Consider the following 72,089-nt stretch of genomic DNA (forward strand, 5'->3'; position numbering starts at 1 on the left):
AGGTACTGGGGTTGTGAACCCGGCAGTGGTGAGGATGGGGACTTTCGGGGCTAATGGAGAGAGGAGGTTATCACCTTGCCCCAACCCTCCTTTACAAATGAGGGAGCGCAGGGCCAGAGAAGGAAATGACTTGTCTGAGGCCTCGGGGCACTCGTCCCCAAGGGGAAGGTCCAGCCCCACCGCTGCCTTCCCCGCCTGCATTCTTACATGGCACCACTGTAGTTTTCCAGCTCTGATACCCCTGCTTGTTTGTGAAATCTAGAATGGTACTCATACCCTACAAGTTTGAGTGAGGGTGCCGCTATTTTAAAATGTCCTACTATGGTTACTTTTCACCCACAGGGAGATTCCCATTTTCAGCCCCATGCCAGTTGTCTGCAGAGTCTTGCTTGGGGCTAGTCACTGGTCTCCACTCCCAATGCCCAACACAAGGAGACAGTGTGTCCTACAGTAATTCTGGTATCTGCCCCCCTGGTAACTCACCGCATATCGATTTCCACATCGCTTGGTGCCACAGCATCCGCAGCAGTCACTTTCCTTCAGGCCCAAGAACATGTTGGCAGGAAGAAGCATCTACCAGGAAGAGAAGCACCTCAGAGTGGGCCTGAGATGTGAAGCGAGGGCCCGTGCCTGCCTGCCTGTTACCGAATATTTTGATGCCATTTGTCTTAACTGCAATTTCAATGGAGTACGATTTTAAGATTTGACTCCCTGAGTTTCCACTTAGATGTTGGGTTATGAAAAGAAAAAAAAAAGACATGTCATTATTTGTCACAAAAAGTGAGTCTTTCTCTAAAGCAGAGGTTCCTAACATCTACTGGAAACAAGAGGTAAGAAATTATCAGTGAATGAGTGGAAGGAGAATTCCCCGATTCTCTTGGTTTTCAGTCAATCAGTTTGTTAGAAAGTGTATTTGCTTCCACACCCCAAACTCTAACCTCATGCCCCCAGTACTCTTTTGGTAGAATAAAGAAATTTGTGGCCTTCAGTTTGGTTCGTGGAACTCAATTGATCCACGAGAAATTCCAGCTCAAGTTTAAATTACTTGGTAAATTTAGTGGACATGTCTTTGTCAGGTCCTAATAGAGAGGGAAAAAGGAAGGCACCGACTTCATCATGCAAAACTTAGGCTTTTGCTCGTAACTAAATATCTTCCTTGTCAATAAGTACCCAATTTTAGAAGGACAGGGTCGAAATCTCCTATAGGGTAATTTTAAGGCGTTCCCACTCACCAAGAGGCCGCTTCCTAATATTCCTCCGAAAAACCAGACCTCTTCTGAAAGGTGGTGGATATCTACCTCTTTTCCTCCAGGAAAAAATAGCAGAATATTAGCTGTAAAGGCAATCACAGAAAGCAGAGTGAGGGTGCCCCCCAGGCACTTGGCGAAATTCCCAGCACACATACTGGGTCAGTACAGTACAGGGCTGCAATAACAGCGCCTCGCTGTCTCCTTCTCCGGGTCTCTTCAAAGTTATCAGCCAGAGTTCTACTAAATGGTCCCAATTCAATCCGTCTTTTGGAGCTGAGAAGCAAATCAGCCTGTGAACTGTGTCTGTGGAGCGGCCTCAGCTTCTCAGACACAGCAAAACCTCAATGGCAGTGACATGCTACATTCTCCTAGACTTGGAGTCCTGTTTTTTGTTGTTGCTGTTTTCTTTTTTTGTATCTCTATAAATGAGTTCATGTTCAGAGCAATCATTTTGCCATGAGACCAAGTATGTTCCGCAGACTCTGGTTCTATTAGGATAAAAGTTCTGCCAAAGTTGGATTAAGTGATTAAATGGGCTTAAGTAACAGTGGCTCAGACAAAATAAAACAGATTTCTTTACTATGAGACTTCTCAGAATCTTCATATGCTCACATGCATTGTGACTTATGTGCATTGTGAGAAAGGTAGATAGCTGTGTGTGTGTGTGTGTGTGTGTGTGTGTGTGTGTGTGTGTAGGGAGGGGGTGATCTGCAGAACTCATTTTATAAAATGCCTTAAAATTGATCCCTAGAGCCTCAATGAAGACAGCCTTTTAATAATATGGTTAAAAGAAACTCCTCACTACCACCTTTGAACATGAAGAGGGAGGACATGGGTAAATGTAAGCTCACAATTAAATCCCGAGATGATAGCCCCGTGATAAGGTATTTATGACAGGCAGGGCCTCTCTACTCTTTTGCAGAAACAGCTCTTCATGCCCCTGTCACGGGAAGGCACAGATCATGGGCCGGATCTACGGTGCCTTCACCCGCTCCTTTCCTATGTCCCTGGACTTACTATTCTAGACCATGTCTACTTAGAACAGTTAAAGGTTCCCCTGGCATCTCTGCCTCTCTTATGAGTGAGCATCACCAACTCAGTGTCAGTTGTGGAAGCTGAAATTCTGTCCAGAGATAAAATATTTTAGACCAGCAGCAACAAAATCTTCTGTAGGCACAGTGTGAGAGAAGATGAGAGCTATATTAACACTTGAACTGTTATTCTTTCAAGAGCTTAATCAAAGAGCTAAAATGATTTCCTTTCATTGTGTTATAGGAGAAAACGCAGGACAGACACCCATGAACATCGATCCTCAGCAGATCTGTTTTCCTGATTTTCTTGATTGTCTCCCAGGAAGAAATGTTGACGTAGGAACTTTGGAATCTGAAAATCTGATCTCCCTCTTCAATGATGTAGAGTCTGCTCTGAACAAAAGTGAGCCCTTTCTATCCAGGCTGTAATCAGTACCACTGTAACTTGGATGCAGTGGTTACTGGTTCTGGGGTGTCCTGGAACTCCTTGCCCTTGGTTCTTGGCTTCTGGTGGACAATAAATTGAAGGCAGATGCCCATCAGCGTGTAAGCAAGCTAGTTTTACTGAAAATGAAAGTACTCTTCTCAAGTCTGCAAGTAGGCTGCCTGGAATGGTCAACCCTGTAGATAAAGTACACTCTCAGAAGGGAGAGCAAGCTGCCATGAGAGGTCAGCCCCAAAGCCTCCTGCTTCGGTCTCTTTTATTCTGCCTGCAAAGCTCCCGTCCTCCCCTTTTCGCAATAGCCCTTCCCCCATAAACCTTGATTGACAGATGTTTCTTATATAAGCTTCTTCTCTCTTAGCATGTGTATACCCATAACACACTCGGTTTGCCCATCGGTGGGGGGGGGGGGTCAAAACTGCAATGTAAATTTATTATAATAATCATATCATGAAGCAGAGGTGAATTCTGGGTCACACCAGCTGTCCTTCTGTGCATGCTAACGTTGGGGAATTTCCCTGTCATTGCCTTGCTATTGTGTCAGGTCTGACAGTTAAGTCAAGGCTATTGTTTTAAAGCTATTTTTCATTTTGGCTGCTGTGGGGAGTGCCCCTAGTATATATAACTCCACCTCACAGTCATGACCTGACCTTTCCTGGACCTCTTGGAAAAGTCTGCAAGAGTACCACTTCTGCCTTTATAATTCATCATTGTGTCTCATGTCAGAGGGAAAGTGCACAGAGTGGAAATTTACTGTGGTCAGATTTAAGTACCATGCATTTCTCATCTAAAGTCTACATCTTAGAATGATGAATAAGCAAAGATATACTCAGAACCAAAAGATTAAAGAAATACTTTGGGAAAACACAATGCAGGAATAAAACATGAAACAAATTAAACAGTACTAGCTCAAAAGAAACTGTTTAGAACAAATTGTCTTATCAATAATACAACCTGTAGATTGTGAATTCAGAAACCTATAAATGTGATAAGAATCCAGAGTCACTTAATAGTTTAGATGAAAGAGAGGCCTCTATGAATTTTAAATCTTCTAACTGGCCTGGTCTGAATATTTTGGGAAAGCGATCTCATCAGGTGTCATCTACTTCAATCTTGGGAAATCTTCACCCTTGAAGGGTCATTAGATTTGCAGGTCCACTCAGAGTGGGGGGCTCTCTTCAGATGTATCACATTAGCCCAGGAGTCTATTTTCTAGAATTTGTTTGCAGTAGAGTTGGTTAGCAGTATCCAATAGGGGTCTTTTCCGTGAAGTTGAAGAGAGTCTTTACGGAGATATCTTTTCCAGTAGATGAAATCTCCAGGTTGCAGAGTGTATTGGTTAAGGTTTTTGTGGCTCTGGGGCTCACTGTGAAGAGATCAGTCTACTAGAACATGGTTAATTTTGATAGAAGCAGTTAGGTTTTCAGAGTATTGAAATATCTCTCCCTTTATCAGCTGTAGATCAAAAGAGGCAGGGGCTAGGTGTACTGGATGCCTTGTGACTATCTCAAAGGGTGGGATTTTATGAGTTCCAAAGGAGGTGGGTCTGAGGTTTCGAAGGACCAATGGCAATGTGTTTGACTAGGTATTTTAAGGGTCTCTATAAATTTTGCCAATCTAGTCTCAATAATTCTGTTAGCGCATTCAAATAACCTGAGGATTGAGGGTGGTAAGTGCAGTGACAGTGTTATAAGACTGGCCAAACAGCACAGACTTGTCAAAGTATCTGACACATAAAATGGAGTTTCAGAGGGATTCCTCAGATAGGAATCATCTTTTCCAGAGAAGTGGCAGTAGCTTGTTTACAAGGGAATGCTTCAGTTCAGTGATAAAACATACAGACCATGACTAAAACATATTTGTACCCATGGGGGAGCTGTATGAAATCCATTTACCAAAACTTGTAGAGTCCATTATATGATTTAAAATGTCTTGGAACAGCGTAAACAGGCTTCCTGGGTTGTACTTTGAAAAGGTGGGACAAGTGAGATAGGTGATCTTTGTGGCCTTACTAATATTCCCATACCAATACTGATTCATGGATGTTATCGCTTTTCAGTGAACCAATGGTTTAATGCATGTACAGTAGTCAGGAGTGGGTATTTTGGAGTCTCTTGTAGAACCGAGTTGTTATTTGGCCTGAACCAGAACTTTCCTTTTTATCAAGCCGACAATTGTTGAATCGTCAATCTTGTTTTTGTCCTTTTCTGAGGCCAATTGTTGGGCTTCTCTAACCTGTTTTTCTAAGTTGTCCTTTGGGGAAATATCATTTTGGACCATGAATGAGGTGTGACTGCTGTTGGATCCTTAAAGGATGGCATTCCTTGCATTAGTGTCAGTAAGGTGATTTCCTTTAGTTTCCAGAGAATGCCTTGGGATCTTAATGATAGCTAAAGCAGTCGGTAAAATTATAATATCCAATAATTCCTGAACATACTGGCCAATCTGAGTTTTATTTCTAATGGAAGTGAGGAAGCCACGTCGCTTCCACAGAATTCCCAAATCATAAGCTACTCTGAAAGCATATGTACTATCAATATATACATGTTGTCAGTTTTGACCTTGGATAGGGTGCAAGCCAGTGTCAAGGAGAATGAGCCCATATAATTCGACTTCTCTAGCTGCAGTAGGCAAAGGCAAAGGTGCCATTTCAGTTACATCGAAATGTATTGATATTGCATGACTTGTACAATATTCACATTGTCACATTTTAGATAAAAACCACCAATTTTCTGGGTAACAGAGGGGAGAAGAAGCAAGGTTAAGGTTATTACAACATGAAAGAGTTCTGTGAGGAATAGTTAGCAGAAGGATTTCATAGGAAATGAGGTGGCTAACTGAAAAATGTTGAGTTTTATGAGAATTCAAGAGGGCTTCTGCTGCAAGGGGTACAAAGATGGTTGAAAGGGGTATTGCAATGGCTTCCAGTGGCCTTAACCAAAAGATAGTGGCCATAATGGCTCCAAGGCAAGAAATATCCCCATGCCACAGGGCCCAGTTGATACCATAATACCTTATGGATCGATGGTGGTCTGCATGTTTTTGGGTGAGTTCCCTTCCTTTTCATATACATTAAGGAAAAAAGGTTATCTGGTAATTGGGATGCCCAAAGGAGAGGTTCATTAACCTCTCCTTTAAGATTTTAAAGGCTGTGTCGTCTTGTTCTTCCCATAATTGGGTTGGAGTTGTTCTTTGGTAAAACATTGGTTCAGCCATAAGGGAAATATCTGGAATCTAATTTCAGCCATACCCAAAGAGCTTGAGTAAACCTTGCATTCGATGCTTAGTTTTGAGTTTGGGAAAACTTAGGACACTGCGAAGCCTATCTGAATCCATGTGCAGCCCTTGTTCTGCTATCATATGTGCTAAATACTGAACTCGGGTTTGGGCAAACTGCAGTTTTTCCTTGGTGACCTTATGTCTCTCAGTGGTTAAAAGCTTTAGCAAGCTGTCTTCCTGTGAGGAGACTTGGAAGGCAAAGAAGCAAGTTGTCCACATGGTGCAACATAGTAGAAAACCGTTAGGGATATTTGTATCATCTCAGCCTTCAAGATTTGTAAGAAATAAGACAGGTTCTCAATAAATCCCTGAGATGTTACTGTCCAGGTTACTTATTTTTCTTCCCAAGGGAAAGCAAAAAGGTATTGACTAGCTTCTTCAATTGTAGTGGTAAAGAATGCACCGTATGAATCAGTTACAGTAAATAATTCACTTTCAATTGGGATGAACGTGTTACTGGCAATCAATTGTCTGCCTTGTGTAAGAGTCTGGGACTGAGGCCTTGGGTCCTCCACAAAAAATTTGCATAGTGTTCTGATGCTCAGAAAAGAAAGAGCGAAAGAAAAGTAGCAAACAGAAGCGATTTTATTAAGAAAAGTAGGCAGAGTAAAGTACGCTTGGAAGAAAGTCCAAGCAGGCACCTCAGTAAAGGATTGAGGACCCGAGAAGTCAAGGGTCGGGTTTATATGAACCTTAGGACTTCTTTGTTCTCCTGTCCTTCCCATCTCCAACCGCACACATTCCTGGCTCCTCCCTCATACGCTCCTACTCTAAGCTGGTTCACGCACAGTGTGTGCTCATAATTAGGACGTCACACTCTTGCGCCCTGAAGATTTTAAGGGTGGGCGCATGCTCAGTTAACTAATTTTGTATCTACCAGTCCAAAGCTCCCAGAGTAAGGTCCCATTATAGTGGCCTGCAGTTAATTGACAGGGGAGTGTGAGGAGGGAGGAAAGGTGTGAGGAAGGTGTCAGGCACTATGAGGCCTCATGCTTGCCTGTCTGGCTTCTGATCTTGGGGGAAGGAAGGAGGCTGTAGGAGCCTGGCAGACACCTGGTTGTACATATTTGGCTGAGCTGTTCTGGGGGCTGTGGCCTGGATAACCTTTCATTGCCCCTCTCCTACCGGCTCATATCTACCTACCCTGTCCGATATCAGTAGCATGCGAGGGTTAGGAACAACATTGTCCAGGGATAACTATGTTGCTTATTGCTCAGATGTCCTGGACAAACCTCCACCCTTCGCCCTTGAGAATGTTACAGGGGCTAGGACAAGAGATAATGAGGCTCTGAATCTTGTAATTTCTATTATGCGCTTTATACCTTGAAGGGCTTCTTTAATTATGGTGTATTGATTGATTCTGGAAAGATATTTTGAGAAATATTTGAATCTTGATAGGAGGTGCACTGTAGATTTTGCCAATATTAAAGATTTTACCCCAAAAGGGATGATAGCTGATTCAATAGGGATGAGTGATCGGTGCTCCCACATTCAGCTACAGTGCCATAGAAAATAGAGCAAATAAAAGACATTGAAGGGTCATATAATTTGTTTGATTGGCTATTTTGATGGCTACTGTCAAATTCTAGAATTGTTTCCCACTTTGGGGAGAAATGCTGGCATGATACTTTTCTAAGAAGTCTCAACCTAATAAATGAATAGGGGCAAGTCCAGTGCAAAATGAAAATATGGGCCCCTTGCTCACAGTAAGAGTTTCAAGATGGTGGCATAAGCGTTAAGCAAGTGTGGAGCTATTCTGGGGTGGTGCAGAGGGGGGTGCTGTGTGATACCCAGGAAACATGTCTATGAAGCCAGCTCTGCCCATTGTAACTCTGCAAATCAAAGAATTTTAAGTACCAGTGTATCTTTTTAAAATTAAGAGAGAAGAGGCTAATAATATAAAGGGCTTCATAGAAAAAAATTAGAAGAATTAAGCCAAGAAATTATTAATATATTCTTCTGAAATAGCCTTTAACCAAATCCTTCAGGTAGTCAGCTTTTTTTCCAACAGTAGGAAGAAGTTTGGTGCATCTGAGGCCTTTGACCCTAAGCCATATTTGGTTTTCCACGAGGATAACAAAGAATGTGAGACTCTTAGGACCTTCTTTGATAACTCCCAACATTCTCAGGGTCACTAATATCAACATCCAGCAAATATATATTAAACCCGCTCATTCATTCATTCATTCATTCACTCCTCTGTACTCGCTGAGGCTCTGCCATTTTGAAGGCACTAAATAGGCTTTGGAAATACAAGTATGAAGAAAACAGTCCTTTTTGAGCTTACGTTTTAATCAGGGCTGTGTATTATGGGACAAAGAGTAATGGAAGCTCAGGATGGGGAAGGATGAAGAGAAGTAAACAACTTCAAGTAGGCCATGGTGTCTGAGCTGGAGCTTCAAGGAGTTTCCCAGGCATTTCAGGTAAAGGAAACAGCATATATAAAAGCACGAGATTTTGAAAGAGGAGTGATGAGAAGGTCCATGGCCCCCTCAGGAGAGTGTGTATGTGTGTTTCGGGGAGGGGACAATGAGGCAGGAGGTGAAGCCCCGTAAAATAGAGAATACTTTATTGAAAATACTCCTCGAAGGAGCTCATATCCCTTGTTCCATAATTGGAGTTTAATCCTACATAATGGAAGCCACGAGAAGATTTCCAATAAGAAGAGTGGCTTAAGGAAAACAAGCAGAGAAGTGAAGAGGAACCAAATTGAAGAGAAGTTGGTGGCCTTTCCTGAATACGAAGGCCTATCTGGTGCTATGAGGGCAGGAAGAAGTGGAAATCATGGCCTCTGCCTCCAAAAAGATTATGTAGTATTATGTACTGAGCACCAAGTGGATGCTAGTGCAATTCTGGAGAGAGGGTGGGTCATTTGGGGCTTGGTGATGAGGTAGGACCAGGGGAACAGGAAGAGCATTCTGGGAACTGGGAACTGTTAAACAAAGACATGAAAGTGAAAATGGAAGGCAAACAATATGTAAGACAACCTACTGTGTTCCAGGAACTAGTCATTGTATAGTACGTGCACGAGTGTGTGCGCACGTGTGTTTATTGGAATAGCATTACTCTTTTAGAGTCCTTTAGACAGAATTGACATCTTCATATTATTGAGTCTTTTTATTCAGTTCGATCTGTTTTCTCAGCATACTTTCCTCAAAGTATGAGAGTTGAAGATGGTTAGACAACAAGGAAATGAACGAATAATTAACCACCCCCACCCCGCCCGCCGCCCCAAACCTCAGTGCTATGATTTAGGCACTAACTCCAGCTCTATCAGAAATGACAGATATAATTGTCATCTCTGAAATTCACTTGATCTTTCTGGGTCTCATTTCCTATTTTCTTTATCTGTAAAATGCTCACTCTCTCTCATTTTATAGTTTTCCCAAGTTTATAGATTTTTCTACATTTAGGTATAGATGGATTTTTGTCATATACTCAAACACACACTCTTTTTCTTTTAAGAGTATTTTCTATTTTTGAGAGTCCAATAGTTATAACAGATAATAATACAATGAGAGAGTGGTGAAGATTAAGAGAAGTGACTTATGCAGAACGCCAGCAATTCATAGGTGGTCAATAAATGTTTATGTTCTACCTTTTTGTGATCTTTTCCCTCTTTTCTTCCCAGGCTACATTTTTTTCCTCCTCAGCACTTAACACCATCTGCAAGTAAGATATAATTCTTCATTGTCTCCTCCCAATGTGAGTATTATGAGAGCAGGAACTTTTGTTTGTTTTGTATTAGCACCTTGACTGATGCCCACTACACTGTTCGAAAATTTTTCAAAATATTTATTGAATGAATGAATGTGTTTATGGGAATATCATCTTTCATACTGCAACCCTTCCTTTGGATGGCACTGTCTTGGATCGACTTGTTTGCTTGCACGTCGTCCATGTCATGAATGAATGAGGCTTTGGGGAAAAGTTCTTTGATGGGGAGGCATTAGAGAAAATTTGGATTCTGCCCTTGAGAAATGATGTGCGGAGTGACCTGCTGGGCCGAGTGGCCATTAGAGGGCAGCAGAAGGCTTTGCCATGCTGTGGTGACCAGCGCTCCATTTAGGGGAGCAACAGGGATGGGGTGGGGGTGGATGGTGGGGGTTAGGGAACAGGTGGGGTCTCATGGGAAAGGGAAAAAGAAAGCTTTGCAGAGAACTGATGTTTTGTTTCCTTCTTTGCACTCACCTGTGTATCCTTTGCCAGGGAGATCTGTGACTTTTGAGTGAAAAGTTACTTTTGACTATAGAGAAAAGAAATAAGGCATTTTCCCAGCAAGTTTCAGAACATTCTAAGATGTTACTACTGTAAAATGTGAATTTCTCTGACTCCTGAATTTGAATGAGGCGGAGGACTGGGAATCTGCATTTGTTTAGCAAGCTTCCAGGTGGTTCTGGTCACCCTCAAATTTGAGGCCCACTGCACCTAATGAGTGGGCTCCAAAACTGTGTATCATGAAGCCCTGATGTATGTAGGTTTGTTTCTTTATCTCTTTATTTATGAATTATATACATAGATGACTATTCTAAAGTATACATTATAAAACATTCACGAAAATAAAAATTTTAAAAAGTTGGAAAACCATATACATTAAAATTTGTATTTGAACTTCCAATGCCACATTTTGGATGACAGGATGAGAATAATTCATGCCAATGAAATCTCAGCTCCCAGTGGTCTTTTCTCTTTGTCCCAACGTCTGCAATGCTCACTGACATTTTCATTGAACTAAGTTTATAGAGCTTTCTTGAGAATGAATATGAGTAAATATTTGAAGAATCAGTTAATATTAGAGTCAATATCATATTGAGAATTCTATGATTTATCACATGACAAACTGTGCTACTGGTGTGAATAGTATTGAATTTAACATTTGCTTGGTCAGTTGAAAGCAGCAGAGCTGTAGTGTGATCGTGGAACAGTCTTTGCGGGGACAGGACCAGAGTGCCTGGTGAGATTGGTGGAAACTCAGATTCTGGAGCAAGTGCCCTGTGTTTAATGTCAGCTCTGCCACCGACTTGCTCTGTGACCTTGGGCTTCTTACTCACCCTCTTTGTGCCTCAGTCTCCTGTCTTCTCATGTAAGGTAATAACAGCACAACCACCCCTGAGGGTTGTGGTATCGGATAGGTCTGACACATGTGAAGAAAGATGTCCACATCAGAGCACATGCTCTGCAAATGTCAGCCCTCAATGGAGTGGTAAGCACAAGGGACAGGGTAAGCCTCCTAGCTGCTGCTTGGGATGCAGAGTGTGTAGGAACCTGCATTTTTCTTCCTTTTTTTTTTTTTTTTTTTTAAACCCTAGGATTCTAGAAATCTGTCCCTGTGTTCTGGCTTCTTCTGCACAGAGAGGATAAAATCACTATGTTGAATAAACTCAAAAAGAGGCTTTGATAGAAACAAATGATAGAGATTTATTCAAGTGTCTTGGAATTTGCAAACGGGAAACACAGCTAGGCAAAAACCCAGAAGTGTTCCAAAGAAGAAAAAAAAGTTAAAAGTTCTTATAGCAAAAAGTCCATTCTTGAGAATTATCAGTCCAGCATCCTTAGTCCTAGGACTGATCCAAGATGGTTATCAGTCAGATGACACGTGGTCAGGATGAAGAGTGCCGGATGGTCCCGAAGATGCGTTCCAGGAGGTCTGGTCATGTCCCAGTAGTCTGGATAATGACTGTCATGTGGATGTATATGTTAGTCCTTCAGGAGGTAATGAGGTGGCCTGGACACATGAATCCTTCAGGGGATAGTCAGAGGACTACTTGGAGGTACGAATGTATATCCAGGCATTGAGCAGGACTGGAAAGTTCAAAAAAGTTTACGTTTCCAAGTTAGTTGGAACAAGAATGGAATCTTTCCTCATGTATAATAATTATAGCAGCTAGGTTAAAGTGACTCCATTTTACATATTCCTTATCTTCACTCTTTCCTCAACTGAATAGAAATATGGAGAAATAAAAAGTATGGGAGTGAACAACGCAGAGGGACTGTGTGGTTGTGCTTTGAAAGATGATATTAAAATATTAATTTTGATTATGATATTTTAATTAACAGTTTTCATTAATTCAAATTGGTATTTCAGGGCAGAAATTTTTCTTCTACTCTTCAAGGTTCTTCAGGCTAGTCTAATAATCAAATTGACTAGAGACAGATTAGCAGAAGAAAAATAAATGAAAGTTTAATAACAGGTCTACCTACCTCCTGTAAACACGGAAGAGATGCAGCAAACCAAGAAAGACATGGTAAACAAGGGTAAGATTGTTATGCAGATTTAAATACCCACCTTCTCCATTGATAGTAAAGGCAGGCCTGGTACAGTGAGGGAAAACACCCTTACAAATGTAAATGAATATTTCTCTTACAAATGTAAATGTCATTTTACAAAGCATAACTTCTACTTGGTATTCCAAGTAGTCTGCTGTTTCTTAAAATGAACCAGCCTAAAATAATCAACAACTCAATGAGGCATACATAGGGGTGGCACACTGCTCCCCTTGAGCATGAATTAATGATCAGAATAAATTACAACATTTTCTTATTTTAAAATAACAAAATTTTAGTCTTTTCAGTTCTATATTGGAACCTTAAATGAGCATAACAAACTTCCCTTCCTAGATGCTTTAAGAAAACTCATGGAGGCCCTTTAGCACAGCAGCTTAGAGTGTGGACTGTGCAGGTTTGGATCCTGGATTTCCCATTTGTGTTGTGAATGAAAAGAGGGGCTATGAAGTAAAACTAACAAGCTCAGGGGGCTACTTGGTAGGCTTGAAAAGCTCAGTGGCTGAGAGTAGCCACACAGGATGCTCTAATTATAAATTCTTAACTGATTAACCTTAGCCCTGTCCATTGTTTTTGTGCATCTAGGATAATAAACCCTAGGGATGTTGGTGACTATTCTCTCCAGACCCTTTCGAGGCATAACCACCTGTACTAGGGCTTTATAACCCTAAAACTCCTCATTGTTGTCTTGTTGCACCATACCATCTGTATTTACTATAAATGTTAAATGTTAACTATCTTGTACCCACACGTGTAAAATAAGTTTGTATCTCTCTTTTTAATTTTTATCCAATCCCAGAGATTTCTCCACTTTTTCTCTCACCTCCTTAATTTACCATCAGGAGGTGTCATTTAACCTTCCTTATGTTTTTTCCCCCTCTTTGATTCCAAGAGAATTTTAAAAACTGCAAACTTGCCGTTTTGTCAATCTTTGGAGATTGTACTTTGGGGCTGGTCCTTTTTTTTTTTTTTTTGGCTCAAATAACTCTTATAGAGGTTTTCAATAGGTTTGGAATTCATTTCTTCTTTCATTGACATTGTTTATGCGGCACTGGGAAAGTCATTTATTTTATCTAGCCTCACTTTACTCTTATACAAAATGGGCTAATCATAGTTTCTGCATCACAGGGTTGTGCCAAATAAAAAATAAACCCAGATTTAGATAAGAAGAACTTTATTCAAAAGGACAATTTCAACAGGAAAATCTCCAATCTCAGGAATCTTCAGGTGTCTCAGAAACAGACAGAAAAGACTTTTCTTTTACAGGGAGAGGTAGCAGACCTTAGCAGCAACAGGAAGCTGGGCAAGCAAGGAGGCATCATGGCTGGGACCTGACGGGAAATGTCTTTCTGTGGCCAGCAGATCCTGGGGAGAAGCTGACAAAGGGACGCTTCAGTGCTGTCTCAGCTGGGGGCAGCAGAGGGGCCTATGGGGAGGGCAGAGGCCTCACAAAAGTCGACAGGGCAGTGGGTGAGAAATGGGCAATTGTGAACACTCGGTCATTTCTAGGAAGTAAGTGAAGTTATCTGTGTCATAACTTACCAAAGTGCGTGGGTATTAACAATAAATGTTTTTTTTTTAAATATTGTTATTAAAATGCTTGATTGTACAGTGCGAGAGATTAGCTTTTTCTTTCTCTGGAGCAGAGTAATTCAGTCACAATGCCACAATGATAACATCCTACTCGGTGAACTTCTACTGGGTCCAGGCCCAGTACAGAGGCCAGTAGGGCTCGGGTACAAGCCGCCGCAAGAAGGCAGGGGTGTGGTAAGTTTTGTATTTAGGTCTGTCATCTAAGGTCATTCCTGCGGTTCTGGGTCTACTTAATGCAGGTGATGCCATTCCCTGACGCGAGGATGCCAGGAGAACCATGTGTGGGGGGACTGGAAGAGTTTAGCTTAGAAATGCTGTGTTGCGGGGCCAAGGAGACATTCAAAAACAAATACTTAGCAGGCAGGGCAGTAGTCTGGGCTGGAGACAAAGATATGGGAGTCAGGAACGTAGACATGAAAACCACAGCACTGAAGATCATCTGGGAGAATAGTTAGACCAAAAAGCAGTGCTCTGAAGTCAGAACATCAACAAACACTTCAGGAGCAGAGTACTTTCTTTAACATGCATATCTGTCACTTTGATGAAAGGTAAATATTTGCTTATGCACATGTGTGCGCATTCCACTACTAATCACTGAGCACTTATTACACACAAAACACTGTGTTGGTTTCCAGGATAAAGAACTAATGGCTCTTCTTCTCAAGCAGCACACTGCTCTAGACCAATGATTCTCAGCCATGGGAGAGTTGGCCCCCTGGGGACATTCGGCAACATCTGGAGATATTTTTGTTGTCACATTGAGGAGCATCTAGTTGGTAGAGGCCAAGATGCCGCTAAACATCCTACAGTGCACAGGACAGCTCTCCCTACCCTTGACAAGGAAGTGGTTGGCCTCAAATGTCAGTGTGTGGAAGCGGAGAAGCCCTATCTACACTAAGAAACAGTACATGTACGCATACAAGAAAACTGAAAAACCATCCCCTTCTTCAAACTGAGAGTGGTGGCTTGTAATTGTCAAGTTGGCTAAGCCAGACTGTATCTCCCAAAGCCCCCTTTCCTGTGTTTCCTGTGAGGGTGCAGCATGAGAGTGATTCTGTGAGCTTTGGCGGGCAGAGGGGAAGCAGCAGCATCTTGCAGCTCATGCACACTGCTGCCAGTCTGCCGCCTCCCCTCACTGACACCAGGCAGCTGCTGGGCTTACGACTGCTCACCTTCCCCAGGATCTCCTTTACCTTCTCTGCCCCGGGCCAGGGAGTGTGTGTTCAGCTCCATGACTAAGGGATCCAGCTTCTGTAGGACACCCACACCATGGAAGACACGGGCAATAAGAACTGATGTGGGTTTCAGTGCATCCTCATGGGCTTCAGCTCCTGCCTGTGAGTTACAGCTTGTTCTCGTGTCTCATACTTTATAGCCACCTTTCCTTGCTGGTGGCCTGCTTTGTAGGCCAGGACAATAGTCTTTCAGAGATGGCTTAACTGCTTCTCATAATTACTAAGGGAAAATCTTCGATGTGTATATATGCATTTGTCCTTAGTAATTGTCACATTAGTTATATATTTACATTTGACCTCTAATTGAACCTGGCTAATATGTTGAGGTCATGATCAACCTGTTATTGTTTCTAACACAGAACAAAGTAATTTTGTAGAAAAACAGATTTTTTTCCTCACTGGGGCCAATCATAATGATTTTTCTCCATGAATTCTTCTAAGCTCTTGACCAGTTCTTTTTTTTTTCCTTTTTCTTTTCTCCACCTTCCCCTCTTCTTCCACTTTCACCTCCTTTATCTTTTCCCCCTTCCCTCTTTTCTCACTTTTTTTCTATCTCACCTTTTAGATGAATATATTCCATTGATAGCGCCCATAGATTAATATATGTCCTAGAATTCTCTCTCCTACATTTCACAGGAGTGTGCCGTGACAGTATCCATGGTTTGTTGACTCAAACCACGAGATCAACAAAAAGTCTTCAGTCATGTCCTGCTGCCATCTAGGTCTTTAACATTGAAGCATTGTGATATCAAAATTGGAATGTTCCCATTATGTTGAGATTTTTTTTTAATCCCTCTGGAGATCCTCCAGGTTTCTCATGTCTTTCTTAAGTTGCTCAGAGCAGAGCTCTCCACTATTTCCGGGCAGACACCTACCAGAGTTTGAAGAGGGAGGAGAAGCTGAGTGCTCTTCATACTTAGTTTGTTCAATGTCTTCTTTTCTACATCTGTATGTGTGACTGGTATGGTTGGCTGAAACCTGGGAATACTTTTCCTCTTTTCCTTTATTATCACTAATAACCCAGGTCCATCTGCATATTGTGTGTATGTGTAGGGTAACAATTAGAGAATATAATTTTGATTTCATTTTGTTCTTTTTTGGGTTTCCTTTTTCCTTTCTCCCATTTAAGAGGGCCCAGTAGAATGCTGAGGTAGAAGGAAAACCCCAAAAATGAGCCCCATGAAAGCCCAGTGCCATGGTACTAAATGCAATTATAGAGAATAGTTCACATTTTTATATTCATGCATCTGGCATAGATCTATGAGGTCATTTTGTAGCTCAGATGCCCACTTCCTACTTTCTTTGGCTCCTCAGTTTGGAACTATTCCTACAGTTATTTCATGGCCAGGGATGCTACTCCACAGAGTCTGAGGTAAAAGGGATGTGGGCGCTGAGCACTTCCATTGACACGATAAATTCACTGATTGCCTACTATGTGCTAGGCCTCTTGTTAGGCACTGGAGAGTAGAAACATGAGTCAGAAACATGACTTGACCAATCTGTAGTTCGAAGTGTAGAGAAACAAGTCAGATGTTGAAGAAAGTAATACAAAGTTGGCAACTCCCATAAGAAAAGTTTCTGATCAGTTTTACTACTAACCTTAGGGAGTGTGTGTGTGGGGGTGTGTGTATGTGTGTGTTTGTGTGGGTATATTTGTGTGTGTGTGTGTGTGTGTGTGTGTGTGCGCGCGCGCGCATGCATATAAGGATCTACAAAGGGAGGGACCAGGAGGTGAATCAGCCATGATGGTTTGATGTATCTGAACCCCTGGAACATCATTACCTGTGTCACTCTTTGGAATTCAGCATGTACTACATTGTGTTGATATTAATCAGTAGAGTGGGCGTTTCTAGTGTACTGTCATGGGGTCTGACTCACTTTCATCCTTGGTGCCTGCCAGTCTGCAGTTTACATTCATGGTTGTTCAAAATGGTTGGTTTTTAGCATGGCCAGGCAAGCTTTAAAAACTCTGTAACAAAAAAAGCAGACTTTCATCTCTCATACATAGATTTTCAGAGGCAGTAAGGCTATACTAAGGCTCAAGAATTGTAAATTTAGCACATTTTCTAGGTGATTCTGATGATCAGCCATGTTTGAGTGCCAATGGTTTAAGCTGAATGGAAACAGTGTGTGTGTTGTGTTTCTGTGAGTACGTGTGTGTGTGTGTATATAATTCTCCAAGGAGATCTTAATCGCCTATCTGCCTGTCTGCCTTCTGCCTATTAAGTGCCAGATTTAATCTCTGATTTCAGTGTTCTCGTTGTGATGAGGGCATAATCACAGCACATAACTTCTTACGTCTTCAGCGGTTATCCACCAGTGACCAGCACTCAGTGGTGACTGTTAAATTGTTTTATTGATGTTTGTGAGAAACCTAGTTGTCAGTGTGCCAAAACTACATGGTATATGTAGCTTATCATCTTGGCAGGTGCAGAAGTAAGACTCACTGGCTTGTAACCTTCTGTGAGGGCCTTCTATTGCACATCAGTCATGTTGACAATCCCACAAGACTCCTTGTTTTATCTTTGGGGGACTTCAAAATTTCATTGTTGATCGATTGCTTTACAACAGCCCTTTTACAGATGTGGAAATTGAGACCTAGAAAGTAACTTCCCCAGGATTTCCAAGCTGGGATGTGGGGAAGTCAGGGTTTGAAGTTTGAATTCTAATGAACACAATGGATTTGACTCCATGTTGGTGCCTGATTCATAAAACTGAAGTTAATGTCATAATGTAACGCATAGAATTAGTAGTACCTAGTATCTTAATTCTGGGCCATAGACTGATAAGTTATTATCTAAATCAGCTTTTTAAAACACTTTTTGTTTGATCAAAGGAAGATTTGTAGAAAATATAAAAAAAAGTTTTATTCACTCAAATTTTTGCCCCTCCCTTCCAAAACACATAGCATCTTTATTACATTACCTTTGAAGTATGATTTTAATTTCATATACATAAGGAAACTCTTGCTAATGATGGAAGACTCAAATTATTAATTACTAGTCTCAATTAATTTAAACATGTTAGCTAAAAAGACACAAATTAATTATGATACATCAATGATTCTTTTTTCCTATGAAAACTGAAAGCAAAAACTAGTCTTAGTTTCTCATTTTAAAGTGCTTTTATTCTTTGAATTAAGTTAAACTTCCAAAGATAGAAACACCTTTATATTCAAAGAAGCAGTGTAACAGTACATATGATGGTATACATTTTTCATTCTTAAAGAAAAAATTGTGAAAAATCAGCTCTGAGCCTGCCCTTCAATTCTAAAAGGAAGCGAATTTGAAAGATGTATAAATCCAACTTAAGTGGGTACCATGTTTTTTTATTTGAAACTAACATAAAATTCTAAGTTGAGCCAAGCCAATTGGGAAGGAGAAGGAATAAGTCTGCCCTCCCTAAACTTTGTCAATTTGGAAGCAGATAGGAATTGACAGAGAGAGAAGAATAAGTTTACTGTATCTTCTCACTTGCCATCAAATTAGAGAGCTCATCATAGAGGTTTAAACTGGTCCATCTCCCTAGAAGGTAGAAAAAATTAGTTAATTATGCCATTATTCTTTTTGCTTTCTTTTTCCCTTCTTCCTCCTCTACCCCTTACCCCTCTTCTCATAATTATTCTTGCTCCTTATTGGTTACCTACTAAATTTTTTCTATACTATTCTCACTTTGTTTCTGTGTTTCAATCAATCTCTTACTTAACTGTGTTTAAATTACAGGAGTTGAAGTTTCACTTTATTTTTCATCATTTATTATTAAAAATAATTTTGATAAGAGGAACAGAGAGCTCAAGTGATGTATCTAAAGCCACAGATAATAAGTAGAGGAGCCAGGATTTGAACCCAAGATCATTGAACCCAGAGATTGTGCTCCTTTTTTTTTTGAAGCTATGCTACCTCACTGATTTTCATACTCTTAGTAAATAACAAGCAATAAAATGTACTGAGCCTTTTAACTGTTGAAATGGATGCATATTTATCACCCCATGTTAGACACTCAGTCATCAATCTTAGGAAGTAGTTTTAACAACCACATTTTACAGATAAAGAAACAATTGAAGGCAACAGACTGCTAAGATTGCACAGCTAGCATTCAATTTACATCATAGTTTGTATTTTAAGGTACATTTTCATCTATTATCATTCAAGAATTGTGCCAGGCTTGGGAACTTCTCAATAAATACTTTTTGCCTGAATGGATGGATGTCATCTGCACGTTTTCTGTAGAAGATTGGCAAAGGTGATTGGGGTAACTATGACTGAGAAGTTAGGCAGCTTGCTTGAGTAACTTAGCTAGTAAGTATCTCAGATGAGAGCCCAAGTCTTTCCAAAGTGTCCTATTGGTGGAGGAAAGCTGACCAGACATATGAGGCAAGCTTCTGACAAGAAAGAAGTCCTCAGCAGACTGAGTTCTAAAAAATGTAGCTCTCATATGCACTGAACTATTTAGTAGTGAAATTTCAGATTTCTGCAAATTATTTTCCAATGGTTCAGAAAGAGAGAGTGAGCAAATATGAACAATTTATATATCTAGGTGAAAATATATAGATTTGAAGTTTTCCATATAAAAAGTTGAAGGAAGAAAGAAAGGAAAGAAGGAAGGAAGGAAGGAAGGAAGGAAGGAAGGAAGGAAGGAAGGAAGGAAGGAAGGAAGGAAGGAGAAGGGAAGGGAAGGGAAGGGAGGGAGGGAGGGAGGAAGGGAGGGAGGGAGGGAGGGAAGGAACTCTGATAGGTTTCATTCACCCTCTTGATTCTCTGGTGCTCATGCACTGACAACTGTAGAGTCCATTCACCATCTTTTGCTATCAAGTAATTTATTCATTAAAATTGCTAACATATGGTATCTGAATAGATGACATTGAAAAGAGTCAATGTGCTGACACCTACAGGTATGTTTTTTAATTTGTAGGTAATCCTCAAATTCAGTAAACTACTATCTTCTATCCAAACAACAGTTGTATTTTCAGTAAATCTTGCAATGAAAATTTGCTACCTAATTAAAATAATGTAAATGTCTTCTGTGAAAACAGAAAAAAAAATATAGTGTTTGAAAAAAATTAATTTAGAAAACATGGATTCATTTTGGAGGAATCACAAGATTCTAATGCCCAATATTCTTATCACTATCATAAAAATCATTTTGATTAATTGTCAACTGACAGTATTCTTTTCTCTCTAATTGTGTTTATTGACCAAAAATTTTAAATACAACACAATAGAATTGAAAATTTATAGGAAAAAAAAACAATAGTCAATGAAATTTATTTGTAATACATGCATTTTACTGTTGACTTTTAGAACTTTTTAGTTTTTATATTTCAAAATATATGATTAAACGCTTATGGAATAATATAAGGTAGAAGGAAAAAGTGAGTCTTCATGTTCATAAACAACTATGTTTAACATTTTGGTTGAATTTCCTTTAGGTCTTTTTTCTATTTGTAGTGTTTGCTTTTTTTCTTATTTATTTAATTGTATAACCTGTTTACATTTTCAATATTTTGCCCCGTTTATTTATTTACTGTTATATTGAGATTGTTTGTTTGTTTACTTATTATGGTGACATTGGTTGACGAAATCCAACAAGTTTTAGGTGTACAATTCAACAGTAAGGCACATATGTACATTACATTGAGTATTCGCTGCCCATAGATTTTTTTCTGTCACCGCATATGTGACCCTTTTTAGCCCAACTACCTCCACCCTTTCTTCCCCCCACCCTCTGGTAACCACTAGTCTATTGTCCATGTCCATGAGTCTCTGTCTTCTTCATTTGTTTCTTTTAGGTTTATATCACACGTATAAGTGATATCATGTGGTTGTCAACTTTCTCTGTCTGGCTTATTTCGCTTAACATGATTATCTCCAGGTCTATCCACGCTGCAAATAGCAATATTATATCTCTTCTTACGGCTGAGTAATATTCCATTGTATATATGTATCACCACTTTTTTAGCCAATCATCTATTGTAGGACACTTCGGTTGCTTCCATGTCTTGGCCACCATGAATAATGCTGCTATGAACATTGGTGTGCATATATCTTTTCAGATATTTGTTTTCAAGTCTTTGGGGTAAATACCCAGTAGAGGGATTTCTGCATCATATGGTAGATCAATTCTTAGTTTTTTGAAGAACCTTCATACTGTTTTCCATAGTGGCTGTACCAATTTGCAGTCTCACCAGCAGTGTATGAGGATTCCTTTTTCTCTGCATTCTCTTCAACACTTGTTATTACTTGTCCTGTTGATTATAGCCATTCTAACAGGTGTGAGATGGTATCTCATTGTAATTTTAATTTGCATTTCCCTAATAGCTAGTGATGTTGAGCATTTTTTCGTATATTTGTTGGCAATTTTAATGTCTTCTTGGGAGAAGTGTCTGTTCAGATCTTCTGCCCATATTTTAATTGGATCGTTGTTGTTATTGTTATTATTATTGAGTTGTATGAGTTCTTTGTTTATTTTGGATATTAGACTCTTATCAGAGGCATTGCTTACAAATATATTTTCCCATTTGGATGGTTGTCTCTTTACCTTGTTGCTAGATATTAGTTTGTGCAAAAGATTTTTAATTGGATATAGTCCCATTCATTTATTTTGCTTTTACTTCCTCCCTTGCCTTTGAGATCAAATTCATAAAATTCTCTTTAGGTCCAAGGTCCTTGAGTTTAGTTCCTATGTTTTCTTCTATGTAATTTATTGTTTCAGGTCTTATATTCAGGTCCTTAATTCATTTTGGGTTAATTTTGGTGTGTGGGATAGACAACAGTCTAGTTTCATTCTTTTGCAGGTGGCCTTCCAGTTTTCCTAGCACCATTTATTGAAGAGGCTTTTCTTTCCCCACTATATGTTTTTGGCTTTTTTTTGTAGAAAACTATTTGCCCATATAAATATAGGTTTACTTCTGGACTCTCTATTCTGTTCTACTGGTCCGTGTGTCTGTTTTGCTGCCAATACCATGCAGTTTTGATTACTGTCGCTTTGTAGTATATTTGAAGTCAGCCAGAGTGATGCCTACAGCCTTGTTTTTTTTCCTCAGGATGACTTTAGCAGTTCAGGGTCTTTTGTGCTTCCCTACGAAGCTGATGATTTTTTGTTCCTTTTCTTTAAAATATGCCAATGAGATTTTGATGGGGATTGCATTAAATCTGTATAATGCTTTAGGTAATATGGTCATTTTAGCTATGTTGATTCTTCTAATTCAAGAACACGGACTCTCTTTTCATTTTTTTGTATCTTCTTTGATTTCTTTTAATAGGGTCTTGTAGTTTTCACTACATAGGTCCTTCGCGTGTTTTGTTAGATTTATTCCTAGGTATTTTATTCTTTTTGTTGCAATTGCAAAAGGAATTATTTTTCCTACTTTTTTTCTGACACATCATTATTAGAGTATAGGAACACTATGAATTTTTGAATGTTGATTTTGTATCCTGAAACTACTGTATTTGTTTATTGTTTCTAGTAGTGTTCTTGTGGTGTCTTTAGGGTTTTCTATATAGAGAATCATGTCATCTGCAAACAGTGACAATTTCACTTCCTTATTTCCTATTTGGATGCTTATTATATCTTTCCCTTGCCTGATTGTACTTGCTAGGACCTCCAATGTTATATTGAATAACAGTGGCGATAGCGGACACCCTTGGCTTGTTCCTGATCTTAGAGGGAAAGTTTTTAGGTTTTCACCATTAAGTATAATGTTGATAGAGAGTTTGTTATATATGGCCTTTATTATGTTAAGGTACTTTCCCTCTATACTGATTTTGTTAACCGTTTTGATCATAAATACATGCTGTATTTTGATGAAGGCTTTTTCTGAATCTGTTGATATGATCATGAATTTTATTTTTTAATTTGTTTATGTGGTATATCACATTAATCTATGTGCATATGTTGAACCATCCCTGTGCCCCTGAGATGAAGCCCACTTCATTGTGGTGTGTAATCTTTTTAATATGTTGCTGTATTCAGTTTGCTAGTATCTTAATTAGGCTTTTTGCATCTGTGTTCATGAGAGATATTGGTCTGTAGTTTGTGTGTGTGTGTGTGTGTGTGTGTGTGTGTGTGTGTGTGTGTTTGTTATCTTTACCAGATTTTAATACCAGGAAAATATTGGCCTCAGAAAATAAGTTAGGAAGTATTGCCTCCTCTTTGATTTTTTGGAAGAGTTTGAATAGAATAGGTATTAAATCCTCTTTGAATATTTGGTAGAATTCACCGATGAAGCCATTGGGTCCTGGACTTTTCCTTTTTGGTAGGTTTTTGATAATTGTTTCAATTTCCATACTGCCAATTGGTCTATTTAGATTTTCCAGTTCTTCTTGATTCAGTCTAGGATGATTGTATCATTCTAAGTACTGGTCTATTTATTCTAGGTTACAAAATTTGGTGTTATATACTTTCTCATAGTATTCTTGTATGATCCTTTGTGTTTCTGCAGTGTCTTTCATAATTTCTCCTTTTTCATCTCTAATTTTGTTTATTTGTGTCCTTTCTCTTTTTCCTTTAGTGAGTCTAGCCAGGGATTTGTCAATTTTATTAACCTCAAAGAACCAGCTCTCTTTTGCATTTATTTTTGTTTGTTTGTTGTTGTTGTTGTTGTTTTTAATTTCATTTAATTCTGCTTTTGTTTTGATTATTTTTTTCCTTCTGCTAATTTTAGGCTTCATTTGTTCTTCTTTTTCTAGTTTTTTAAGATGAAGCATTAGGTTGTTTATTTGGGCTCATCCTTGTTTTTTAGATAGGCCTGTAATGATACAAACTTTTCTCTTATGACCGCTTTTGCCATGTCCCAAAAGTATTGATATGTTGTACTATCATTATCATTTGTTTCTATGTATCTCTTGATCTCTCTTTTTATTTACTTTCTGATCCAGTTATTCTTCAGTAGCATGTTGTTTAATCTCCATGTATTTGTGGTTCTTCCGTTTTCTTTTCACAGTTAATGTCTAGCTTCAAAGTATTCTGATTAGAGGATATGGTTGGTATGATTTCAACCTTCTTATATTTGTTGAGGCTTTCTCTGTGTCCCAGTATGTGGTCAATCCTTGATAATGTTCCATGTGCACTAGAGAAGAATGTATAAGCAGCTGTTTTTGGATGGAAGGCTCTGTAAATGTTAATTATGTCCAATTGATCTAATGTGTCATTGAAGGATGTTATTTCCATATTGATTTTCTGTTTGGATAATCTGTCCATATCTGACAGTGGGGTATTTAGGTCCCCTAATATGATAGTGCTTTGGTCTAGGGTTTCTCCCTTTAGGGATAGAGTTTCTCCATGTAGTTCTGTTAGTAATTGCTTTATATATTTCAGAGCTCCCTGATTGGGAGCATAGATATTAATAAGTGTTGTGTCTTCTTGGTGTGTGATTCCCTTTATCATTATGAAGTGTTCCTCAGTATCTTTGTTTACCTTTTTTATTTTGATGTCTCCATTGTCCAATATCAGTAGTGCTACTCCCACTTTTCTCTGCCATTTGCTTGAAATATCATTTTGAACTCTTTCATTTTGCATTTATATTTGTCTTTGGAAGGGAAAGATGTCTTGTGGAGACAGCACATGTTTGGGTTTTGTTTTTTGATCCAAACTGAAACTCTATGCCTTTTTTTTTGGTGAGTTCAATCTATTTATATTTAGGGCGATTACTGAAATATGAGGTTTTCCTATAGTCATTTCATTTTTAGTTTTCGGGTAGCTTGGCATTTTCATTGCTTCCTTGTCCTTTTTTTTTTTTTAGTTGAGTTTTGTGGGTTTCTCTTCTGATTCTTCTTGTTTTATGTTAAATACTTCAGTTCTGAATCTTTGGCATGTAGTTATCATTACGAATATGTATAGGATAGTTATATATACACAGTAATCTATTTTCTTTGGTGTGTGCCTTATATCCATTCCCCTTTATGAATTTAGATATTTAATCCTCCCCTTTTCTGTTGTTGTTGTCTCAATTTGTCCCTCTTTTCTTACTGTTTATGCTTAATAAAGGTTTCACTCCTCTGCTTCTATCTGCCTGCTAGTTGCTTCACACATAGTTTTGTATTTTTTTGTCATTTTATTTTAAGTGAGCTGACCCCTTTCAGTATTTCCTATAATGCAGACCTCATAGTGGAGAATTTCCTCAATTTTTGTATGTCTGGAAAAGTCTTTATTTCTCCTTCATATCTAGATGAGAGCTTTCCTGTATACATTATACTTAGCTGGCAGTTCCTTTCATTTAATAGTTTAAATATTTGATTTCACTCCTTTCTAAGGCATGTAAGGTTTGTGCTGAGGAATCTGACAATAATCTAATGGGGTTTCCTTTATAGGTTACCATCTACTTTTGCCTGGCTGAAAATTCTTTGTCATTAACTTTTTATACTTTTAAGGTCTTGGGAGGAGGCCTTTTAGGGTTGAGATAATTGGGTGTTCTGTTGGCTTTTTGAATTCCAAGCTTCAGCTCATTCCTTAGATTTGGTGAATTCTCATTAATTATTTTTTTGAAAATACATTCTTATTCCTGATCCTTTTCCTCACCTTTGATAATACTCATTATTCTTATGTTTCCTCTCCTGATGGTATTAGCTAGTTCTTCTATTTTTCTTTCATTATTTTCATTTTTTGGTTTCTCTCTTCTTCCTTCTGTTTCATTCTGGATTTCTTTCTTCGATATCACTGATCCTTTCCTCCATTTGTTCAACTCTATTTCCCAAGCTTGCTATTTCATTTTTCATTTCTGTTAGTGTGTTCTTCATCTCTAGAAGTTTTATTTGGTTCATATTAAGGATTTTAATCTCCCTGCTAAAAAACTCATTCTGCTCATCTAGTTGTTTTTTCAATTCCTGGAATTATTGATATGAATTATTTTGGATCTCATTGAGTTTTTTCAGAGGTGCCATCCTGAATTCTCTGTCATTTAAGTCACGTAAGCTTATTTTCCAGGAAGAAGATTTATTATATAAAGATTTCTTTTACCCTGTTGCAAAAAAGGTGTTTTTGTTTTTGTTTTTGTTTTTGTTTGATTTCCAGTAGTTGGTATCTAAGCCTCTTGGATCCCTGCTTTATATAAAGCCTTAATAATGCGTTTTTTTTTTGTTTTGGTTTTTTTTTTTTTTTTTTGTAGATGTTTAATCACACTCATTACCCTCAGTCTCGGTCCCTGTCCCTGTTAGCAACAGTTTTGGTAGCTTTTGCTCAGATTCCCTTGGGGCTTCATGGTGTTTGGTCTTGGAGGATATGGGAGGAGGTGCCCTCTTGGTGGGATATGGGAGCTGTTTTGCTCTTTTTAAGTAACACTATGTCATAAATATTTTCAGTATTATTAAGTTTTGAAAAAAAATTAAGGTGGGGGAATGAAAACAATAAAAAAGAAACTCTGGGAAAAAATATATATATATATAAGATATTAGGTAACATTCTCTAGGTGATGAACTGGGAAAATTGGGTGGGTGGAGACAAGGGTAGGATGCAGACCTTCTAACTGAATTCTTTTCTCTATCTCTCTGTGTGTACACATACACTTGTGCATGAGCACAATTTTTCATTTATAGACATATATAACACTGTTAAAACTCTGGAAGAAAGAAGCTCAAAGATACAGAGAGCATTTTGATGGTTGTCAGATGTTGGGTAGGGGGGTAGAGGAAGAGGGGAGGTTAAGAGGTATAAATGGTAGTTACAAAATAGTTATGGGGATGTAGAGTATAGCATGAAGAATATAGTCATTAAAATGGTAACAACAATGTATGGTGTCAGATGGGTACTGGATTTATCAGGATGATCATTTCATAAGCTATATAAATGTCTAATCACTGTGTTGTACACCTGAAATTAATATAATGTTGTGTGTCAACTATAATTGAAAAAATAGAACAAAAATTATGAAAACTTTAAAGAAAATTATTTTAACTATTTAAAATTTGAAAATTATATTAAGTAGAGAGAACTTTATTTACATTTATTTACATAATTTTCAATAAAAGAAGTGAGCTCTGTTTAATTTTTTCCTCATGCATCAATTTGTTTATTTAAATAACCATGTGTATAAATAATTACCTGATCTGGTTTGGTTATTAGTTGAAATAATTACAATGTTTTACTGCTTATAGGTTTATTTTTATTTTTTCTATTCTTGATAATATACAATTATTTTTTGAGATTAAATCCTTAGCGATTTTTTCCCCACTTAAGAATGATTTCTCTCTTCTATATTAGAAACCTCACCAAAATGTAGAATTTTTTTTTTTTTTTTTTTTTGAGGGGAGGTATGTTCTGTTCTTTTCCAAGAAAAAGAAAATACCCTAAAGCATGTTTCATATCTTCCCTGGTAACTTTAAGCCACTGTGTAAATTTAATTAAGAAATGGTGAGAACATTTTGGGCCAGACCATGATGAGTTATGGCTGACAATATGTGAATATAACAAATGCCCAAGAGGATTTTCACATAACATTATTGTAAATTTCTCTATATTACATAAATTTCTTTTGCCTTCAGACCTATGGTCAACAGGATCTGAGAATAAAATTTTTGTCTTCTTTAGCCTGGGTATGTTAACATGCATAGAGAACAAACTTATGGGTCCCAGAAACACATGTTTCCATGAGTTTAAAAGAGGAACTGCCTGGACTTTGTAGCCTGGCTCTGGTTTTCTGTAGCTGCCACCCTCTCCACCCTCTCATTTCATTAGCGGTAGAGGCCTACTTTGGCCTCTTGCATGCTGAGGAGAAAGGACAAAGACCTTCACTTACCCCACAACATCCACAACATTGGAAGTCTCCACAGAGAGTCCCCAGGAGGCCGTTGACCACCTGGAAAGCACAGAGAAGCATCAGGATACCTCCTGTGACCAGCAGAATGGAAAAAAGTGTCAGATTCCAGGAAATCACGTTTTTAGGCTCTCGGCACTTGCTCCATAAGTCTTCGTCACTGAGATAATCCCTGTGGGGAGCATAGGAGAGGAAAAGAGACATGTATAAAAAGAATGAAATACCCTAGACTGGAAATTCATCATCAAATTTTTTTTTGGAATACCTCCTATCCAAAACATAAGCTCCATAGGAAACATATTCCATAACAACAGCACTTTTAAAAACAATACCTAAAATTTTTATTGAGTGTGTATTTTGTGTCAGAGCCTTTCTAAACATTTTACACTTATTCACTTATTTTGTTTCTCAAAGAAAACTGATGGTTCTCTTCTTCCATTTCACAAATAAAGACATTGAAGCACGGAGAGGTTAAGTGACTTGCCCCTGGGTCCCACAGCTACCAAGGGACAGAATGGTTTTTGTGAGCTGACCAAGAGAATGGATACATTCAATAAATATCTATTATATGGTCAGGAAAATGAAGACACTTCAGGAGTAGAATCTCACAAGTGTTCATGACTTTTATTCCACCTACTATCATTAGAAATCATTTGAACTTTTGACAAATTATCTGTCAAGTCTACTGGCCATCTGAAGCCATGTAAAGTACAACAGTGCCATATAGTTATAGGGAAGAGCGCGATTTTTTTTAAAGGCCTAATTCTAGCATTAAAAATTGTGAATTAAAAAATAGTGACTTTACCAATATTTTTGTTAACATATTCCACATACAAAAAGATTTAATTAATTAAAAGCAGTAATAATCTGTTGTCTTAATATATATCTTTTACAAAGACTTTAAAAAGGAGAAACTGCTTAATATATTTACAAAATAAGTATATTAGGAGTCCACTGCAATATAAAGGGCATTGTGCTGTGATGGAGAAATGGGAAGTATGCTATCTTTAAGACAAAAATAACGGTGACGTGGGTCAATCGTATGGATTATCGTCATTCCTTCTCACACTCCTAGAGTTATAAGTTGGTGTTCCCTCTTCCTTTATGAGCTCTCTATGCTCTCAAGGCCTCAGTGGGAAATTCATCCGGCTATTAAATTAAGTTGCCTTATGGTTTTTAGATCTTTATGATAACTCTTGTTTCTGACGAATTCTCCGGTGGATCACTACACACTATTATATAAGGACATTCTGTATTGAAATTTAAAAAATCTTTGCAATGACGGAAGATGCCTTGGCATTTAATAAAGCAGAAGGAATGAAGGTACAAGAATTTCGTTCTCGATTTAAATATGAAACGTTTATAGCATCGGTCCGTAAGGCACAGGTTCTAGCTGCTCACTAGCTGTGGGACCTATCTGTAAAATGGGACTAACGTCATCTGTCAAATCACAGCTATTGCGAAGATTAAATAAGTTAATACTAGTAAAGTGCTTAGGACAGTGCCTAGCGTGTAGTAAGCGCTCAATAAACGCTAGTATTGTTATTGTTACTTTACTTAACCTGAACTGTCTGATGAAAGGAGAGGGCCTGGTACTTTGGATTCCAGTGAACTTGGGTTTGAACGCAAGCATTCCTCTTTCTAGCTGTGTATTCCTCATACAAGTTACTTGTCCTCACCCCCACATCTCCACTGGGAAGCGTCAGTTTCTTCATCTATTAAACAGGCTGAGAGCAACGTCACAATTGTGACAATTCACTGCGATAATATACCTTTTGCATTGTTCTGTAAGAGTTCTTTTCGGTACTTATTATTTCTTAAAGTCTTGTTCTGTTCTGCATTTGTCCATGTAGTTTTATCTGTGTTCACGATTTTTAAACGTGATGATGACAAGAGGTTATGGAGAGACAGTAGTTTTCAGTCACATTTTGTAAAGAAAAGACCACAAGATGAAGTGACTGGCAATCCTGAGTTCTTTCCCTCCCCTGAAGAGTCTGTACAATGGCAAGATGACAGCCCCTCCTGGCGGTGAGATTAGTGAAATGCTCGCGGGGGAACTTGGAAGCAAGGATTGAGTTTGCGTGCCTAGAGCAATCCTCTCAGCCCCACTCCTGCTGCTGCCTCGCCCCTCACAAACCACCAGGATATCTATCCCATGCCCGGCCCTTCTTCTCTCCCCACGCTCTCAGGTTCTGAGACTCAGAGATTGCGGCACTGATCGCTGTGAACAACTCTCCAACCCCCGGTGAGAGGAGACCCTGAGTTTTCATGGGCCTGGTAGCTAATCATGTTTCTACATTCTGCGAAGCAAGGGGAGCTGAGGCAGTTTACACAACCTCAGGTTACCAAGTGCAGTTTTAAAGCACGGCATTCTCATGAAGGACACTTCCACATGAGCTGCAGTAATCCCAGCACCATCGGAACAGAATGCCATGGATTCCATGCAACTCACTTCTTGCCAGCAACTAAGGCAGCTGAAGGAGGGAACAGGGGAGCCCGAATGCTCGCCTGGCCCACTCTGCCTGGTAATTCAGGCGCCACCTCCTCCTCCACGACAGAGTCCTGATGCTCCTCCTGCCCTCGGCTGGCTTTGGTACCACTCTGTGCCATTCATCGATTGTCCATTTGTCTTCAGTGTGGGACTGTACACCCACCATGGCAGAGACCCCTACCTCTGCCCCCATTTCCAGCACAGGGAGTGTGTTCAGTAAATAACAGCAGCTTTCGTGTATTGTGACCTGCTCATGTGCCAGGCACTGGGCCAGCTGCTTTATACCAACTTCCCCAGTCCTCTCAGGAGGTGGTGCTTTCCTTGGCCAATGCCTGGCATGGAGTAGCCTTCAGGAAACTGTCACCGAATGAATGAACATATGCCCATGTGCAGATTAGAAACTGAGTCTAGAAATGGAAGTGCCTGGATATGATCCTAGGTCTGTCTGACTCCAAAGTCATGCTCTTAACAATTACACAAATCCCTCTATAGTATATTTGAAATATGATTTTTTGATGAGATATATAAATGCCTCCGTAATAGTGTATCAATCAAGGTTTACCTATAAACATGATAAAGAGATTATTCTCTGAATCTTCATGTGACTGCCTGAAGAGATTGAATTAAATTACAAAATCATTATAAAAGCATAAGTTACCTGCAGCAAAACTTAAAAACAAAAAAAGGAGTCTCCTCTTCCCTAAGTGAGGTAATGAGAGCTGGGCATCCATCTCATAGCATCATAAGCAGGATGTGAGTGTTCCGGGGGGAAATATTATGCCCTTAACGTCAGACATATACAACCATAGTACTGCCTCGAAATGTTACTTGACATCTATTGTGTTTACTTTCTCCCTTTTTTCTTTAGCAACAGATGTACTCTAATTGATTTTAAGTTCATCAAGGATAGTATATCATTCACGTAACGGAATAAATAGAAACACATATTTAGTACTGCCCTGATGGTGTTAGAAATAATAGCAGCAGGGTCCTTGAAAGGAGATGTAAACTGTAGCTTCACAGCCCCACCCCTAGGTGGGAGAGAGTGAGCCATGAGGGGAAGAACCTCAGGAGATGGTGTCTAAATACTACGCTCAGGCAAGCCAACCCCATGGCAGAGGGGACTCGATGGTCCTGTGTTAGAAAAGAAGACTTTCGCAGTAAAGCGAATACAGTTTTGAATCACTGCATGTGATATGAAGCCATTAGAGATCTTATACTCCTGTTTCACTATAGAGGAGGGTAGAAATGATATTATATGTGAAACGCTTGCGAACAAACCGAGACCTCAGATCATAACAGAACTGGTACCACCATCGCTCTCATCTGAAGCTCACTCTGAGGTTCTTCAGACTCTCACTGTAAACCAGCAATGAGTTCATAAATTGGTGTCCTATAGGGTTTCTAGGTATGGACCCGTCATTCATGTGCAGCAGGACCCAAAAACCATATACTCCAATCTTCCAGTTGTCAGTCACTGTGCTCGGTGGATGGGCTGCGACGGTGAACCACACGGAACAGTCCCGGCCCTTGTAGAGGTTAGAGCACTGTCTAATAGACTGTCTGTGATGAGGGGAATATCCTAAGTCTGTGACATTCAGCACAGTCACTACTAGCCACCTGTGGCCATTGAGTGCTTGAAAGAAGGCTAATGTGGTTGAGGAATTTTTAACTTTATTTCATTTACATGAATTTAAATTTAAATGCCTACATAAAGCTACTGGCCACTGTATTGGCCAGTGCAGTCTAGACGGAGAGGATGTGTGATGCAAAAAGGCTGAGACTGGAAGTCAGGACGTATGAATTTGAGACCTGCCTCTGCCCTCAACCGGCAGTGTGACTTTGAGCAAGTCAAACTGGATAAGCCTGCCTTGGCAGGGAGCAGCTCCCTCTGGAGGCTGCTATGGAGATTAAATGATAAATCTGTGAAAAACGGTCTTTGTAAACTACAAAATATCCTATTTCAATGAGATCTGTTAACATTACCTCTCATAAAGAATCTAGTGTTTCCAATGTCATTTGCTGTAATTTGCACCTTAAAAAAATCCTTTAGTTATAGACCAGGGTAGTAGTGAGAGCCTTTAAGCCTTGTTTGTGAGTAATTATTCTTGTTTTTTGGTATAAGATTTGCAATGGAAGCCACTACTCTCTGTTCGGTAATACTATCAGTTGCCTCCTGTTGCAGCTAAAATTCCGGATGCAAATGGTAATACCACATATCACCACAAATCTCTTTTGCTCAGGCTAGCTGAAGAACCCTCTTTCATTGTTTCTCCTGATCTCTGTCAAAATAGCAGTTAGAGAGGTGAGGTCTTGTGCAACCGTCATTCCACTCAACAACGCCAACTCTGCCTCAAAGGAGCAACATGCCTGAAACTTGTAGAATCAGACGACAGTGTTGTACAGTGCCTCCCTTTGGGCCATTTACCTGCCTGTGCCCCTTGTGGTGACAAATGGGCTTTGTAGGGAGTATCTTACCCGTTGTGGAAGGGATAGCCCCATTCATTATTGTCCATGAGACATTTAGAACCCTTCTGGATTGAGAAAGCAGAGATGACAAATGAATATCCAGCACCCAAGAATCCAATCACAGCAAATAGTATGGAAGCAAACATCTGAAAAAGGAGAAAGACAGTCAGGTTCTCAAGGTGGTCCACAGGTTGTACTCAGCACACCTACCCAACCTGTTGCTGAGCATGGTCACTACAGGAACATTACGAGGTAGGAAGCAGTGTTTACAGGAGATAGGGCCTGTGGAGTCTCCTAGAATGATATTAGAGTCACATGGCAGGCAGGTTCTGCTTATGAGAAAGAGAAGGTGTCTAGAGATTCTCCTTATTGGTCATAGTTACATTCCTTGAGATCAAGACGATTGAGTCCAACCTCTGTTCCACGTGGTGGTAGACTTTAAAGTATCTGAAGACATTTTATATCTTAAATAAGCATATTTTAGATTTAACATCTCTTCACCCTTTCTACCCCCTAGGAGTTTTCTCTTCTCTGGATTAAATAAGCCCAACCGTTCCAGTTCTTTTATAAATGCTTTTCTATGACAGAGATTACACTTAGTGAAAAATAGGTTGTGCTAATATCTTTCTCTTTTTAATTTATAAAATTAAAAAAAAAAATTGACAGCGCGAAAGGCTGACACTACCCTGGAGCCCATCCAGGCGAACTCTCCTTACAGATGAAATTTAACCCTAGAGATGCAATGTCCATTCTAAATGTTAATAAGAGAAGAGCATGAAAACATTAATATTTTGGAAAGAGAGGTGGAAAATTATCACCTCTATTATTTTGGGGACATGAAGGTGTAGTGCAAAGCACATGATTTTAAAGGTCAGCAGACCCAGGCTCAAATCTCAGCTTTGCGCCTTTTCTCTGTGCGATGACTCTAAATAATGGATGCTTGCTCAGAATCTTAGTTGTCTTGTCTATAAAATGGGCATGCGGAAGCCTACCTAAAGCTCTCTTGTGACAATTAGATGCACTAAGCTAAGTTTAATGTCAGGTACATCCCTTCTCCTTTCCTGTAGTACTAACAATCTTATCACAGTATACATTTGGGGGGTGGGGTGGGGTTTGGGGGTGGAGAGGACTTGATTGCGTCTGGGCAATCAAACCTATGTAATCCTGGAGTTCCACTTCAGGTCGTATTTGTTTTCCTAACACATAGAAATGTGTTTTTGGAGCGACTTTCCAGACTGAGCTCAGGCCCTATGTGCTTTACGAAGCCTCGTCTGACTTTCCAGGTAGAACCTCCCAGTCCCTCCTTCATATCTGCCACCCCAGGTACTCTGACTGTGTATAATTCTATCGCAGCACAGTGCCTACAACACATTAATGCGTAGCTTTTTAAGTCTGTCATCCCCGACCATGGACACAGTGAATTACGTGAAGCTAGTTAGGACATCGTTCTGTTTTTCTTCTGCCTGACTTATCAAAGGCACCGGGTAACTACCTTTTGGACGTTTTCAATGATTAAGGTATTTTAATATTCATTATTTAGATTTTTTTCCTTTAATGTTTATGCGTAAGGTATCCTAAATAAACTCTCACTCTCAAGAACATTTGTGAATAGGCCTAAGAAATACTACAAACATTTTTCAGAAGAATGTAGTTTAATATTCATTGATATAAAAGGTTTGTGCCCGTGTCACAGATACAGTTTTTACAATTGTGTTTTATTGGGGGAAAAACATTAGAACATTTGTGAGTACATTTAAGTCAGAAGTAAATGAAAAATTTCGGTCGATTTATCATGTTAGAGCAGGCTGTCTCTTTCCCAAAGGACGTCTTGTTGAATAATTTTGGCCACTGATGCATTATATAAGGTTAAATAGGTTTCATTCCAGTTGTACTTCTTTGTGATGTGCTAATGTATGTGAACTTTCGAGAAGGGGACATACTGTGTAAGCAGGAATGTAAGAACATTACTAGCTCTCAAATGATCCCTCAGAAGTAAGGGAACTACCTAAGAACTGATTCTTTATTTTATGTCAGGCAATAGGGCATTTCCTCAAATATTTTACTTTGTTTGAACAACCAAGTGCTATGTAAGGAAGACATTTGTCAGACACAACCCAATAAATTTTAGATGACAGAATTGAATATAAATTTTTTAAGCAGATTTCTTAATTATTCTAGGAAAGAGGACCTCACAATTTCTAGTCTTGGCTATCATGGTTAAGAAGCCTTTTAAGGGACATTCTGGATGAGCACACATAGTGTTTATAGTGCGGCGGATCCCTAACAGATACCTGTGAGAGGAATGTCTGAATATGGCCTTGTCTCATGTAAATTGGTACTTGTGACAAAGAGTGATATTTCCATTGATGGCATTGTGTCCCAACGGATATGGAAGAGAAGAGATGTGCTGTGGGAAACTTTTGATAGCTCGACAGGTGTCTTTAGTCGTAGCGAAGACACTGGTGTCAAAGAAGCATGAATATATTAAAAAATACGTAAGTGGGGGAGTCACATTTCAAAATCAACGTATTAAAATTATTTTATATTTTAGACAACATGTGATTTAAAATATGCACGTATCGCTGAAAGTTTACATATTAATGTTAGTCAGGAGCCTTTTCGAAACTTTATGGGAAACTAAGAGTTGGTTTTATATTAATTCTTGCCTTGTATTTGGGTCGATGTGGTAATTTGCAGAGTTTTCAATCTCATCAGAGCCTATAACTTTTTTTCAGTGAGTTCATGTAACAGCACACTTTGGGAAATGCCGCTCCAATTCTGTGAGAGCTCACCTAGCCAGTTCTCTGTCTCCGAGCCACCTCCACGCTCCAATCAAATTGTCGTTCGGTTAGACATGTCTGGTATGATGCTAGGAATGGCCAGATTGTTCCAGCACAACGACTGAGAACTTACACTCAGGTCAGTTTCTTCTAATGTTGTTTCTTGCCCTTTCAGAGCAAAGCTGAGTGGTCTGGATACACTTGTTGGCATGCGGCCCTTCCTGGTGGAATGGGCTGTCTCAGTGAAAAACAGAGTCTAGAAGGAAGGGTCTCTCATGTCTTAAAAAGAGTTAAAAGTCTTCAAAAGTCAGAACTTTTACCAAATAAGTGGTTAAATATTTTTACAATTATGTTTTTACAAAAAGAACATCTCAAAAACCACCTAGTGCAATCTTTTCACTTTCTAACTAAACACACACACACACACACACACACACACACACACACACACACACACAAAACCTCTACTCCTCGAGAGCCTTAGATGCATTATCTCACTTAATCCTCTCAGCCAAGTTTTGAGGTGGCTATTGTAATCTTCATTTTTCGGACAGGAGACTGAGCCTACTCGACATTAAGGCAATTGCTCTAAGTCAGAGAAATAGGAAAGCGGTAGGATGGGCCATATAAGAAAAAACATCTTTTTGCTTACTTGACTCGAGATCTGATTATTAGTCAGAAATCATGAGACTACTAAATTACTAAATAATAGTATATACGATTGGGGTTATGAAAAAGGAAGGCAGTTTGAAAGGCTGAGACCTGGGTTCCAGCCCTCTCACCATCACCCAGGTGATGCTGAGACTCAGCTGGACTCAACTTCCTACAGTAAACAGAAAAAAAGGTTGGAGGGAAAAGGTTGGAGGGTTCTAGAAGGTCCCTCCAGCTTAACCAACCCAGGCTTTCAACAACTGCTGGTTAGTAGTGAGAGAACCTACTGTGTGAGCTGAATCAAGGTTTCAGATATCACTCCTGGGGCATTTTAGCAGGCAAATGTTTAAAGACACAGAAAATGAGCATAAATGCAAAACTTTCCTTATTTTAGGCAAGTCTGAGTAAATGAAAAACTTAGTTTTGTGAAATACTAAGGAGATGATTTTTCCCTTTACCAGAATGTCCCCACTGTAAGCACTATCCAGTGAAATTATGTTAGTCATATACATATATATTTTCTAGCAACCATCATTAGAAAAGTAAAAAAAAAAAAAAAATTATATATAGATATATTTTCTTTAACTCAACATATCTAAACTATTATTTCAACATGTAACCAATACAAACATTAACGGTGAGATATTTTATATTCTTTTTGTACTAATTGCTTGAAATCTAGTGTGTATTTTATGCTTATGGCGTATCTCTTTTAGATTAGCCACATTCTACATGTTCAATAGCCACATGTAGACTGAGGCTACTGTATTAGACAGTATAGTCTAGAACATTTGAAAATGAATTTTTAGTAGTAAAAGTTTTGAAAATGCAGGGATGTGTTCTGCTCCAAATTTATGATTATGATTACTCTCAGCAGGAGGGCAATGTGATGGAAGAGAGAAACATGGCGACTCTCAATTGAATCAATAATGTGTTGTTTCGTTATAAAATGATCTGCAGAAAAGACGGCATTGGGTTATGCTTCTTAAAGCTATAATTGGTATATTCTGTTTTAATATTCAAATTTGAAATAGTTCACCTGAAGATGATTTTTAAAAAAACACCCCAAACTGATTTTTCATAACTTTTCCGCATGAGCCACATGAAGAAAAGTACCTTTATGTCACTTTCCCAATTACTACTCAGAAATATCATCAGTCTTAAAACCAGTATTGAATAACTTAATTTGTCGTGGGTTTTGATACAAAATGTTTCATGTAAAAGGAAAATTATTGAGATCAAGTTGAATATGTTGGAGAGTAGACGCTCTACACTGGTATTTCTGAAAGTAAACTGGCAAGAGGCTTGTAATATTTTTGGGAGGAATTACTGGGAACAGTGGTAGCCTCTGTAGTTGGGTGTGGGGGTGTGGCGAGAAGGGGAGCCAGAGTTTGGAGTCCGGAATGGGAGACTTCGTGTACTCTTCGTACTATAGAAATGCTTTTCCTCATCTAAATGAATAAACAGCACAGAGGGACACTACAGTGTAGTGGTCAAGGGCATGGGTTACAGGCAGATTAATCTGGGTCTGAGTCCTGGTTCCTTCCTTATGGCCTTGGGAGGTCAATCTCCCTGAGACCTCCATTTCCTTTCTATAAAATAAGGCTCAATATTAAGTACCTGCCTGAGGAAGATCATAATCTGTAAGACAGCCTAACCAACAGTAAACAGGGCATTGAAGGTACACTAGAAAGCCAGATAACCCCAGGTGGGTGGGCTACTAGATAATGCCAAGTACTTCACTGAGAGGATACCCAGAACTCTCTTTTGCCTATTTCCAAGTTTTCGATAATTTCCCGCAGCATTAGCAAGTACTTGATAAATGTCATTATTGTGTTGTAATATTTCTACTATCCTATCCTTGCACACTCTTATTTTCCACAAATACAGAGAGTGTAACTCTAGGCATGAAATTAAATTAAACAGGCTACTCTTTTATGGTTTGTTCTGCACACCTACCTGTTCACATTGCTAAAGAAATGTGTTCACATAGATGCTATCAACGCGTCCCTTGAAATGGAAGATAAAAACACGCTCCAATCAGATGCCCTCTCGTCTACCACCCGCCAGCTACAAAGGCCTCCCTCTCTGTCGGGCTCTGGAGGCGGACGACTCAGGAATCGGATCCCAGCTCTGCCACTGTCCCTGGTGGGTCCTTGGCCAGGTGTGTCCTATGTGTGCTGGACCAGATGGAGGCCGCACTGGGGGCTGGGAAGGAAGGAAAAAGGGGTGGTTTGGGGACATGGCATGGTTTTTGGACTTGGATAGTGGCAACATGTTGGAGAAGCATCTCTGTTGGGTGTGGAGGTTCTTCATTTGCCATAATTGAAGAGATATAGAGAGATTCCTTGAAGTGTTTTTTACCCCTTAAATCAGAAAAGTTAGAAAGTTAATGTACGTATGCCTCACTTTTCTTGTTTTAAAAATGGGATGTTTAATGCCTAGCTCAAAGGGTTATGGTGGGAATTGAGCCTGATCAAGTAAGGAAATCACCTGACATTCCTACTCAGTGTTCATTTACTTCACTGACCCAACAAGCATTTATTGAGGATGTGTCTGCAGTACCCCAGGCCTATGGTTCAACTCTCTCCTTTCCTGAACATTGTGGACAAAAAAAAAAAAAAAAAGAGGGTGGAGGAGGTCTGTGGATAGTAACCTCACATACTGAACTGATTGTCAATTCCTAAGTGGGCATGGTGGATAGTGATGCCCCAAGTCTATAACGTCTTTAGTGAAAGGTTTTAAGCCAGCCCTGTCTATTGTACTTGTGCATATAAGTCAACACACCTTCGAAATGCCAGAAATAATACTCTCGGAAGGGGGTATTAACTCTCGAGACGGCACAGATCTTGTTAACTATCCTGTAATTCAATGTCGCCTTTGTCTCTCCTATCTTCTTTACGCCCCCTTCTTAATTTCAAATGCATAAAAGAAGCTTTCGAGAACTGGCTCTCCAGCATATGTCATCGGTTTGGCTCAAATAAGCTTTTATGAAAATTCTCTATAAGTTAGGATATTTCTGGTATTGACAACACTAATGTTTGCAACATCTTGCCCCAGACCTTGCAATGTCCTCATGAAAGATAGCAAGTGCCATGATGCATTTTACATGAAGCACAAAGAACTTTTAGTAAAGAACTAGTGTTCCATACGTTTTTTCTTCTTTCGAGATTATTATTTCAAAAGAACTGTCTTCTTAACCCCCCTTACAACTGGCTGAAATGCTCACTCCAGAAGTGCTCACACAGGAGGCACCCCTAGGGGGCACTGGTGAGCCAGGCAAGGGAAGAAGTGCCGACTTCATGATGAAAACACTCCTTTATGATCTGTCCAAAATCTTTCTTCCCAACAGGTCTGTCAACCATCTGGTCCTGTCTATGAGTACGGTGGGCCTTTAACAACTGAAAATGATTTAAGGCTGCTGAAATGCCTGCATCCCCTTTAACACCACCTTTATCAATCTACCTTCAGTCTCATTATTAAAGATACGCTTCAAATCAAAGCCACGGTCCTCACAAGTGTCTGATTAAAGCACATACTTTACATGAATGAGTTGGTGAAAATCATTCGCTGTCCCATTGGATCCTGAGGGATCCATTTTTTTTAACGATTAGAGGGCAGAGACCCTGACCAGCCACATATAAGCTGCCAGGAGGCCGCTGAAAACCTCCAGTATGGGAGGAAAAAGTTGAGACGTAAAAACAAGCCCAGTGAAGGTTTTCAAAGCCCACCATGGAAGCCACCCTCCTCTCGCGGCTTTTGCCCCTGGGCACACTCTTCTTGGCTTTCATTTAGTCTAGTTTTTAAAGAGTGCAGACCCTTGGGGCTGGGCTTGGTCTTGTTCTGCCTCAGAGGGGAGCTTACCTCCATTTTCCAGTTTCACGATGCAACTATCGGTTAGGCGATCTCAAGATTTTGTTCCAGCTCTACAGCCACCACACCCTGCTTCTGCTATTGATTTCTATAGCCTGGTCTGACTAGCCAAGGAAAGGAAAGAGAATGATGTAGCTGACTTCTGGGAACTACTTGGGAAAGACAGTAAAGAAGAGAGGTGAGAGAGAGGGGCCAGGAAAGGATAGAGAGCAGAGCCATGGAGACAGCAGCAGGATTTAGCCCTGCAGCCCACTGGCCTTTCTACCCAGCAGGGTTTCTTACACAATGCCTCACAGAAGCCCAGTTTTCCTCAAATGCCTGGAGGGGAATGCTGCGAATCTCTGGAAAAAATTCCAGTCTCCCCGCATTATACCACTGATCAAATCATGCTTCAGTTTTTTTCCTATTGTCTGACAAATGTTTGTGAATACCTTTCTTATGGAAGATGATTATCTTCGTTCCAGAGCCTCAGAACAATAAGGAAACAGGGCTCTAAAGTGGGGACATGGACATAAGAAGAGATGAAATACTGCCATTTGCAACAACACGGATGGACCTCGAGATAATCACGCTAAGTGAAATAAGCCAGACAGAAAAAGCTGAAAATCATGTGATGTCACTTACATGTGGGACATAAACCTAAGAGCAACAAATGAACAGGACACACAAACAGAGACTCACGGACATGGACAATAGACTAGTAGTTACCAGAGGGTGGGGGAGAGGGAGGAGGTAGATTGGGGGAAGGGAGGAGAATTTAAATCATTTCTTCAATTAAAAAAATAACTAAATTAATTAATTTTTCAAGAGAGAAACTATAGGAAGTCTCTTAAAAATTCCTCAAAAAAATAAAAAAAGTAAAAGTTAAAAAAAAAAATACAGCAGGGACGTGGACTCAATGGCCGTTAGAGGTTGGGTAGGATCCCTAAACAAAGGGCTCAGCCTGGCCTGGTGTAGGCCTTTGTTGTGCTTAAATGCAGACCCAGGAGTTCCTGGTTATTTTTAATTTTGAAAAAGAAGTAAGGTTCTAAGATACTTTTTAGTGAATTCTATTTTTAAAAGTTGGCGGCTGAGTAACAGACAAACCAAAAACAAGAAATACTCCTGCTGGCCGCCTGGAGTGTGGTCGCCCCTGGTCCGGGAATCACCGTCCTGCCGGTACGTCTCGTTTTGCCTTCATGTTTGCCATATCAGTGTACTTGAACTCTTAATGTTTTTTCTTTAAGTCGACTCTCTATTTTATTCATTTATCATCATGAATGAAAAACTAGAATCTTTAGCAAACATAAACCCAACATTATTGAATTCTTAGTTAAAGTTGCTTGCATCCTTGGAGTTGGAGGCTTGTTCCCCTTCTTTGAAAGAAAGATTTGTGAGGAGTTGGAAATAGGAAAGGTGTCTTTCCATCAAAATAAGATTGTTTTCTTGATAGATGATAGAATCAAAGTGTCAATTTGAAAATTGAATTGAGAATGAAACACTTCCCGTGTTTTTGAAAAATATAGCATATCTGTGTACCTGAGAGCATGTCCTAAATTTGGAAAACTTCCTCATATTATAGGTGAGCAAAACGAGGCAGAGAGCAGTGATTTGTCCAGTTATCAAAATGGGACCCAACCCAATGTCCCAGCATTCTCCCCGCTCCCTGGAACAGTGATGCCTAATCTCTCTGTCCACCTACAAAAAGATGGATGGCTACATGAAGCAAGAAAGGAAACAGAGGTCCTGAGGCAAACTCCAGGGAGAAGTGGGGAAGTGCTGGAGGTACTGGGGTTGTGAACCCGGCAGTGGTGAGGATGGGGACTTTCGGGGCTAATGGAGAGAGGAGGTTATCACCTTGCCCCAACCCTCCTTTACAAATGAGGGAGCGCAGGGCCAGAGAAGGAAATGACTTGTCTGAGGCCTCGGGGCACTCGTCCCCAAGGGGAAGGTCCAGCCCCACCGCTGCCTTCCCCGCCTGCATTCTTACATGGCACCACTGTAGTTTTCCAGCTCTGATACCCCTGCTTGTTTGTGAAATCTAGAATGGTACTCATACCCTACAAGTTTGAGTGAGGGTGCCGCTATTTTAAAATGTCCTACTATGGTTACTTTTCACCCACAGGGAGATTCCCATTTTCAGCCCCATGCCAGTTGTCTGCAGAGTCTTGCTTGGGGCTAGTCACTGGTCTCCACTCCCAATGCCCAGCACAAGGAGACAGTGTGTCCTACAGCAATTCTGGTATCTGCCCCCCTGGTAACTCACTGCAAAGCGGTTTCCACATCTCTCGCTGTCACAGCATCCGCAGCAGTCACTTTCCTTCAGGCTCAGGAACACCAGCACAGGAAGAATCATCTATCAGCAAGAGAAACACCTCAGAGTGAGTCTGAGATGTGAAGCTAGCCTAAGATCTGCCTGCCTAGCTGTGTGAGAGGCCATGGTCGTGATGTGGGAGTTGATGGCCAAAAGGAATGGCAAGAACTAAGAGAGCACGGCTGATGCATGGATGAGTGTTACTGAGTATTTAGATGCCATTTTCTTAAATGCCGTTTAAGTAGAGCATGATTTTAAGATTTGACCCCCTGAGTTTCCACTTAGATGTTGGGGGAAAAAAAGAGAAAAAGACGTCATTAATTGTCACAAAAAGTCAGTCTCTATTGAACACAGGGTAAGAAATTATTAGCTCAGAAATGGAAGAAGAATCCCTTGACAACTGCTTCTCCTGGTTGTTTTCAATTAATCAATTTGCTAGAAAGTGTATCCCCACACCCCAATCGTATGCCCCAGCACTTTTTTGTTAGAATAAAGAAATTTATGGCCTTCATTTTGGTTCATGGAACTTAACTGACCCATGAGAACCGCCAGCCCAAGTTTAAATTACTCAGTAAAGTTACTGGACATGTCTTTGTCGGGTCCTAATAGAGAGGGGAAAATTAAGGCACTGATTTTGCATTATACAAGACCTAAGCTTTTGTTGTCAACTAAAACCTTCCTTGTTAATAAGTACCCAATTTTAGAAAGATTAGTTCAAAATCTCTTTTAGAGGGATTTTAAGGCATTCCTATTTACCAAGACCCCGCTTCCTAATATTCCTCCAAAGAACCAGACCTCTTCTGAAAGGCATTCATTATGGTCTATCACTTTTCCTCCAGGGAAAAATAGGAGGATGTTAGCCAGGAAGCCGAACACAGTGAGGGGAATGAGGGCACCCCCCAGGCACTTGGCACAGCCTCCAGTGCACATGCTGGGGCAGTACAGGACAGGTCTGCGATAAAAGGCCCTTCACTGCCTCCTTCACAGGATATCACCAAAGTTATCAGCAGAGGGTCCTAGTGGATGTTCCCAATTCATCCATATTATGGAGCTGCGAAGCAAATTAGCCTGAGAACTTGTCCATGGAGCCACTTCAGCTTCTCAGATACAGCAAAACCTCAATCGTGATGGACGTTTACACATTCTCCCTGATCTGAAGCCCTTTTTATTTTTTACGAGATTATGTTCAATGCAATCATTTTGCCATGGAGACCAATAACCTCTGTTAATAATCCACCAGTGCAGACAAGACACTTACATTGTTGCAATTGTACACAGGGCTAGAACAAACAGCATTTGGATCTACTGCACCTTTAACCTGACAGTGTTCTTGCCCAAATAAAGAAATATTTCCCCTGGGCTCTCTATAAATTAGAGAGTTACATCTAATTGAGCTACATCCTAGCTAAAATGGTGTCTCTGAAGTACTTAGTGGTCTCAGTGCACCTTTGTCTTGTTTTGCTCAAAACCTGGAGTGCAAGGGTTATCCAAAAGAGCTTCTATTAATAAGAATTAATGGTCTAGTTGGGTATTGCTGAGCTCAGACCTATAGAAATTCTTTAAACAATAAAATCAGAATAACTATTTTAGTGCCTGACTGCTATATTTCTATACTTGTTACTCCATTAAGTTCTGTCTCCTTCCCTACTTGGTGTGGTGGAATTAGCAAAAACAGTCTTCCCAGTCATCTTGTTCAGCTACATCTCCCATGCAGAACTATAAACCTCTACCTTCTAAGGGTAAAGTAGGGTTAGTGTTGGGTAGAGGAGAGGAGAGATACTGGTGAATAGACTGGAGGCAGAGCAAGCAAAGTTGCAAGAGCAGCTAGAGCGTAGGAGGCAGTAAGGTGGATGGTTATTGGAAATTTTGCCGACTGCCAGGGGCATGACTCAGTTACTAATTTGTAATACGTGGTGTCCCTGAAGAAGGCCTCTGTCAGGCCTAGACCAAACCCCACATTATGCAGCGACCCTGCTTTGTGCTTACCTTACGAAGGATTATGGGTGGAACAGGATCCTGCTTGTTTTTTGCTGAGAGCCTAGAGGTTAGAATTAAGAACAATAGGATTTTACAGGCAGTACGGTTTTCGCTAAGTGAAAAGCAAGAAACACCATTACTTGTGGTAAGTCCTGTCCTACAATGACACTGGCTACCTCTCCCAAGGAAGCAGTGAACAGGATTCCAGAGAAGTCAGATTGCATGGATGCTGAGGTTCTTTCTAAAGACTCTGTGAAATGTGCACTGGTTGTTCTATAGAGATACTTTTGGAGATCTCAGGGTTGGGGTGTGAAGAAAAACAGCAAATGTTTTTGAACATGCATAATATACTGAACACAAAGCTCCACATCTTCCCATGAAGAAAGAATCATGCTCCTTCTACAGCTGATGACCCTCCAACTCAGAGAAGTACATCTCATTTGAGCATAATAAGGGGAAGCTCGGATTTAAATCAAAACTGTGTCACCAAAACCTGAGCTATGGTCTCTCTAGCAGATTTCTCCTTTTGGAAATTAAAAACATCATTTTTCCCCCAATATAAATAATAGAATATACTATGCATGCAGTATTAGTATATAGTGAAACATACTTCTGAATAACAACAAACAATTGTATTTTTTTTCTCATTACAAGGCAATATGGGCTTTTTTTCTTCTTTCTTTTGTAGAAAAGTTAGCTATACAGACAAGTAGAAGGAAGAAAAGAAAATCCAGCTGTGTTTTCACTTCCAGCAGATAAGGACTGTTATTACTTTACTGGCAATTGTTTCCCCTACACTCCAAGCAGATGCTAATGAGCTGTATTTATAACCCACCTGTTTTGCTAGGGCGTTTGCAGAGTAATCCCTTGCAAGAAGACAAAAGTTCTACATGTAAGGCCTGAGTTAACCACAGGAGATGCCACCTTGGGAGTAGGCAGCTTCCTGCCTTTTTTCCTGTTTCCAGGTTCTTTTGCCTCTAGAAGTTATCACATGGTATTTGAATAACACTGAGCAATACAGTCGTGATATCCAAGACTTTTCAGACTATCAACTAGAGTTGACAGTCTATATTATCTGAGCAAATGAATTAAAATAAAGAATACAGTGGAGGACAATTCAGTTCTCTCCCAGGATTTTTAAGATGTGGGACATGAATAATGGTGACGGAGAAACCTGAGACCATTTATTTTCTGTGCAGAGAAGGAGAAATAACGAAAGATAGTGAACCTTTTGGAATGCCCTGACTAACTGAGACTTCAAATACTTGGAGGGTGACTAACTCATTTATTGTTCAACTGTTAATTGTGTCTTCAGACCTTCAAGAAGAAAGTGAAACATCTAATCTGGAGAAAGGGGATGGTGGAGGAAGGGAAGCTTGGTGACATTCACCCTTAGGAAAGGGTGGGGGTCATGAACAGACTAGACAGTAGAGAACATTTTGTGAGATTCTGGGACTCTTCTTTTTCTTTTTTAAAAAAAGAGATTTATTAAAGCATCTGATTACAAAGATGGAAAACCAGACAAAGTAGAAACATGCGACTGTTATCTTCCACAGTCAAGTTAAAGTGTTATATATTTTTCTGTTCTCCTAGCTGAAAACTTCAGATAGTATACCCAACTCACTCACCTTGAATATTCAATTCATCCTTCCTGAAATTATCCAGGACAGTACATAATCAAAATACAAACTATTGTGTAACAGGCAAACAATAGTACCTTGCTCTTGCTTAACCTGGATTGTCTTCAAAAACGACTAAAATACAATAGGCTTAAAAATTCCCTGACTTTTAATAGATGTCCATAAAGCTTGTCAGTGTTTGAAAATACATGCTTAACCAAAGGAGAATATAGTTTATATCAAAAAGTTTGAAGAGCCCTAAATTGCAGCATCCTGTAAAGTAACAAAACAAAAAGCTGGTATAGGGTTTATTGACAAAGGCAGAATTTCTTCAGGCAGGTATGTAAGGAAGTGGTGGTCTTTTTCAGGGATCTTCACTGTCATTTCATAAATTGGCAAAACATACTGTGGAGGTGCATCAAAGGCAGGGTATAGAGCAATCTCTGCTGTGTTTTTGTTGTTGATGTATTTATTACAGTTCCAAACAAAGTTGATTAGGTATGCCTTAAAAAATGATAAATAAGGCAAAGAACACAAGAACAAGGAACAGAAGGTTAAGGTCCAATGCTAAGAGGTCATCATTACAGGAAAAATCAAGTTATTGATCTAGATATTCTTTGATTCTTGGCAAATTAGTGAGAGAACTGATAGCTACCAGGCAACTGAGAACTAAGTTAAAAAAGCTCTTAACGGAAAAATGGAATAAGCCAACCCACTTGATAAAAATTTCTCCATATACCAGCATTGAACTGATTATAAATATAAGAAAAGAGAAAGCAAAAAGAACACAGGCATTATCAGCCATTCTCTCAGATGAATAGTAATGGCCAATGACCATACTGAATGTTGACAGCTGGCATTGAGTTTGGATGAGTTATCTCCATAGTCAGAAAAATTGCCATTAATAGGTTTACCACCATGTTCCAGGTCCCCAGGATGATCATCCCAGTGCAGGCATGGCAACAGCTGCAACCCTGGGAGCTGTAGAACCAGTCACTGCAGCTCCTCTTGAAAGTCAGGGGCACTATTGGGAATCTCGTGGGCCTTGTTCTTGGCTGGGCCCCCGACAAAGGCTTTTGGCCAGGAGTTGAACCCAGATAACACTGTCACTGTGTCCAAAACCAAACCACACGTCTTTAAGCCCCACTCCTGGGGCCCCACCTGGCTCTTTTGCACCTGCGTACTGAGTGCCACTGGTACTCGTGAAGCCTATACTTGATAGTTTGTTGTTTGCTCTCTGTTCAGCAGTGAAGCCCTTCAGTTAAAAAGGCTAGAACCCCCCTTTTCAGAGACAGCAAAGAGGAGGAGATGTGACTGAGCCCCACTTTGGGTCCAGTCCTGTAAGAAGATGATCTCAGAAGTGAGAGCAGAGGGCAGCTCAGGAAAGGACAGAAAGACAGTAGGGAGTCATTTGGGAAGAAGGAAAGAAGAATGCAAACATGGTGGCTGACCTTCTGGACTTCACCCTCTGGGAAGTTTGACCACAGGAAATTAAGCAGCAGGAAGTCCAGAGGTTCCTCCCTGTGATGTAGTACTTCATTCCTGAGCCAACAGAACATGGGAGTAGATGTTTTCCAAGTGACTCTAATCACCTGCGGGAGGCATGCCCAGTGCTTAGGTGAAGCTTACTCCTATTTGTCAGCCTGCTAGACTTTTCACCCTGCAACTGATGAAGAAACATCAATTCGGTCTAATGCAATGCAATCAATGAATGTGTTCAAAACACCCACGATGTGTTCACCAACATGACAAGTGCTAACCTAATGAACAAAATATATCTGAGTGACTTGCCCTCCATAGTGTTATAACCTCCTACTTGTGACAAGGGACAAGAAAAATCATGACAGGGGTTAAGTGAGTTCAATGTTCCTTGGCAAAAGCACTAGGAATAGGTTCTTCTGCTTGTCTTAGAATAAATCACTGTCATATATTCAGTCAGCACCAGGTGTTACAAAGTTCAGGTCCCCATCTTTGCTTGCCTAGATTATGGAACAGTTTCTTACAAATGATTTCCATAAGGAGTAAAAAATAATAGAAAACATCAATGGACATTGCATGTAACATGAAAAAGAGTCATTTTATAAAACTTACAATGTTTATATAGATATTGGGTAATAATGCAACATATTTTGTTTACTATAGGTCTCTAATCAAAACATAAAAATCAAAAGCATTTAATGAAAGTTGATAATTTATAAAATTAAAGTTATTGATCTTTATAAAATACAAATCTGATCTTATATGCTCTTGCTTAAAACACTCAGGAGGCTCCATGGCCATCATTTTAATATGAGTCTTCCAATAGGGGCAGAGTCCTGGGAGAGGCTGGATGACAACAGGGCTAAATGGCCTGTAGAGTTAGAGGACATGGAGCCCACTCTTAGACTTTTCTATCTCAGAATCCCACCAGAGTTGTCATCCATGCCTAATAGGAACACTTGTTATACGTCAGGTACCGGTCTAAGGGCTCTGTATTACTAACTCATTTAATCCTTAGAGCACTCCAATGAGGCAGCAATCCAACAAGTATTGCCCATATTTTACGAATGAGGAAACCAAAATGACTAGCAAATGTTCTGGTTGTCTATCAATGTGTCATAAACCACTTTAAAATTTTGTATTTAACCCAGTAACCATTTGATAATAAAGCATGGCTTTATGAGTCAAGACTTTGGGTAGATATACCCAGGGACATTCTTTGGCCCCAGGTAGATCAGAATGATTTGCTTTTGTTCAGCTAGTGGTCACATTGAACTGGTTTGTAGAGTCCAAGACAACTTCACTCACATGCCTTGATAGGATTGGCTGTACATATGGGCTCAGCTAGTCCCCTCTTTCCTTTCTGTAGTCTTAGGGCTCTCCATGCGTTCTCTACACCAGTATAGTCGATTCAAGGCTCCGAGTAATGAGAAATGGAAGCTGCCAGTTTATTAAAGACTTGGGCTAGAAACTGGGTCAGGGCCACTTTTATCATATTCCTTGGGTCACAGTTGTCACAGAGTAGTCTCAGAGTCAAAGAGAGGGGCATAGACCTCAACTCTTGATGAGAAGAGTGTCAAAACTTTGTGGTCATCTTTAATCTGCTACAGTGATAAAGGTAGGATTTGAACCCAGAAATCTGACTCCAGCAACTGTACCCATAAATACCACAGTGCACTGCCTTGATAGCCTGAACCTGATATTTACTCTTCGATCAACACAGAGTGGGCTGCCTGTATGCAGTTAGCTTCAAATCAAGGGCCTTTCTCTGGCTCAAGCTAAATAATCTGGATAATTCTCTCTATTTTATATAGATGGACACAGCTTAAACTGAGATTTGGACCTGGAGATCTTGCACCATCAACACCTAAACATTAGTATCTCTGATTGTTTTAAAAATCAGAATGAGCAAATGCAAGCATGCTCTGCCTCAAGACTCGGGTGCTGTGTGGCTTTCTCTAATACAGGTCTCAGTACAAAAGGGCACGACTTGACCTCTCAGAGAGGCATGAACCCCAGCTGATGAATCTGTCCTAAGAAATCTGCCCAAATATTGATTAGTTTTAGCATTCTTTCATGTTGCTGTGGTTATAGGTGAAAAATTAACTTTGGATGGGAACTCTGTCCCCACCCACGCCCACTCTCCACAGAGTAGAACATCACTGAGGTTACTCATCCTCTTTTTAAAATTATATACACTCAAGGATTCCAAAGTAGACAATTCATGTCTTGGTTTTAAAAGGCAGCACAATTTAACACCACATTTGTTTTTCATATTTATAAATCTGACTTTATGAAATTATATATTATTATTTTGTTCTATAACTTTATACAGCTATTTTCCCAATTATTTAAAAATTATTTTCCTCAGTTATTTTTACTTTAAAAAATGTATAAACATGTTAGAAATAACAAAAAAAAGAAAACAAGCAAAATTTGAAAAATAACATCAAAAGTAACTGGCTTAATACATTTATCATGTCAATTAACTTTTGTGGGGGTCAATTTTTGCTTTCATACATTTATTCTTTTAGCATATTTATTGAGCCTTTATGTATCAGCCACTGGGCTAGGCACTGGAGACATCTTAAATGGACAGAGATAAGGAAAATAGATATTAATAATACTAATAATAGGAAATACATCTAGTATGTGTTAAATGCCAAGCAATATTCTTTAATTCTCATAGCAACCACATCAAGTATGTTCTATTCTTAATCTATGTTTTACTGGTGAAAAAACTAAGGCACAGAGAGGTTAAGTAAATTTCCTGAGATCTCACAATTAGTAGCAAGAACTGGGATTTGATCCCATGCAGCCCGTTTCTAAGGAAAGGAAAAGGCCAATATTCTTAATCCCTATGCTATACTGCCTCTTGTTAGTCAAAAGGTCTCAAAAATATATAACAAACTATAATCTATACCATGCAATAATATATGGGTAACAGAGAATTAAAGTGGGGATAGAGATGGCTCTCTGAGAAGGTCATGCTCCTTTGAAATTTTGTTCATTGTCAGGAATAGCATTTTAACAAAATTATTTAGTTAATTATTTACTGTAAGCTTGTTACATGATAGGTATGGCTTTAAGCCTTTTTATTATTAACTCATTTTATCTTGACAATGCACCTCTGAGGTGGGTATAGAAACTCATTTTTTCCTATGTGGGAGGAAGCTAAGGCTCAGTGGGGTAAGGAGCTCGCTCAAGACCTCACAACTAGAAGCATCAAGTCATCATTTGAATGTAAGCCCACACATTGCTTATCTTAAAAAAAAAGAAAAGGCAGGGTGGTGGTGGTGGGGGATGTGGTGGGGGTAGAGATGGGAGGGCTGATGTCTTCCCATTGCCCAAAGATACTGTTTAAGGACTGATTTCAAGTTGCGAAAGGTTGGAACATAGAGAGCAAGCATTATGGGTGGGACCTAATTTAGAGGTCATAGAAGCATTAAAACCAAATGTTAAAAGGCAGAACTTGGTATAAGCCACTGGTGTGGTATGTGCTTACTCGCATCTGACTTCCACTACCAGTGGTGGAGAGTTCAGAAACCCAAGTCGAATGATGACTATCACTAGCTTAAAATTAAGTGACCAGCTCCAAATCACAGAAAGTTAAATTTAAAAGAAACAATTCTGCTTTTATAGACTTTGGGACTGAACTACAGTGGGAAAAAACAATCTTTTTAACAATTGCTACGCAATTCACCTGGAGGACAGACAATTCCTCTTGAAGGTCTTCAGTGGTCCTTATGGGACACGAGACAGCATGAGGAACATTGGAGAAAGCAAATATTTTTTGACTGAGATTAGAATTATTGTGATTACCCATATGTGTATCAAAGCTTCTGGCAAAGTTACAGACAGGACCTTCTCAAACTTTAATGCTATGTGAATCACCTGCAATCTTGTTAAAATGAAGATTTTGATTTGAAGTTCTGGGCTGGAGCTTGAGGTTTTGCATTTCTAACAAGTTTCCAGGTGATGCTGGTGGTCACGTCATAGGACATACATATGCTCCTAGAATTACAGTGAGGTGGTACACATTTATTAGTATATTTATTTGGGGCCAAATAGATGCCCTCCCTCTGACTTCCCACTAAATCTTCCCTTCATGGAGTGTTCAGACAGTTGCTGTTTACTCTAGCAAACTTCTGTTCTTGAGACAGTCATAGACAGCTAGGGGATTTCAAAAAGTTCTGAGATTGGAAGAGAACTCTCATCACTCTGACTTGCTTTCTGCATGCTTTAAGGCAGTAGTTCTGAAAATGTGAGTTCATTAAAAATTTATGCTGACATCCGCCAGAAGGGCCCTACTGCTCAGCAGTCTGTCTTCCATCTCTTACTCACTCATTCCCTACTTATATTCCATGACTGTTATTTCAACCCTTTTCCACATTTCTCAAGCCCTTCCTCCTTTTACCCCACTCCTTTGCATCTTATAATCTTTCCTCCTACCTTCCAGATGTGGAGGCCCAAGTTCTTCCATCCATCTTCCTTTCCTTTTAGCTTTTTAAGATTTTTATACCAACAATTCAACCCAAAATTTATTTTTATTTTCACTAACTTTTATCATCTTTCTCTTCAGAAGATTAATTTCCTCACCTGTGCTTTTGTTTCTGTTTTGACACACCTATGAGACTGTACCACCAATTATTGTTATTCTCTTATACATTTAGTATTCTCCCTTTACCCATTCCTTTGCCTTCTTAGATGCTCAATTTTCACCTTTCTTTTTCTAAATGTTTATTAAGGAAGTTAAAAAATATCTGTCAAGTGAAAAGAATTATATAATGAATTCCCATTCCCCCGTCCACTAACTTCAATAATCATTAAAATTTGCTATTTGGGAACATCTTCTTTCGGCCCCTCTCCTTCCCTCAGCTACTACCCTACTTCTTGGTTTACCGATTCTTGTCCCAGTCTTGCTACAGAAAGTTCATCAGCAACATTTTACATGACTGAATCCAGAGGCTATTTCTCAGGGGTCATTCTTCTTTGACTCTCTGCAGCATTTCACTTCTTCCTCAGGCTCTTCCCACTAAGCAGTTGGAGTCACACTGGTCATCTGTGGAAGAACTTTGGGAGTCAACACTGTGCAGCTTACTCCCTCCCTGGAACTTTCAGGGCTACATTTATTTTCTGAACTTATCACCATGTCAAAAACTTTTATCTTACCTCTGTCCCAGAAATAAAGATGGGACAGTCCTTAAAGATAGTACCTAGTACGGTGCTTTTCCTTAATTGAGACACCATAAAATTTTAACTGATAATGGTTGCTACCACCCCACAACTATAAAACACAAGATAGGATTGTTTATCTACTTCTTGAAACTATAGTTTTGATCTCCTCTTGATTAACCATACAGCTAGTTACCTAAGCTTCTAAGTCCAGAATTAACACGCTCTTGTACTTCCTATGTAACTTTAAATGTGTTTTAAAATTCGGGTTAACACTTAAGAACATTCATTCATCACTTGTTTACAATTAAACCGAGAGCTACTCAAGTGTATGAGTGTACTTAGCAAGATGGTATTAGTGATGTGTCTTTAAGGGGAGCTCAGAGAGGGACAGGAGAGATTAACCTACCTGATTTAAGTATGATACTTTCTCCCCTCAAAAACAAAAGGACATCATATTGAACATTTTATGGCAAACGGCTTAGGAAACATCAGCTGCTTTCCTTCCCCCACGTGCACACACTGGCTTAGAGTCTTCACGTGGGCCACAGTCTCATAGCCACCGTGATCTTTAGGACCTTCCTCTGCCTAAACTCAGGATACCTCTAGTATTTTCATTCCTGTGAGTTCTGCTCTTGGTGCTTTCAAAAGCTGCCTATAAGCCTTTGTTCATGTATCACCTGTATAACAAGTAAACAAAACAAAACAAAATGAAAGGAAACACCCAAAAAGATCCCCCAAGGCTCTCTGGTTGAATTTTATGTTTTGTTCTTGTGAAGATGCCTGGGCATCATCCCAAATGGAGCTGTCTTCTTAGACTGAGGTGTGTGAGACTTTGAGGCCAGACTGCTCTGAATTCTTTTGAGATATCTGGCTGGGAAGAGTCCCCAAGTATAAGTTCTGACTCTACCACTTAATAACTGTGACCCTTGTGAAACTAAACCTCTCAGAGTCTCAGTCACTTCATCTATGATGTGAGATAATTGGCCACTGAAGTTTCAAGTTTCAAGTGACACAGCTTTTTCTTTCTTTCTTTCTTTTCTTTTCTTTTTTCTTTTTCTTTTTTCTTTCCTTTTTTTTTTTTTTTTTTTTTGCTAAGGTGACTTTGGTTCCTGTGTGGGGAATGGATAAGAGCAAGACAAAGATAAAAGTCAGGAGACCAGATAGGAGATTACAGTAGTGGCCCAGGTGAGTCATACTGAGGTTGGTAGTAGCAGAGAAGTGGCAATTTTAAGATATAATTTGGAAATAAATATGACAAATTTGTTGAAGGGACACAGGGAAAGAGAAAGCCAAGAATATTTCCCAGGTTTTAGGCTGGAGTAACTGTGTCTATAATAATTCCATAAATGAAGATAATTCAAGGAAGAAAAAGTTGTTTTCTTTATTTCCTTCTCAGAAGATCAGGAGAGAGTAATGAATCTTCTGGTAAGTGACACGTCCTTACTAAACAATGAGCATATTGCAGACCCAGAATCAAATCTCCCATCACCATGTTCTGAGAGCATAGCTTGGTGCCCACCACACAGGTAGGCACTGAAAAAAGTTTATAATTGTGTGTGCAAACAAGTAGAACCCAAGTAGAGAGAAGCACCTGGAGATTTCTTCAGCACACAGGATTTAAAAAAAACAACAATTTAAAATAACTATTGGTTATTTTCATCTATATCATATTTATATATTTATGAGCTATGCCCTTTTAAAATTTGTAGTAAAATATGCATAACATAAAATTAACCTATTTAACCATTCTTAAATGGTTCAGAGGCATTAAATACATTCACACTGTTGTGCATTTCAGACCTTTTTCATCTTTTCCAGCTGATATTGTGTACCCATTACACACTAACTCCCAATTCCCCCTGACCTCAGAAGCTACTATTCCACTTTTTGTCTCTATGCACTCAACCACTCTAGATACCTTATATAAGTGCAATCATACAATATTTATCTTTTCGTGTCAGGCTAATTTCACTTAGCATGATGTCTTTAATCCATGTTGTAGCACGGGTCAGAATTTCCTTACTTTTGAAGAGCCTCTTGCTTTTTATAGAAGCTAAAACAACTATGCTTTGTAAGAAGGTTTAAATTGAAATGTTTTCCTCAAGTGAATGGCAATGGGCAGTGGAGGGTACTGGTTCAACAATCTGCTCCTTTGAAGAACAGTGCTTACCCTAACAGGGCTGGGAAGTCCCCTAAAGCTTGCTCCATTCTTGCTAAGGTGCTTCTCTGCTAAGGTCCTCCCCACACTAGCATGGTCCCACTAACCTTCAGCCTAGTAATAATACTGCCTCTTCTGTTAATCTCCATTCCTTGGCCCCCACTAAGGATATCCACCTGAAGTGTTCAACCAGGTCCTGCTACTCCGTTCTTTAGTCTCTAATGTATTGTTGATGAATAAATGTCTTGGTCTCCTTGGCTCTTGATATTCCAAGTTAACTTATGTCTACCTTTTTTGGTGAGTTTCAAACCTTCATTCAGAATTTTATTTACCTGTCTAGGTAAATTTGGGATCTTCCATCTTTATGACAAACAAAAGGCCATGCAACAATAAAGAATGATGTTGACAGTGATGAGGGTAGAAATGGGGAGTCAGCAAGGAAAGACCCAGGTTTGACACATATCTCCAAATGTCATCGTCTATAGTCATTTTCTCCAGCCGAGTTTATGGTAAAGCAGAAGAGTGGTAATTCTTCTTGACAAATACTGGAATGTAGTACTACTGTGTTGATGATTAAGAACTGGAATTGATTTAAAGCCCAAGTATGAGAGTCCTGATGCATAATGGAGGTGCATGCCCAACACAGGTTATCTCTGCATGGGGATAACCAAAAAAGTAGTAAAAGGCAGGGCCAAAATTTCACTCTACTAATACTTCATTGTATTTTATGTTATTCAACATGATTGACATCATTTTAGGCAGGAAACATTTTTAAATAGTTGTTAAAAAATACCTACCATGATAAAAAAAAAAAAGCAAACCCAGCAACATCGATATCAATTCATTGAGGTATCCATAAATATTTTATTTTGTGCAAAGTAACTTCCTAGTGCCAAGTCAGTTTTTCAGACTGAAAATTGAGCTCTTTTAGGAGGAGGTCATGAAATCAATTTAGAAGGAGAGCATTTAATTTTTTTTTAATGAAATAAAATAGAAAAATTTGGAGTATACCACAATTACTAAGAATAAGCATTGTTTTGTAGAATTTCAGGTTTGGTAAGGTGTGTGTGGTGTGTATTTCGTGATATACTTTTTACTGAGTTTAATGTACTTCTTACTGAGGGTCTCAGTGAGGGAGATAAAAGTTTGAGAAAATTGTCCTAGTAAACTAAATGAATTAACTGATATGTAGGCCTGGTTACTACCCTATGTAAGTAAAATGTTATTGTGTGTCTACCCAAAATGAGTTTGATTTTGGAGTGGTTGACAATAAATAAATAGCAGGGCTAATTTTATGTTTTCAAACATTCATTCGTACATGAACTCATTTTCCTTCTCCAAAAAAAATTTAAGAAAGTTTATAAACAGTTAAATACAATGTACAATACACACACATACTAATAAATAATGAGTGATAAAAATGATCTAAAAGGAGAAGTAGATTTAGAAAGTCAGTTAAACCAGGACTAAGGATAACAGTTTTCAGTTAACTCATATACCCTACCTAGAAAGTAATAGGATAATGAGAAAGGAAAAAAGTAGCCCCTAACATCCAGGACAGATGTGATGTTCACAGCTAAATGTCAATATTTTTACAAACTGGTCTGATGCTCATGGTGTCATTTTGTTCTCCTTTTGTACAGAAACAATCTTACAGAATATCTATATCAAATGAGGTCACTCTCAGACCGTGTTCAAGTGAGGCAAAAACAAGGTCACTCTGCAACACAAAATACCAAACATCCCCCTTACTCACTGTGTTGGGTGACTGTGATTTCTTCATCAATCACAGCTTCAACCTCCCTCTAGTCTGTCCTCCCTACAGAGAAGACTTATTGAGATATCCAATTATAAAACTGCCTCCATCTTCTTACAATGTCCAATCCAGAGTAATACCTTACTTAGACTCTCTCCAAATTCATCCAATGAAAGCCCAAATTCTATTCTTTATTAGCTTCTTTCGAACAGTCTTTCAAGAGGGTCCATGGTACTTCCATAGAGTGTGTTTCCTTTCACTGCAACCCTTAAAAAACCCAGCTTGTTCAACTACAGATGTTCCTGGTGGTCTTTACCTGAAACACATTGATAAAAGCAAAGCCAATAGTCTCTTAGTGCTATGTCTTACATGGGACAATAAAGGATGTCTTTAGAAATGTGTTTCTACACTTTAGAGAGAGCATCTGTGTGTTCCTCTGTGAGGTGGGGAGGGTAGTAGTAGAAAAGGGATAACTTTATGGAGCTTTACTGTCAGTATCTTTCAGAATGGAAATTAGTAGTTACTGACAATTACAAATGCCCAAGAGCATTTTTAGTCATGATAATGTATTTTAGTTATGTTTTTGTTAAAGTACTCATCTTTTGGAGGTAGATACTGAAGTCCTTGCAGGAGAGAGAGGAAGTGGGTGGGGTTGTGGATAGAAAAAGGCTGGTCATGAGTCGATAATAAAGCTGGATAATAAGTATATTTATTATAGTATTTTCTTTATCTTTAAAATTTTTCATAACAAAAATAAAGAATAAAAAGATTCCTGGTATTTTTCTTTTCTTTTCTTTTTCTTTTCTTTTCTTTTCTTTTCTTTTCTTTTCTTTTCTTTCTTTCTTTTCTTCTTTCTTTCTTTCTTTCTTTCTTTCTTTCTTTCTTTCTTTCTTTCTTTCTTTCTTTCTTTCTTTCTTTCTTTCTCTCTTTCTTTCTTTCTTTCTCTTTCTTTTTCTTATCTGTTTTAGGAGTACCAAAGCTGAAGAGGCTGTGTCTGAATATGCTGAGAATCAGGGTACTGTGATTCAGTAGAGGATTCTAGAGGTATATGAATATAGAGGTAAGGAAGGACCGACCTTTGAAAGATGTTGCCCAAGGGAGTCAGAGAGTTCAAGGAGAACTGAAACCAAATAAATACTGCAACTGTAACAACCATACGATACAGTCAGGTAATCAGGTTATGTGTCAACTGAGAAGGAATTTGAGATTTTAGAACATAGCAAGAGGGTCTGGAATGTTAAGTAGGAATTCACACACACACACACACACACACACACACACACACATTATTTTAGCAGAGCTCTGGATGCATGAGTTCATATCTTTTGCTGTGGAGGTATTCTTAAAGATTACTTCGTTTGTACTGCTTGAGTCACAGAATCCAATAATTTCACTAAAGTTGGATGTTGAGATTTCTCAGGTCTGAAACTTAAAAATCAAACACGATGTTTTTGAAGATAAATCTAAAAAATTTCTTTCCGTTTTAATTGAGATGACCTTTTTTCAGCTTTAAATATTTTTGGAAAGAAGGAACTATTCATTCATTCAAAGAATACTATTGAGTACCCAGTATATATTAGGCACAAACCTATTCTCTGGATAACTGGTGCTTGACTATATAGAACTTAGGGTCTTACTAAAAATTAATCCAACAATCTCAAAAAGTTACAAACTAAGGAAAATGCTTTGGAGTATAAGGCAATATTAAAGCATGCAATTTATTCTAGTTGGAAGAATTACCCGAGTAACTAGAACTCATGATTATTAGAAAAATAGAAGAATATAAGGCAGCATCAGGAGATGGAAGTAATAACAAGCTGTTCTGACTGATCAGAAGCCATGGCTTTTATTTGAAGACAGAACAATGAGTCTGCAAAGTGACATACTCACATGGAAGATGAAATTTATGGGTAAAAAGTGCCCCAAGGTGATGAAGCCATATTAGCGAACAGGAAAATGTCATAATACATTCACTGAATTTGCCCTTTATTGTAGAATATGTTCAGTAGTAGAAACTCAGAAGCCTGAGGCATATGGTGAATGGTGCTTCTTATATATTTAGATGAAAAACTGTTAGCTAAAAAAAATTATACAAGTAAGTATCTTGTGTTTATATCTACATGGAACTCATGTATTGTACCCATTTGTGGTAACTTGTCTCCAAAGACATCCACCAACAATCAAGTCCTTCCCTTTGTATACATATGTGCTGCTCCTCCATTGTGAAGTGTAGTCTATCGTTTTTCTTCCTTGAATCTGAGCTGGCCTGTGGTTGTTTGGTCATTAGAACATGGCAGAAGACCATTCTAAGCTCTGGGCCATTCTAGGCTCAAGCTTTAAGATCATTGGCAGTTTCTGCTTCCTTTCTCTTGGAGCCTTAAGTCAACATGTAAAAAGTCTAGACTGCTCTACTGGAGACACATGCTGTGTGGAGGAGCACTGAGACATCAGATAAATCAGTGAAGAAGCCATCATGGATGCCCAGCCCAGACAAGTCTTCAGATGACTCAGCTGCTAACTTACTGCCATTGCATAAGAACAAGCCAGCTAGGCCAAGTCAACCCACAGAATCATGAAAGTCAATAATATATTGTCTTAAGACACTACGTTTTGGGGTGAATTTGGCAGTAGGTAACTGGAAGTCATCTTTAACTTCCAGTACCTACAAGAAGCATAACTTATTCTTGAACCAAATTTGAGTTGAACTGTCCTTTGCATAATATACTAGATCACTCCAAAATTCGTGGTGGTTCTTAGTAAGGGACAATGAAAAAAATGAACAGAGTGAGATTAATTGTCTTGCATTCTCCCATGGAAACGTGTATAAAATAACAGTGATCAGTGGAAGGCTAATATTTACTGATGCTCTATTGTGAGCCAAGGACAGTAAGATCTATTTGACATACGCTATCTCACTTCATTCTCAAAATAGCCATTGGAAAGAGGTGATAAAATCATTCCCATGATTTTAGAGATGGGGAAATGGAAGCCACAAAGTTGCTGAATGGTAGAGCCCAGTTGATGGACCTGTTTGATTTCAATATCAGGTACCTTGCCTGAAATGTGCACCTCTGTTGGGAAGCAATTCCACAGAGATCACCTATGGGAGTTACTAAATTTTCCTAAGATGAAGTAACAGATTCTTAGGAATTATCCTTCTGAGCTTGACTCTCTGGTGTTTACTTTCCTTTGTGTGAGTGTGGGAAAAGAGATATTTAAGGGTGGAGGGAATATGACCATGGCTATATTGGAATTCACCCAGGTTTTATGGAATAACAGTCAGGTACTGGCTCTTCCTTGCTATTTACAGATATACTCCCTGACATTCCGTATGACCAAGTAAGAGCTGCAGGAGGCTCCAGCAAATTCAGAAAGCTAGAAGATTCCCAGATCTTGGAAGAGGCCAAGAAAAACAGTCTTATGGTATTGAGAGGGGAGGAAGCTGGCAGAGAAGTGGCCTGTCACATTCCTTTAGACCTCCAACCTGGCAGGAGGCTACATGCCCTGAACACCATTCCCAAACTTCGCTGTAGAATGGTCTCCGCCCTCCACCCAAAGCTTCCCTTTGGGGTTGGGGTGGGGCAAAGTCACCCTAGGGGAAAAGTTCTGGCTTCATCAATCTGCCCTTAGTTTTAAATACTAAGAGCTTAGTTTTGCAACACCACGGCTTCAACTTATGAAACCTTGGCATTCTTTAATACAGAATTGGCCTTATCATCCTTCTTTAGGGCTTGCAGAGGGGATTGTGTATTGAATACGCCTAAGACATTCTTCAGACATCTCCCTTTTCCCTGGGCAATGTTTTACTTTCTGAGGGGTTAGCTGCCTGCATCCTGCTTTTAGTTGTCTTTCCTTCTTTGTCCCAACAATTAGGTTCAGGAAAGAAAAAAACAGAAATACTCTGTCCTTACCCTGTAGAGTTGGGAATATCCTTGGGAAAAATGTTGAAAAAAGGAAATTAATATTGTTGACTAAATTAAAGTAATGTTATGTTGTCCCTTATGAAAGAGAAGTAAAATTATCATCAGGGGGCTTAAAACACTACTGCAGACCATGGAAACTAGTACAAAGCATCTACTGCATCCCAAGGATTATACTAAGTACATTTATTTCTCACAAAAATTCTGTGAAGTGTTATCTAATTCCTATTTTACAAATTAAGAAACTGAGGTTGAAGATATTAAATAATTTCTAAGTAGTCTTCGGTATTCTTTAATAATTATTTTCAACCCATTGTATGATTGCTGTATATTTCGGTTTTCCATTTCTTCTTGGGCCAATTTTGGTTGCTTATATGTGCTAAGAACCTGTTTATTTTGTACAGATTTAAAATATTTGCTGCTGTAGACTTATGCCTTGGACTTGCTTTGGGATTTATTTTGTTTTATTTTTCAAATCAATTTAATTGAGGTATAATTTGTATATGTTAAAATATGCCTATATACCTATTTTAAGTACATAGTTCAATAAGTTACGACAAAGGTATACACCATGTGTCTATATTGGCACAATCATCACCTTTCCATCACCCTGGAATTTTCCTTTGCTCCTTTTCTGTCAACCCCCACCTCCTGCATCTGGGCAACCACTGTATGCTTTCTGTCACTGTAAATATGTTTTGTCTTTTCTAGACTCATAAAATGGAATCATGCTGTCTATTCTCTTTCTTTTCAGTTTGTTTTGATGAGTTTATTTGCTTTTCGATTCACTCATGTTGTTGCATGTATCAGAAGTTTGTTTCTTTTTATTGCCAAGTAATGTTCCATTGTATAAACATGCTATAATGCTTATCGTTCTCCTGCTGTTTTCAGAGTTTGTCAGTACTATGAATGTGTCTTAGTGCTGCATTAAAAATTACCAAAAAATCCTAGTCATTTAAAAAGGAAACATTAATTATATCGTGGTGTCTGTGAGGCAGGAGTTTGTATCTAGCTTAGTTGGTGCTTCTGCTTCAAGATGTAATCTAGGTGTTGGCCAGGCTACGTGCTCCCAGGATTGAACAGGATTCAGTTCCTTGTAGGCTATTAGACTGAGAGCCTCAGTTCTTCCTTGGCTGTTGGCCAGAGGCCTCCCTCAATTCTTTGTCATGTGGGTTTCTTCTAAGGAGGTTAATAACATACTCACAACTTCATCAGAACAAGTAGGGAAGAGAGTAAGAGAGAGAAAACAATACGAAAACCAGTTTTTTGTAGCCCAGTCTCGGAAGTGACATCTCATCACTTTTGCCATATTTTCTCTGTTAGTGGTAAGTCACTAGGTTCAGCCCATACTCCAAGACAGGGCATTACTCACAAACGGGAATTTTGGGAGATGGGGTCATTGGGATCCATGTTGCCTTCCACAGAATTCAACTGCTATGAAAATTTGTGCACAAATTTTGGGGTGGACATGTTTTCATTTCCCTTGGATAAATACCTATGAATGAAATTGCTAGGTCATATGGATACTTTGTAAGAAATTATCAAATTATTTTCTCTACTGGCTGTATCATATTGCACTCCCACCAGCAATGTATGAGAGTTCCAGTTGCTCTACAAGCTAGATAACACCTTGTATTATGAAGCTTTTAAATTTCAGCTACTCTAGTGGATATTAAGTGCTATGTTCTTGTAGTTTTAATTTACTTTTCTCTGATGATTAATGATGTTAAGCATCATTTTATGTGTTTATTGACTATTCGTATATATCTTCTTTTTGAAGTATATATTCAGGTATTTTACCCATTTCTTATGTAATTATCTTCTTATTACCAAATTGCAAGAATTCTTTACAAATCAGAATCCAAGTCACACACACACACATTGTGAGTATACATATAAATATATACATATACATATGTATACATACATCTATATATAAATTCATCTCTCTATATATTACCTCTCTATATATACATGTGTGTGCATACATACTTGTTTTGGAAAGTTCTAAAGGACAAAGTCACTACACTCAAGACTGGAGGACTTCTCCAAGCTATTAACATGTGGTTACAGGGCTTTTTCTATGGCTTAGCTGTATAGACCTGAGGGCAGCCCTCTGAGCCACTAGAGCTGTAGCAGAAGGTCTCAGTTTAAAACAAGTTGGAGGTTAACTTTGGCCTACAAAGCAAGTCTTGGAGGCCTTTCACTAATTGGTGGGCTGATGACTCATGACCTTTTACCAAGCAAATTGCTTCTGTGTCACAGTTTACTCCTCTATAAAATAGTGTCAAGCCTGAGGGTCTGAGGCATGATTAAATTAATGTGTCTGAAATCATTAATTTTGAGATAGCGTAACCTAGTTCATGTGAATATTAAAAAAATAGTTATGCTTTGTTGGTTTGATTTTTATTTCTTGTTTAGTCATCATTAAACCATAGGGCATTTTGTATTTTTACAAAACGATTTTACATGTCTTAATCATCCTTCACAAAAACATCATTAGATTAAAAAACAATATGGAAGAGAAGAAAGAGGAAGAGGGAAGGAAGAGGGGAGCAGTGGTCCCTAAGGAGCTATATGACTTAGATAAGTCAGAATAATTCAGAAGGGAAGGGGAGGGCAGACTGTGATCTAGAAGTTTTAGTCTCTTCAACAGGAATGCTACACTTGTCTTTCTGAAGCTTGGTAGTATCATCACAAACATAGCTGACTGAGAAATCCAGCTATTCACGTCAGGTGCTGTTTTGGACTGTGGAGGTGGAAGGTCTGGAAGCCCTTCCATTTCCTATGTCCTACTCCTGAAGCTTGGCATCAGTGGTTGTATTGCTTTAAACAACTATTAAACCAAATACTAATTTTGGTCTCCATATTTTTAGAAACCTAAGTATCTATCTGTTCTACCTTTTAGAATCCTACCCTTACCCACGGGCTTCTTCAAACACCTTCCTGCTGTGACTCCTGCCCCAATTAATAATACCTGGCTAATAAATATTCTATGGCACTTATCAGCCTCTTCCACGTTATCAATACGTTTCAAATATTTATGTAGTTATAGTTACCACAAATCTCTCTCCTTCTAAATAATATTAACAGGACTTACTCGTGTCTTAGTAAGTCTCAGTCATTGTTCTAAGTGCTTAATATAAATCATATCATTTAGTTACCACAACAACCCTATGAGGTAGATACTGTTATTAAAACCTTCACAGAAGTAGGGAAACTCAGCCACAGAAACTTGCCCAAGTTCACACTTTTAGGAGGCAGTAGTAGGCTGGAATTCCAGCTCAAGCATTTTGATTTCAGGGTCTTTAGTCTACTGTAATATTCTGCCTTCCCAATGCAGAGTGAATTAAACAAATATTTATGAAATTGAATTAAATAAAGATTTGTGAAAAAGAATGCAGGCCATTGACAACCACTGTATATTTTCATCTCATAGTGACTGGGCCATGATATCAGGAAACTATCTGCAAATGAGAAGAGCCAAGTATAGGGGGACAAACTTTAACTTTAGAGTCTGAAATCAGTTTAAAGTTCCACTCATAACACTTAGCAGTTTAGAGTTCTCAGATGTGGAATTTAGGCTGGTTGGGTCTCAATTTTTTCATCTGTCAAAGAGGACTAATATTTATATCCACTTCAAAAGGTGGTTGTGAAGATTAAATGAAGTGATATATGAATTTGTGTTTTATAGACTATCAAGCATTACAAATATTTGCTTTAGTTTAGCCTAAAATTATAAGAGCTATGTATACACATATTTTAAGAATTTACTAGAAAAAACGCGATAGAAAAAAATATTGTCCTTCTGTTTGAAAATATAATCTCAGTTCCAAGGATAGTGACTTTGTGAGTCTTCAGCAGGTTTTACATCTTATATATAAGCTCTCTCACACAGTTTTCAACTTGTCAATTAGACTCAGAGTTCAGATTTCGACTGCAGTTTTATTTCTGTGGGGCCATCTGAAGAGGATGAGGTAAAACTAACTCCCTGATAAGCCTCAATATTTTAGTTTTGATTTATTTAATCATGATTATGTTTAAACAAAACTATACTTGTATAGAAAAGACCTGCTGTCTGTTTGCTCCATGTCTATGAGAAAGTCACCTTCTTTTGGCCATGGGTCTAAAGTAGGAAAGTTTCCCTTCTTAGAGAGGGAATAAAGAATATAAAAGCCATAACTTTTAAACAGTGGCCTCATTTCCATTCAAAGAATCATTAGGACCAAAATGGGATTCTCTCTACAATAGACAAAATGTTTTCTTCTTTAATTTGTTTGTTGTTTGTTTTCCACCAGGAAAGCAATCGTTTCAGGAACTGCAATTATCATGAAACAGAGATACTTATTTATGTTCTGGGATGGGCAATCAATATATGCCTGAGGAAGTTAAGAACATATATAGTCCCACAAACAGTAGGAAGAACAGATAATAATAGATTCTTAAGAAGTGTTATGAGATTAACAAAATGTAAACTGTGTGTGGCAAGATGCCTCTAATTTCTGGCCTCAAGTGATCTTCCCCAATCTATCAAGATGGGAAGCAATCTACAGTTTTATTTTTATAATCTCTCATGCCTGAAGATCTTCACTGGCCCGTCCCAAGATTGTCCTTCTCTGTCACTCTCCTCTTGCCAATAACCAAATAAGAGAAAATACACACTAGAATATTTCAAGACTTTCTCCATCAAGACTTGAAATTAATGATGGAGTCCTCTCCTGGCCATTGTCCTGCAGTACATGCACACACACACACACACACACACACACACACAAACACACACACACACACACACACACACACATGCACTAGAATGCACACACAGTGAAGCCCCAGCATCAATCCCTTTTTCTAAAGAGAATTCTCCTATATGTGGTGGATTGGAAGTCTTTTAACTACTGATTGCATCAATTATAGTAATCAGCCAAAGGATGCAGTCGAGCCTAACAAGGCCATGCATGTGGGAAAGGCACATGGAGAAAATGTGCAAATAATCTTGGACAAAAAAAAAATGAAATGCTTTATTTGCAAGAAACCTCATATATTCTATGTTATGGGAGATTTAGGAGATTTTCAAGATAAATTTGAATATATGCAACTTTCTTCTAATACACTGACTTTAGAAGTCAATCTGCCCCTCCCCATCTAAACCCCCATCCATCTTTATAATGACCTTCCTCCATGCCCTGCCCCACTGTATCAAAATTCTTTACTAAAGGGACAAGTAAATATCTAAAGGGTATCTCAAAAGAGATCTTTTGTGCCTTGTAAAAAATGAGCCCTTCTAGGGCTCTTTAAAGGACTTCGAATGATGAATGTTCTAGGAATCTACCTGTTCTCCCATCTATTTTTCTCCGCTCAGGTTTCTTCCTCAAGCCCACATACAGCTCTTCTTTCAAGCCTCTTATTCTAATAATGCCACTTTGTTCTTCAAAAATCTTTACTGTGCTCCACCCGTCCATCTCCTTGCCCCCCAATAATGCTTCAACTTCTCTCTGAATGCCTATTGCTCATTTCCAAAGGATAGGGCCTCAGAGCCATGAATGAGGATGAATGTTTGTCCTCTCATTCCACTTCAGACTCCCTTCCAGGTAGAACGTGTCCCCATTGTGCAAAGCATTACCTTTATGTAAAGTGTTTACTTGCCTTCATGGCATAAGTTTAACTTGGTCCTTCAAGACCTATAGGCACCCCTTTTCTCGCCAGTGGACTGAGAGGCATGGCCTTGTCTGGCCATGTCATAGGAGAAGCCACATGAGCTGACAGTGGTTGTTTTCTTTGCCACCCTTTCTGATTGATGTGATCTCCACTGTGCCAACTTCAATTATATGGTTTGGATTCTGAATCCCTTAATAGAACGCATGCGCGAGCGTGCGCGCGTGCATGTGTGTGTGTGTGTGTGTGTGTGTGTGTGTATGTATCCTCGAAGTGGGGATGATATTTACCTTACTCCACATAGTTCATAGAAAAACTCGGATCCAATTTAGTAGCCCTGAGACCAGCATCTAGGAGTGTCTAACCAAGTCCCCACCTGGCTGTCCCAGAGTCCACTGGGATTCTGGGTGATTCCTTTGACCTTTCATAGATAATCTCTGCTGTCTCTCCCATGGCTCATGTGAGACTTTCTTTTTCCACCCCCTGAAATGTCCTACTCATCTGCTACATAAACTCCAACTTTCCTCAGCCTTCCTGGAACTAAAACCCTGGTTTGAATGCTATCTTTTCGGGATAATGATCTGAATGATTTCCAGAGCACCAGCCATCCCATTGCCCTTCTCTCCCTTAGTAACTGGGTCCTATTAGTCCTACCCTCCTTGAACTTACAGGCAGTGTCTCTCCTCAGGACCCAATGAGCAAAAAAGGGAGGCCCCTGCCATACCAAGGTTAAACAGGAGGGCTGCTTATGCCTAGGAGTCTCTCCCAATAATGATAGGGAGGTCTCCAATCCCTGGAGGAGACATGTTCTACCATCTGTTAGTCACCGCCACTCAAGTTTGCTTTGGAGCTTGGCATAATAATTATGGGCTCCATATCATACTGTTTCTTTGTTCCATTCTTGACATTTATAACAGGCTTTCTTTCTTTCAATTCAGATAAGAACTTATAATGTACATTTGTAAGCAAAGTTCTTTTTGAAAAAGAGCTTGTGATGCCATCAAATAAGAACTCAATCCATGGGAAATCAGCTTGAAAAGAGAGTTAAAATGTAACAATATTTGTTACCTGTGTTTACAATTTGAATTAGCCATAGCTCCTGGTCAGGCACGCAATCACACAATCACGAGGGTAAATAATCGATAGTCTACAGTGTACAGTGCTGCCAACATTTTTTGGATATTGTGTTTGGAGTATGTTTAAGGGAGGCTAGGCTAAGCTATGGTGTTCGTAGGTTAGGCGTATTAAATGCATTTTCAACTTGTGATATTTTCAATTTATGAGGTGTTTATCTGAATGTAACCTTGTCAAAAGTCAAGGAGTATCTCAATTGTGATCACACAGCTTTTTGGAAGGAAAAACAAACAAACAAATGAACAAACTTCATTTTCCCTTATGTGACTTGAAAACCTTGGACTGCATTGTTGTTCTCCAGTGTGGAAAATACTTTAGATACCAGTTAGGCCTATGAATACATAGACAATCTCAATGTATGTTTCATCGCTGCTAAAAAAAAAGTAGAGCAAGCCTCACCTCAAGATGATTAGGAACCATGGAGTCTAATCATCGCAATGTTCTCTAATAAAAGCTAATTATTTCCTTCTCTTTAATTGCTTATTTATTTTTGTAGCCTTTACCTATTAATGAAGATTGGCTGTAGAAATGTTATGGGGCTTGACTGGCAGAATGTGCCACATGAAATAAGATGATTTGAATAGAAAAACCTTTCTAATTGAGACCTGAGAGAAAAGCATGTCTAAAACATAGAGAAACACAACTTACAGATCCAAAATGCTGTATAAGCTAAGACTTTACCTTATTATTGAGTGATTTGATATGTAGTTATAAAAGCTAAAATTTTCTTTTTTTTTTTTTGACAGGAGGTGGTACTGCTAAAATTTTAAATTATCTTTGATCTTCTTACTTCTGGTTGACAAGTTTGGACGTGCTATTCAAGAGAATTAAAGTAGACATATTAAAACGTTAAGATACAAGGTTTTTCTTTGTTTTTTTTTTTTGTTGTTTTTTGTTTTTTAGTTTTAGTTTTTTTGCTTTCTATTTTTCAGGGGTGGAGTCTTCTTGTCACATTTATTCTGTGTTGCTTCCAAAGAAACATTTATAAGAAGTTAAAAATGTGGGAAACCATGGTTACAATTACCAAAATAGAATTACTACTATATATTTTCAGTACCTTCGGAAAATTTATTGTGCATGGCAGACTTAAATTATATGTGACATAAGGCTACTTCCTGTGAGCTAATCGGATTCCTCACACCAACTAATATTAAACAATAATTTCTAGAGCTGAAAATCTGGTGCACCAGAGCCAGAACTTTTGTGACTACTATGGCTTCTTATTTTTAAAATGCCATGGTTTGGTCTTCAATGATGGGACTATGCACTGGAAAGTAGCTTATCCTTTTATCTAGTGTGGAAGTCCATTACATTTTAAAGCACATACAGAAAATAAGAGGAAAATTAAATAAGTCAACATCTTCAAGACAGAGTTTGATCGAAAGTAAATGTACTGTAGATGACTATTCTGAAAGCTGATATTAATGAATAATTGTTATAAGGATAGAATCTTGGAATTAGCTCTTTAGTAACAAACAATTACTTATTTCTTTTTTTTTCCTGAACCTTTGTGATTCTTGTGTTACTTGTGAGTCATACTCTTCATGTTTTGAAATGAAACATCCTACCCTCTTCTCTAGTTATTTTTAAGGGTGGTAATGACTATCACTATGAATATCATTGAACTTTGAAGTGTTACTGACTTTGTAGAGATGGCTCTGTTGCTAAGAATGCACATGACTTCCAGGAATGATGAGGCTTAGCGATAAGGCCTCAGAAGAACAGCCTTATAAAAAGGTATGTAAGATAGTTATAATAAATTGTGTGAGTACTTAGTACCATCTGCTTTTAGTGATCCTTTCACTTTCCTGCTATCATATCTGTGAACTTCCCCAGGCTTGATTTCCTTGGTTTCCTGTTAAAGCAGTATTAAGGAGGAAAAAAATTGAACATATAAAGTATAAGCAGATATCCAACAAAAAAAAGTTCACATTGTGTCATACATGTTTGTCTCTGTTTTGTGAATGAGATAAAACTTTATGAATGAAATTGCAATCTCTTTTTCACCTTTCCTCAGTTCTAATTCTCTTCTTCTTGCTCCGGAATAAATTCTATCACAAATGGTGTATGTAGCTTTTAAGTCTATGCTTTTACATATTTTTACGTTTTTATATGTTATAATAAACTATATGTAATATTATTCTTGTAATTTTTAAAACTTTTAATAAATATTATACATACCTGTTTTCACCTCACTTTTTCATTCAATATGACTTTTTAAGATCTATTCATGATGATATAGATACAGTTCATTCATTTTAATTGCCATATGAAATTATCACATCAAACACCTTTTATTAACTCATTTTACAATGCCAACATTACCCTGGTTCCAAAACTTGGTAAAGATAATACAATAAAAAGAAAACTATAGACCAATATCTCTGATGAACCTAGACTCAAAAGTCTTAAAAAAAAATACTAGCAAATCAAATACAACACCCATTAAAGAGATTTTCTAACCATAAAAATATAGACTGTTTCTAATTTCTCTCTCTTTTTAAAAATTATGTTTATAAACATCTTTGCCTTGATTTTTTATCCTTATGTACAAATAAAAAAAATTTTCTAGAGTACATACCTATAGATAAGTTAAAGAATAACATATGTGTATTTAAATCTTTATAGAAATTGATAAATTGCTTTCCGAGTTGGCCGATCTAATATATATGCACATCATAAGTATTCAAACATTCTTGTTTATCCACCAATACTCAGATTTTTAGGACTTTTGTCAATTTGATAGATGTAAAATAGATCTCAGAACCTAACTTTATTTTAAAGTGAACCCGAAACCATTATATCATTAGTAATATTTCAAAGTATTATTAAGAGAAATAAGAATTTCAATTTCCTCTTGTTTAGATTTTCCTATGGTATACATTCTGCTGATTTGGAGTGAATTACAAGGAAATATATTCATATTCTGCTGAGAACATCTGTAAGTGACTATTCATCTAGAAGTAGTAGCAAGTGAACAATCTAGCATAAAACTTTAGCTTTTTTCATATGAAATAAAAATATATTCATTGTAGAAATGTTAGAAAATGCAAAAAATCAAGAGAAAAGTGGAAGTCACTTACAATCCCTCATCCAAAATAAGCACTAAGAGCATTGTCTGTTTTTTTTTTCTATGCATATACATAAATGGAGGGTTCCTTCCCATCTCACAAAATTGGTGTCATGAGCATGTTGTTTTTAAATCTATATTTTCAGTTGAACAATGTATTGTGAATATTTCCCATGTGATTAAATACTCTTATAAAACATCGTCTTTAGTGACTGTGTACTTCTCCATCAGATGAAGATAACATTTTATGTAACGAATCCCCTAGTGTTGGACAGGATTCAAGGGCATGAATGGTTTAAAGGAGGAGTCAGTGAACTTTTTCTGTAAAGGGTCAATAAATACTTCAGGCTTTGTGGAAGATATGGTCCATTGTAACACGAAGGCAGCCATAGGTAATATGTAAACAAAGGAGCATGACTGTGTTTCAATAAAACTTTATTTTAGACACTGAAATTTGATGGGTAATTTTCACTTGTCAGAAAAAGTTATATTCTTTTGATTTTCCCCAACCATTTAAAAATGTAGAAACAATTTTTAGCTCATGGTCTGTACAGAAACAGGTGGTGTCTGTGCTGTGCCAGAGATCTTAATCTTAGATTCTAATAGAATATCAGAATGGATGAATCTCTACAAATAAGTTAGTACAATTTTTTTCCTTTTCAGTATGAGAAAATGAGGACTAGAGAGTCTAAGTAACTGACTAAATTGTCTGCACTATTTATGACACATCAATAGTGCCATGTAAGAGAAAATAATTTCATCAGGTAATTGAAAAGAACAACAATTCTAAAACACTTAAAACGATATTTAAACTGGGTAAAGATATCAAGATTTCTCTGTTATGTCTTATAACTTCATATGAATCTACAACTATTTGAATAGATATGTTTAATATAAAGAAAATAAAATTTCCTGGGATCTACATCCTACTTCAAAAACCAAATTCACATCCGCTTAGAAATAAGTGTGCCATAGAACTTGCAATGACTCAAGTTATCACCCTTTTAAAGATGAGTTCATTACCATGGGCCCTAACTCAAAATGACTGATAGTCTTATGAAAAGGAGGTATTGGTACACAGAGACATGCACATGGGGAGAAAGTCATGTGAACATGAGAGAACAGATCAGGTGATGCACCTACAAGCTAAGGAACCACACAGATTGACAGCAACCCCCCAGAAGCTAGATGAGAAGTTCAGAACAGGCTGTCTCTCACAGCCTCAGAAGGAACCAGCCCGGACCATATCTTGATATGGACTTCTGGACTCCAGAACTGTGGGCAGACACACTTCTGTTATTTAAGCCACCCAGTTTGTGGTACTTTGTTATGTTACCTGAGGAAATTAATACACTCAGGATTCAGTTTTTTTCTCTCTTCATTCTCAGTTGCTGCTTGTCCTGCTTTAGAGTTTTATTTTTATTGCTGTTGTCTTCTCTCCATTCTGCATATCTTTGTGATAATATGCCTTAAAAAGCAGACAAATAGACAAAGAAATGACAAACAAACAAACAAACAAACAAACAAACAGAAAACCCCTTTACTGTCATGTGAGTGATGCTTCAGAGTGGCAAGTCTAACTGTATTCCATTTGCCATCTTTCTTGAAAGTTTTTTTCTTCTAGTTTTGGATTTAAAATTTTTTATTTGTAAACATGAATCCTTTCTTTTCACTTCAATATTTCCTTATAGAAAAAAACAAATAAAAAATTCTCTCAAGGGGCTAAGTG

General features: G+C 38.7%; 1 protein-coding gene, 1 long non-coding RNA gene and 1 pseudogene across 3 annotated transcripts; 1 reads left to right on the forward strand and 2 right to left on the reverse strand.

The window, feature by feature from the left end:
- Positions 1-18,223: 18,223 nt before the first annotated feature.
- On the reverse strand, positions 18,224-47,578 carry TM4SF4 (transmembrane 4 L six family member 4). 2 transcript variants are annotated; one of them, XM_036219382.1, is made up of 6 exons: positions 47,462-47,578; positions 44,401-44,452; positions 42,367-42,456; positions 32,827-32,963; positions 27,840-28,029; positions 18,224-18,636 (listed from the first exon to the last, which is right to left on the reverse strand). In XM_036219382.1, the coding sequence occupies exons 1-6, from the start codon at positions 47,548-47,550 to the stop codon at positions 18,619-18,621; spliced, it is 576 nt and encodes a 191-aa protein (XP_036075275.1). In that variant the 5' UTR covers positions 47,551-47,578; the 3' UTR covers positions 18,224-18,618. The 2 variants fall into 2 exon arrangements, with proteins under 2 accessions (XP_036075275.1, XP_015975729.2); XM_016120243.2 differs by lacking the exons at positions 44,401-44,452; positions 47,462-47,578 and adding an exon at positions 43,171-43,344.
- On the forward strand, positions 33,952-38,858 carry LOC118601660. The gene is made up of 2 exons (XR_004950481.1): positions 33,952-35,736; positions 38,242-38,858. It is a non-coding gene; the product is annotated as an uncharacterized LOC118601660 (long non-coding RNA).
- On the reverse strand, positions 46,342-47,451 carry LOC107497874 (annotated as a pseudogene).
- Positions 47,579-72,089: the final 24,511 nt, after the last annotated feature.

The sequence above is a fragment of the Rousettus aegyptiacus genome, unplaced genomic scaffold, assembly GCF_014176215.1.
Source record: "Rousettus aegyptiacus isolate mRouAeg1 unplaced genomic scaffold, mRouAeg1.p scaffold_m13_p_4, whole genome shotgun sequence".
Taxonomy (NCBI): domain Eukaryota; kingdom Metazoa; phylum Chordata; class Mammalia; order Chiroptera; family Pteropodidae; genus Rousettus; species Rousettus aegyptiacus.

What these genes read in the sequence shown, in the direction of transcription:
- TM4SF4 (XM_016120243.2), bottom strand. Translation starts at nt 43,344, where the DNA reads ATGTGCACTGGAGGCTGTGCCAAGTGCCTGGGGGGTGCCCTCATTCCC. An exon ending in TATTAGGAAGCGGGGTCTTG is followed by an intron (nt 42,457 to 43,170) that starts GTAAATAGGAAT and finishes TCTTGCTGATAG; the next exon opens with ATGATTCTTCCTGTGCTGGT. An exon ending in GGCTATCCCTTCCACAACGG is followed by an intron (nt 28,030 to 32,826) that starts GTAAGATACTCC and finishes TGCTCCCCACAG; the next exon opens with GGATTATCTCAGTGACGAAG.